This window comes from Lactuca virosa, chromosome 3 (genome assembly GCF_052849685.1).
Source record: "Lactuca virosa cultivar CGN04683 chromosome 3, Lactuca_virosa_CGN04683_v6, whole genome shotgun sequence".
Taxonomy (NCBI): Eukaryota; Viridiplantae; Streptophyta; class Magnoliopsida; order Asterales; family Asteraceae; genus Lactuca; species Lactuca virosa.
The window spans coordinates 35,803,378-35,875,466 of record NC_136428.1 but is presented as its reverse complement, the minus strand read 5'-3'; the positions used below and the strand labels follow the sequence as shown (position 1 = coordinate 35,875,466).

At 35.4% G+C, this 72,089-nt stretch overlaps 5 protein-coding genes across 7 annotated transcripts; 2 read left to right on the top strand and 3 right to left on the bottom strand.

Moving 5' to 3' along the window:
- The first annotated feature begins 12,089 nt into the window (after positions 1-12,089).
- LOC145162271 (expansin-like B1) lies at positions 12,090-13,536 on the top strand. The gene is made up of 5 exons (XM_079081463.1): positions 12,090-12,369; positions 12,463-12,569; positions 12,654-12,835; positions 12,928-13,060; positions 13,152-13,536. The coding sequence occupies exons 1-5, from the start codon at positions 12,222-12,224 to the stop codon at positions 13,350-13,352; spliced, it is 771 nt and encodes a 256-aa protein (XP_078937589.1). The 5' UTR covers positions 12,090-12,221; the 3' UTR covers positions 13,353-13,536.
- Positions 13,537-39,618: 26,082 nt separating this feature from the next.
- LOC145162270 (expansin-like B1) lies at positions 39,619-42,293 on the top strand. The gene is made up of 5 exons (XM_079081462.1): positions 39,619-39,834; positions 39,966-40,072; positions 41,533-41,714; positions 41,804-41,936; positions 42,028-42,293. Exons 1-5 carry the CDS (start codon positions 39,693-39,695, stop codon positions 42,226-42,228), a joined length of 765 nt encoding a protein of 254 aa, XP_078937588.1. The 5' UTR covers positions 39,619-39,692; the 3' UTR covers positions 42,229-42,293.
- Positions 42,294-42,641: 348 nt separating this feature from the next.
- Positions 42,642-44,711, bottom strand: LOC145165480 (pentatricopeptide repeat-containing protein At5g15300-like). Its single transcript, XM_079084222.1, has one exon. It carries the CDS (start codon positions 44,688-44,690, stop codon positions 42,732-42,734), a length of 1,959 nt encoding a protein of 652 aa, XP_078940348.1. The 5' UTR covers positions 44,691-44,711; the 3' UTR covers positions 42,642-42,731.
- A 2,841-nt stretch (positions 44,712-47,552) lies between these two features.
- Positions 47,553-53,759, bottom strand: SUA (suppressor of abi3-5). 3 transcript variants are annotated; one of them, XM_079084219.1, is made up of 16 exons: positions 53,443-53,759; positions 52,294-52,424; positions 52,069-52,109; positions 51,195-51,930; positions 51,027-51,098; positions 50,847-50,939; positions 50,647-50,726; positions 50,413-50,569; positions 50,242-50,326; positions 50,075-50,166; positions 49,932-50,000; positions 49,677-49,853; positions 49,425-49,605; positions 48,454-49,341; positions 48,021-48,226; positions 47,553-47,930 (listed from the first exon to the last, which is right to left on the bottom strand). In XM_079084219.1, exons 2-16 carry the CDS (start codon positions 52,339-52,341, stop codon positions 47,748-47,750), a joined length of 3,108 nt encoding a protein of 1,035 aa, XP_078940345.1. In that variant the 5' UTR covers positions 52,342-52,424; positions 53,443-53,759; the 3' UTR covers positions 47,553-47,747. The 3 variants fall into 3 exon arrangements, with proteins under 3 accessions (XP_078940345.1, XP_078940347.1, XP_078940346.1); XM_079084221.1 differs by having other exon boundaries at positions 50,260-50,326; XM_079084220.1 differs by having other exon boundaries at positions 50,413-50,566.
- A 5,151-nt stretch (positions 53,760-58,910) lies between these two features.
- On the bottom strand, positions 58,911-59,568 carry LOC145163411 (uncharacterized). The gene is made up of 2 exons (XM_079082252.1): positions 59,551-59,568; positions 58,911-59,465 (listed from the first exon to the last, which is right to left on the bottom strand). The coding sequence occupies exons 1-2, from the start codon at positions 59,566-59,568 to the stop codon at positions 58,911-58,913; spliced, it is 573 nt and encodes a 190-aa protein (XP_078938378.1).
- Positions 59,569-72,089: the final 12,521 nt, after the last annotated feature.

Genomic DNA, 72,089 nt, shown 5'->3' with positions numbered 1-72,089 from the left:
GATTTAGGATACAGAGTAGGCCTAAATAAATTAAGAGGGATATTGGGTAGTATCTCCTTGTGAGTACAAATGAAATATACACGGAGGGAATAACTTTAAAACTTGTCATCTATCTGAGAGTATGGATTACACTTAGTCAGTTGTCCTTAGTCCGGGAGTATGGTTAGGACATAGTTATGTGTTTTTAGATCCGAGAGTATGGATCAGAAATACCCGATCCGGGAGCATGGATTAGGTAAAGAGGTAAATTTTAGATTCGGGACTAAGGATCAGACATACCCGATCTGAGAGTATAGATTAGGTAAAGAGGTAACTTTTAGATTCGGGAGTATGGATTAGGTAAAGAGGTAACTTTTAGATTCGAGAGTATGGATTAGGTAAAGAGGTAACTTTTAGATCCGGGAGTATGGATTAGGTAAAGAGATAAATTTTGGATCTCGGAGTATGGATTAGGTAAAGAGGTTAACTTTAGAGTATGGATCGTTTCGTTGTGAGGATCGTCAGGGTGGGGTAAAGTTGCTTATATATATGGTGAAATTGTATATTTTGTGAGTTCTAATATATATATATATATATATATATATATATATATATATATATATATATATATATATATATATATATGATATAACATTGTGGGATTGAAATCCCTATGTAGTCACCAGGTTTCCCAACCTGACCCACTCAGTTTATTGTATCACAGGTGTCGATACTAAGCTACACTACACTGAGAGATTAAAGAGATGTAGATCACTAGTGTAAATGAATGTAAGTTCTGTTTATGCTTATGTTTCTGTATTGATGTTGACATCCCAAAGTTTTAAAATGAATAAAATACATTTTTTTTTCGGAAAATGTTTTGAAAACATACTTATCATGTTTTCTGGGGACAAAATTTCGCAACACTTTTCTATAAAAGTATACTCTGATTCTAAAAATGAAGCATAAACAAATCGGTATTTTCTGGCCGTGAAAATGGAGATGTCGTATATATATATATATATATATATATATATATATATATATATATATATATATATATATATATATATATATATATATATATATATAGGGGAGCGTTCAATCGAGAACATTTCTTATCGCGAAAACATTTGAGAAACTATTTTGGACCACACAATTTTCTTAATTAAAATTATAAAATAATACTCATATAAATCAAAAAATAGTTACAAACAATTAAAAACCCCACTAACTAACACCACTCACCACCCAACCAACACCACCCGCCACCACTACCTACCACCCATCACCACCACCCACCACAACCAACACCCATCACTAACCGCCACCACCCACCACCCACCACCACGACCCACCATCCACCATCCACCACCACCCGCCACCATCACCACCACCACCACCACCACTAATCACCACCAAACACCACCAAACACCACCCGCCACCACCATCACCACCCACCACCACCACCACCCACCTCCACCACCCATCACCCATCACCACCACCCATCACCACCACCCCTACCACCCATCACCACCACCCACCACCACCACCAACCACCAACCACCACCCACCACCCACCACCACCTGCCACCACCGCCACCAACCACCACCCGCCACCACCACCCAACCACCACCACCCATCACCACCACCCGCCACCACTACCATCAACACCACCCGCAACCACCACCGGCCACCACTACCTACCACCTATTACCACCACCCATCACTACCCACCACCCCCCGCCACCACCACCACCACCTGCCACTACCAACCACCAACCGCCACCACCACCACCCGCCATCGCCATCACCAACCAACCTCCACCACCCACCTCCACCACCCATCACCACCACCCGCCACCACTACCCACAACCACTACCTATCACCCATCACCACCACCACCACCACCCATCACTACCCACCACCACCACCCATCACCCACCACTCATCACTATTCACCACCCACCACCACCCGCCGCCACCACCACCACCACCACCCACCCACCACAACTACCACCCACCACCACCACCAACTACCATTCGTCACTACCATCACCACCCACCAACACCACCCTCACCCCCACCTACAAAAACCACCACCATCCACCACCACCACCAAACATCACCACACGCACCACTACCCATCACCACCACCAGCGCCACCACCTAACCATCCACAACACCACCACCTACCCATCAACAGCACCACCACCTACCACCCACCAACCACGCAATTAGATACATATAATAACATACGATTATATGTATATAATCACATATAACTTATGTGGACAAAATCTGTGCACTCAATTATATATCCGCACTTGTGTACTTAATCATATATGATTATATGTATCTAATCACAAATGATTTTTATGGACGAGATTCGTTTTTGTATTTTCTATTCAATAAATTTTCTCTTGTATTTATTAATATATGATTATATGTATTTAATCACATATGATTCAATATTTGTTCTCGTGTATAGAATCACATGTGATTATTTGTATCTAATCACATATGATTTATATGGACAAAATTCTTTTTTGTCCATCTAAATCATATGTGATTAGATACATATAATCACATATGATTAGATATATTTAATCACATATGATTAAAGTTGAGAAAAAACAATAATTGAATCGACAACATGATAACGAATCTTGTCCACATAAATCATAAGTAATTGGATACATATAATCACATGTGATTATATGTATATAATCACATATGATTTGAGGTGGACAAGATTCATTTTTGCATTCTCGATTCAATAGTTGTGCTCATGTACTTAATCACATACGATTATACATATAATCAAATGTGATAAAATAAATGAGAACAACTATTGAATCGAAAAAGCAAAAATGAATTGTGTCCACATAAATCATATGTGATTAGATTCTTATAATCACACGTGATTAGATATATTTAACCACATATGATTAATTTGGATAAAGATTTTTTTTTCGTGTTCTTGGTTCAATATTTGTTATCGTATATATAATCACATGTGATTGTATGTATATAATTACATATGATTTTTACAGACAATATTCGTTTTTTCCAAATAAAATCATATGTGATTATAAACATATAATCACATCCGATTAAATGTATTAATCACATATGATTAAAGTGGAAAAAAAACAATTATTGAATCGAGAACGCGGAAATCAATCTTAGCCACATAAATCATATGTGATTAGATACATACAATCACATGTTATTATATGTATCTAATCGCATATGATTTATGTGGACAATATTCATTTTCGTGTTCTCGATTCGATAGTTGTTCTCGTGTATTTAATCACATGTGATTAGAGTTACTAAAAAAACTATTGAATCAAGAACGCGAAAATGAATATTGTCCATATAAATATATGTGATTAGATACATATAATCACATGTAATTAATGTATTTAATCACATATGATTTATGTGGAAAGTATTTATTTTCGTGAACTTTGTCCAACACCCCCACCACCACTACGTGTGATTATATGTATACATATGATGTATATGGATAAGATTGATTTTTGTCTAAATAAATCATATGTGATTAGATACCTATAATCACATATGATTAAATACACAAATGTATTTTATCCACATAAATCACATGTGATTAGACATATATAATCACATGTGATTCTATGGTTTAATCACATATGATTTATGTGAATAATATGCATTGTCGCGTTGTCGATTCATTAGTTGTTCTCTTATATGTAATCACATGTGATTATATATATCTAATCACATATGATGTATGTGAAAAGGATTTCTTTTCGAGTGCTTGATTCAACAATTGTTCTCATATATATAATCACATGTGATTATATGTATTTAATCACATATGATTAATGTGGAAAAAGAACAATTATTAAATTGAGAACGCGAAAACGAATCTTGTCAATATAAATCACATGGGATTGAGTACATATAATTACATGTGAAATGCACGAGAACAAATATAAATCACATATGATTTATATTGATAATATTTGTTTTTGTATTTTTGATTCAATAATTTTTCGTATGTGATTGTATGTATTTAATCACATATGATTAATGTGGAAAAAGAAAAACTGTTGAATCAAAAACGCGAAAATAAATATTGTCTATATAAATCATATCTTATTAGATACATATGTGACTAAATGTACAACTATTGAACGAGAATGTGATAATGAATATTGTCTATATAAATCATATCTTATTAGATACATATAATCTCATGTAATAAAATACACAAGAACAACAACCGAATCGAGAACGAGAAAATGAATATTTTCCCCATAAATTCTATGTGATTAGATAGATATAATCACATGTGATTATATGCATTTAATCACATATGATATATGTGGACAATATTTATTTTTGTGTTCTCGATTCAATAGTTGTTCTCGTGTATATAATCATATGTGATTATATGTATCTAATCACATATGATTTATATAGACTTCATTATTTTTTGTCCATATAAGTCATATGTGGTTAGATACATATAATAACATGTCATTATATGTATTTAATCACATATGATTACAATTGACAAAGAACAATTACTGAATCGAGAATGTGACAATGAATGTTATCCACATAATTCATATATAATTAGATACATTTAATCACATGTGATTATATGTATTTAATCAGATATGATTTATGTAGACAATATTTATTTTTGCGGTTTCGATTGAATAATTGATTTTATGTATTTAATCACAATTGATTATATGCATATAATCACATATGATTTGAGGTGGACAAGATTCAGTTTTGCCTTCTCGATTCAATAGTTGTGCTCATGTACTTTATCACATACAATTATACATATAATCACATGTGATAAAATACATGAGAACAACTATTGAATCGACAAAGCAAAAATGAATTATGTCCACATAGATCATATGTGATTAGATTTATATAATCACACATGATTAGATTTATTTAATCACATATGATTAATGTGGAAAAAGAAAAACTATTGAATATAAAACACAAAAATGAATCTTGTGTACATAAATCATATGTGACTAAATGTAAAAGAACAACTATTTAACGATATTCTGAAAACGAATATTGTCCATATAAATCATATCTGGTTAGATACATACAATCTCATGTAATGAAATACACAAGAACAACAACTGAATCGAGAAAGCGAAAATGAATATTTTCCATATAAATTCTATGAGATTAGATACATATAATCACATGTGATTATATGTATTTAATCACATATGATATATGTGGACAATATTTATCTTTGTGTTCTCGATTCAATAGTTGTTTTCGTGTATATAATCATATGTGATTATATGTATCTAATCACATATGATTTTTATTGGCATCATTCTTTTTTGTCCATATAAATCATATGTGATTAGATACATATAATCACATGTGATTAGATGTGTTTAATCACTTATGATTAAAGTTGACAAAGTACAATTACTAAATCGAGAATGTGATAATGAATCTTATCCATATAAATCATATGTGATTAGATACATATAATCACATGTGATTATGTATATTTAATCATATATGATTTATGTAAACAATATTTATTTTTGTGGTTTCGATTAAATAATTGATTATGTGTATTTAATCACATGTAATTATATTTCTATATAATCACATATGATTTGAGGTGGACAAGATTTATTTTTGACTTCTCAATTCAATAGTTGTGCTCCTGTAGTTAATCACATGTGATTATACATATAATTACATGTGATAAAATACATGAGAACAACTATTGAACCGATAAAGCGAAAATGTATTGTGTCCACATAAATCATATGTGATTAGATCTAGATAATCACATGTGATTAGTTGTATTCAATCACATATGTTGAACGTGGATAAAGATTTGTTTTTCTCGTTCTTGATTCAATGTTTGTTATCGTGTATATAGTCACATGTGGTTATATGTATATAATCACATATGATTTATGTAGACAATATTCATTTTTGAACTCTTGATTCAATAGTTGTTCTTTGTCCATTTTAATCAGTTGTGATTTAATACATTTAATCACATATGATTATATGTATCTAATCACATATGATTTATATGCAAAAAACCAATATTCTCTATATAAATCATATGTGATTAAATTTATATAATCATATTTATCAATCACATATGATTTAATCACATTAAATCATATGTGATTAAACGACGTTGTTTAAATGTTAAAATAATCATAGGTGTATCGAGATTTTTGTTGCTATAAAAATTGTGGTTATTTTGATATTTTTAAAATCTTTAATTAATTTAAAAAAATGATTTATAAGACTAATCAATTTTTGAACATGATCTATGCGTAATCAACCAAAAATCTAAACCTAAAATTTTAAAACAAATTAAACTAAAAAGACGAATCAATTTTTAAAGCTAGTTGTTTTTAAAATTATCATAACTAATAAAATAAAGTGGTTATAATTATCCATAGAAGTTTAAACAAACCTTTTTATTAGTCTTGTACATTTGTCATACGTCAGGGTAAAGTGACTTTTTCTTTTCCTTTTAGCATTGATCTGACCTAAGACACCACCTGACCACCAATTTAGTACGCCACCCCTTTATCAGATGTGCTCTCGTTCTAATATCCAAGCTCTTGTCACCGGGTCAACTCGACTCAGTTTAAACTCTTCATCAACAACATAATGAAACAGGTTTCAGGAGGTTCGCTTACTCTGCCTGCAAGATTTTCCTCTCCGATGGCTCCCTTCTCCGACGAAGCTTTCATCTCCGACGAGGTTGGAGAGTCAAATCCTCTAGATCACACTCGTTTTGTACTAGCAAAAACAATGAGAAAAATACCAAAATGTCGCCGATATGGTTGAAGTTGCAGCAATTATTAGTAGCTTTCGATCCTTGTTATCATCTTCTACTCGACTTCTTTCGGAGGAACCAACAGAACGAGAGCTAGAACGATGATTGATGATCGATTGATCGATTAAAGCTGAAGAGCTAGAAGTAATAAGAGTCATTGATTCAAAATTATTTATTATCCCACGCTATTTCATTATCGTACACAGATAAGTTACGCCGGTGACCATTCGTTTTCCGATGAAGCTAAAAAATAGGCTGCGGAGATAGGGCGGAGGAAGTTGAAGATAGAGGAGAGAGAGAGGGATTGAATTTAGGAACTAACCTCAAAGTCGATCTCAAAACCTTTTCGTCGGAGAGAAGAGACGGATTAACGGTGTTTATGCGACTAACGGGAGGAGGCGGTGTTGGGCGTTGGGCATGATCGGAATGGGTTGTCGCTCGTTTTGTGCGTGCGTGAATAAGCAAAGAAAAGGGAATAAATATTTTAAATTAAAAATCAACCCCTCTCTTAATTAAAACATATATGAGCATTTTTTTCATTCAACACATATCTATAAATCTATAAATTTGTTCTCAAATGTTCTCAAGTTTATATATATATATATATATATGCTTGTTTCATTTTCTCTAATGAATCAAAACTTTCGAAAAAATAGTAATGGAAGGTAACGACGATAGTTCATCGTCTGATGATGAGCTTATCAACAATAATTTGTTATCGATATTGTCTCATACTGCACAACTTCTGCAACAGAATAATGTTAGTTCAAGCAACATTCAAAGGAGACACAGAATCCAAAGAGATTGGTTAGAGGCTGATCAACTACTGATCCGACATTACTTTGCGGATGATTCAACCTATACTAATGAGCAATTTCAGAGAAGGTTCCGTATGAGCAAAAGTTTGTTTGTGTGATTTTTTGGTGACCCGGAGATGAATTTACCCTTTTATTCATACCAACCTCTGTAACAATAAATCTATTATCACATTTTTAATGACCAACAAAGCGATTGATTACCACGTTTAATCACAACCAAGGCAGTTTCCATGCTTCCAGAATCTCTTTCCCTACCATCTATTAAAATACTATAACTTGCATCAGGCCTAGGGACAAAAGTGTAAAAATGTGTTAACTTGTCTGTTTTACATTGCAAATCCTTCTTGATTGGATAATTTTGCCCTTGGTAGGAAATAGACCTGGCAATTTCAGACACGAATACACGAATCAGTGAGAGACACGACACGAATACATCTTAAAAATTGAGATAAAGCTTATTTCTCATCGTTTAATCATATCGTGTCAAATTCGTGGCTGACACGTTTTCATGACACGAATACACGAATTGTCAGGTTTAGTAGGAAACAATAACATCAACCTTCTTTGTCTGTGTACCACAGAAATTTGGTTCAAACATTACACTTCAAAAAAAAGAAACAAAACAGAAGTTAATACATTGTAACTAACACCACCAATAGTAATAATATGGAGACTTTATAATGTTAAGCAATTGAAAGAACTTATAAATAAATAAAAAAAGTTAAAAGATTCATATTGGATATATAAAAGATGTGAAAAGACAAACATAGTTCTATTTCATTCTTTCTTTTTTACTGAAAGACCAAAATACCCTTCTTACATGTTGAAACATTACTGTTCTAACAAATTCTCGCACCAAACATTACTGTTCTAACAAATTCTCGCACCAATGCCAAATGAATTAAGATTCTGGTATACACAATTACTTTAGTAATCCCTCTCTAGAAAAGTAGAAAGTTGGAATCAATGATTCCGGAGGTAATTGGATATACCTTCCCAATCTTTACATGCCCAAACCGATTTTCCCCAACCAGATTACTTGATATATCCTACAAAAAAGTCAAAAAAAAAATACATTACATTTTCGTTCTCTTCCATTGTTTTTGAATTCAAAGCACCTGAATAAAAAAATTATTAATAAAATTATGTGCTAATTGTTTTGCAGTTCAACAAATTTCACCTTGCAGATAAGAAACATAAATTGAATTCGTTATTAAAGTCAAAAGATCAAAGGATTGTTGGAATCTGGAAGTTAAATATCAGAAATATAGAAAGACCAAAATGCATGGCAAGTATGCACATACATCATTGATCTATGACAACACTAAACTTACAAATATAAAATATGAAAATCTAGCAGCTGTGAATAGCTTCATAGCTTGTTGTGTTTGTGTAGCATTAAATTATATCATTAAATCTAAACTTGAAAAAAGGAAAAAACTTACATAGAAGAACATGAGATCCATTAGAGACAGGAACTGAAGTTGACATTTAATGCATGAGGTTAGCTTGTGTATGTAGTAATTTATTGAATTTCATTATTTGATCTTTTACTATCAATCTCAGGTGATAAGCTTTGAAAAAATATTGATTTCCTTCTTCAAGCTTCTGCCAAACTGAAACATGAAAGTGTGTCAATCTTGGCATTTTGAAATGTCAAACCTGGCATTTTTACACAAACTTATAAATTTTTACATTTCGTCAAATTTAATATTGGCAAATCACTAAAAAGGCTTCATAACATATACCAAAGTGACAAAAAAAGATAGAACTATGAGTCTTATAGAAAGTACAAAAGCCTGAAAAGGACTTAGAACAGTAACCATGATAACACTTTGTAGTAGGAACCTTGAACTTCACAAGCCTCCAAATACTCCAAGAAAATTGAACTTTAAGTATTTACTTTAATCATGATAGACCTATAGCATAAAAGGAAATCAAAACTTGATTTTGGTGTAAAGATGAGGAAGTATCAATAACAACAACAAAATCCTTTAGAACCTTATTTAGCATGAACAATGAAGATATCCAAAACATATCCAAATCTTAAACCAACATCTAAGCTTTTTCTTAATTGAAGAGTTGGAACTATGTACCTTTAGATTAAAACCATGAGAGGCAAAAACAGATAACTCAGTAGCCCAAACGATAGGCAACGAACTGAACTGTATAAACATAATCAATGCATCATAGTTCAGAATTTGACAAATAAGGGCTATAGAAATATGAACACATATACGGGAAATACAACACCACCGATTCTGACTGTCAAATTCAATGAAAAATAAATAATAGAAAAATACCTAGGCTTTAGAAATTACGGTGAAGTTTTAGGTTGAGGGTGATCTTGGTGGCGGTCTAACCTGTATTTTATTTTGGGAGAAGATTAAGGGCTCCTTCAAGGGAAAGCCACGTGTATATATCTGTAGAAAATATGTACCAGTAGTGGAGAAGGCGGAGGGCAAAATTGACACAGATTCTCCGTCAATCGATGTAGGGCTTACATGACGGATTGCATAGTAGGGTTTGTGGAGCGGTTGGATTGATTCGCTTGGTGGAGATGGTGGCTGGAATTCGGCGATAGAAGTGGCGGGGGTGAGCATCAGCAGAGACGGTGGAGCAGGAGGGAAGATAACGTGAGCGGTGAATGATCGGGAAGTATAGCGGATAGGAAAATGAGATGGAACCAGGTGATAACTGGTGGGTTTCGTATAGTTCCAAGGAATGAAGTCGGTGGGTTGTCTGACAATGAGAAGGTAACACGTGACAGCAATTTCATTCTTATTGGGTTACACAGTACACGTAGCCATCAGTGAAAACAAATAAATAACAAAAACCAAAGCAGAAAATAAAAATAAAATAAAAAGTCAAAAATTCAACCAATAAGATCAAGGTATTGCTTCAAAATTAAACTATATATAATAATAAATATATATAAATTAAATCAAAAAAAAAAGTTAAGGATAAAATAGTCTTTTTAGGTTGAATTCATAAAAAGGTGAAACCATAGGGACAAAAACCGCATCAACTGCCATGTTTGAGGACCGTATGGTTAGAAGATAAAAAGTTGGATCGGGAGTGCATGCAATTTTTCAACAACTAAGGACCATGTCGGAAATTTACTCTAATATAAAACTCGGACAATTTTTGTTTTTCAGTTTAAAAAGGAGATAAAGTGATGACATATATATTATGTTATTCCACAATCATTAAAACAAATGCACTTTTCACCTCTATCATCATGATCCATTGGCTGCAAACATACTCTTTTTTTGGGTAAAGCTACAAGCTTGTTGGAGAAATCTGAGACAAATGAATAACTCATATATAATTAATCAAGAACCATTATTACAGCCTAAAAAGGAGGCTAAAACTTCTTATTATTAACTTGCTTCTTCTGTCATAACAAAGGCAGAGATTTTTTAAAGAAGAAATCTTTTAATCTTTTTAGTTTTGAAGAAAAAATCAAACTTGGCAGACAGTGAGGCAGGTATGAAAGATTGAAACTTTTCACAAACCAGAATCAACAACTTGGATGAGTCAATGGGAAAATTACGTAATTAAATACCCTCAATCCTTATAAATTCAAAGAAATTTGTAGATATGGATATTTTGTTTACACATAATTTTGATGTCATATGCAGGCATGGTAGGGTCAATTGAATATAATGGTCTCTCAAGACAATTGATGTTGTTAAGTGGATTTGCTTTATGTCTTTATCTTCCTCAGCACCTCATTTTAAAATTCCCATTTTTTAACCAAATTCCACAGTAAAAAAGAAAAATCTCAACAAGAAAGTGGTTTCAAGATTACATACCAGCAGTTTTTTTATGCATTTCCACCGACGGCTGGACTATATAATGCAGGAAAAACAAAATTATATAATTTTCAATAACAGGATATTATTCTCAGATGAATGAGTTTATATCGTTAAACTAAAACAGACAAGAAAAAGTAAATTCACATGAATAGTTAGTCTTCTTTTGGAATTGAAAAAACATGTTATAGTTAGAAGTTCAACCATTGAACACCTTCAGATTATGGTTATTTCAAATTTCTTGTAGTTGAAAGTTGAAAACCTTTCAGTACTTTGAACAAAAAGGGGGAAATTAAAAGATAATCTTTCCTCATTCAGGAAGCTAACTTACAGGGCCTACTGTGATTATTAGCGCAAGTGAGAACATGACGATAGGCTTAAATTGAATATACTGATTTAGTGCTAAACCACCTAACTCCCCCTCAGTATTTTACTTCTATTCCAAGCAACCCTTTTTTTATATTCAAATCAAGAATTGTGGGAAGTTTCATATCAGCCATCGGTTTTCATATGAAAAAAGTAAAATAGTAAAATATGCAGGTGAAATTAGTTATCAAAGGGTTTCCATATCTAAGAAGAGGAACAAACTTGATAGAATTTCTTTCATTCAACATAAAAATGTCAAAGCATTGAATATATACTACCAACCACAGACTCCTTTCATTCACTATAAATAAGTACAAGCCATTGCTTCCTTCCATACAAAACCAACTTCTCTCCTTCATCTTCCCAAAATGGCATTTTCTTCACTTCATATTCTCTTCATAGTTTCGGCTTTGATCTTTTCTGTGATAAATCCTGCAGAAAGTGCCACATCAGATGGCCTTTTCATCCATTCTAGAGCAGCATACTACCCAAATTCTGATGACAAAGGATCAGAAAGTGAGAACTCAAACATTATATAAAATACATACGTGTATATATATGATTGTAACCTAATTTGTAATGATTCGAATCTTTGATGATGTTTTGCAGCTGGGAGATGTGGATATGGCTCATTTGGAGCAACGATTAATAATGGATATGTGGCAGCTGCATCTGATCTTTACAGAGATGGTGTAGGCTGTGGTGCTTGCTACCAGGTCATAAACACAACACAGTATATATGTAAACCAAGTTATATTTTATATAACAAATTATTTAATTTTTTTTTTATAAATCATCAGGTGAGGTGCACCAATAGTAAGGTTTGCTCAGATGAAGGAGTGAATGTTGTTATAACTGACCAAGGTTCAAGTGATCGAACAGACTTCATTATGAGCAAGAAAGCCTTCCGGAAGATGGCTCAATCTACAAATGCAGAAACATCTTTACTATCACAAGGAATTGTAGATATTGAATATAGAAGGTAACATGATAATCAAGTGATAAACTTATTTATTTATCTTGTTTATTTTGTGTAAAAAAATATATCAAAAAATCTCCTCATTTCCTCCACAGGGTTTCATGCAATTACCCGAAGAATAACATCACCATCAAGATAGATGAGAGTAGTGACTACCCGTATTACCTTGCTTTTGTCATATGGTACCAACAAGGCCAAAACGACATTACTGCTGTGCAACTATGTGAGGTAATAATTCAAAATCATATATATAAAAAATGTAACAAAATTATTTATCTACATATTTCTCACATGTTAGTTTGCTATTTGTTGTATGTAGACAAAAAATTTCGTTTGTAAACTATTGGATAGAAGCTATGGATCAGTGTTTACAACAACCTCTCCACCTAGTGGATCATTGTCTTTAAGAATGCTATTTAGTGGTGAAGATGGAGACGAAAAATGGGTTGTTCCAGTTAATATAATACCTGAGAATTGGAAGAAAGGGGACATATATGACACAGGGGTACAAGTGGAATAAGAAACTAATTCATCATACCATCAAAATAGCAGAAGTTTGTTATTGGATTGAATTGTAGGATAGTGTTAAGAGATTATCATATATATATTGATGTTGTCGTTATTTATTCTCTTCTTTTTTTGTTTAAAAGTTGTACCAATTTAATTCGTTATCCTGTCCTCTGTAAGAATTGACCAAGCTACAGTAAAAGTGTATCCATTTATTTTAAGCATGTGACAGGTGTACATGTTTGGTTGCCTTCAGATAAAACATAATGAAATAAAGAAATCATTGTCTGGAAATAAGTGGGGGATTAGAAAAAGGTTATTTTAACGGATAAAAATCTTATCTTTTAATATGAGTTGTGGATACAAAAAGTTCTCTTTAAGGCAAAAGCACTGATGTGATGCTTCTCAAATGCAATATCCCTGGGCTAAGGAGCGATCGAGGTAGTCTTTTTTTATTTAGTTTTTAGAACGGCATGCCACCTCACGGCTAAAGTTAGTGGAATTCGAAGCTGGGCAAACCCCATTTGGAGTGGAGTGCTTGAATCCCAAATGTCACCACCGGGCTACCATATGATTCTGGCGGAGTGGTCTTTAACGGAAGTGGTTTCAAGATGTTACGTACTCCAAGCATCATTTGATGTTAAAAAATGACCTATTTTTAGGCTTAGCAATTGAGTAGGGTTTGAGTTGGCGGGTTAGCGGGTCATAATAGATTGACCCAACCCAACTCATATAATATATAGATTGGCGGGTTGGAAACATCAACGCAATCCACGTAACCCGTTTAAGTATATGAGTTTGCGGGTTTGCGGGTCAGTAGGTTATTTTCGGGTAATTTTTCACACGTTAAACTTATACGAATTATACATGTTTCTAAATTAATTAACAATTAACATTTGACATTTACTAGAATGAAATAAACAACCAAATACAAATATAACATAATAACTTAATAAGCAACAACTTGAAGAAAAAAAAAAGTTTCCAAAGTAAAGTCATAAAGTCATAAACTCGCAAACATCCAAAAGAAATTGAAAACATTCATACAAAATGCAATTATGTCGTATATTTCATTGATTCATAAATAATTTTTTTATTTTTTTAAAGTATAATATATATAGTCGGATTGGCAGGTTAACCAGTGAACCCAAATAAGTAACCCAACTCATGAAATAAACGAGTTGGCGGGTCATAAATCTCAACCTAAACTCATTTATTTTCGTGTCGGGTTACGGGTTGGTCGAGGATTGTCACCCCTACTAAAAACTCACACATGATGATCCAAGCCACTTGAACAAATTCTCGCGAGCTAGCTACGAAACCGCTTGGACGATGAGCAACACTTATGGATCCGAGCGACTTCAACTAATTCTAACAAGAATTAAACGAAACCTCTTCGAACCTTGACGGTTTTAGTGACTTATTTGGTTCTTTTAACATAGAGAGTGTAGAGAGGTTGTACAAAATATGAACCCTAGTTCATATTTTCTCCATTTTCCTCTTAAATCACCACAAGATTAGCCCCACATTCTTGTATTTTCTCCTATTCCTTCGCATTGTAAATTTTATTATCACTAGTGGATCTCTCGATGGCCTCCTCCATTGTGGTTTTTCCCGATTTGGGTATTCCATGTAAATCTTCGTGTGCTTATCCCTATTTTTTATTGTTTTACTGATTATTGTTGATTCAAGTCTATATATAAGTGATTTACCTTTGATTGGAGGTGTTATTGTGTATTATCAAGTCATTTGAAGAATTTGGATCATTTAGATAATTTCATTTTGACCTAGTTTATCATTCTTTGGTAAACTTTGTTATTGGCAAAGTGTTTATTGTTCTTTACTCATTAGTTATTAGGGCTTTAGACATAAAAGTCTTTAAGTTTTTCAAGATATGATTGTTTTTGTTCCCGCGATCATTTTAGGTGTGTTAATGTCTGAAGTTTTGTAACATCCCAAAAATACAACCCAAAAAATTCGTTTTCAAAATCATTTAACAAACATGAATATTATCGCCATAGTATAAGATCATAAAACATGTATCTCAAAATCTCATAAAATCTGTTATCATAACACAATCTTATATAAAATATCAGAGTAAACTCCCAGGCTAAGAAAACTGTGGTGTGTGTCATGCCATCATCCCGAGCCCTTTCCCTTGCTAGCTGAAGTACCTGAAACCAAAACTGAAACTGTAAGCACGAAGCTTAGTGAGCTCCCCCAAACTACCACATACCATACAATAACACATATAACAAATACTGGGCCTTGCCCACTGCATCGGGCCCCGCCCGGCATCGGACCGAAGTCCGGCATAAATTGGGCCCCGCCCACTGCATCGGGACCCGCCCGGCATCGGACCGAAGTCCGGAATAAACTAAACATAACATAAACATGAACATATAACATAATCACATATATTGCATCGGGTTTGCCCGGCATCGGACCGGAGTCCGGAACATATACACATAACATAAACATGCATGAATCACGAAGACATCAAGCATACATAGCTACTTCTCGGGACCACCCCGACATCGGACCGAAGTCCGGAACTACTATCATCTAAACGGGCCTGCATTGTGGCCGTAGACCCGTTCCTACTGGAAGAAAACTCACCTCGTATGATGTTAGGGTCGAAATGTTGTAATAGTCGAAGTTTGTATTTAGGGTCTTCGAACATTTTTGTAATGTATTTTACTAGGGCATAATATTCGAAGCTTCATGTTTAGTCCTTAGTATATTTTTTGTACGCTTTTCTCTTCTATAAATAGGAGTGGTTACTAGTGTCTTGGTAACGAAGTCTTTACAGAATATTCATTGTACTCTGTAAAATTTGCAAAAGCGTAATAGAGCCAAACAGATCATATTTACATCGGTGTTCAAATCTTTCAATTCTACTTTGAATTTACACTCTAATTCGTTCAATACTTGATTCATTGTCTCATCAATTGGTATCAGAGCAGGAATCATATCTCTGATCTGATTTTCACTTTGTTCAAAAGGTTTTTGAGTCAACTTTTTGATTCAAAAGTTTCCGCACTTTTTGAAAGTGAAAAATTGTTTAGATCTAAGTCTGTGATTCGATTCTGCACTTAATTCATTGAATCGAGTGTTCTATGAGTGATTGTGATTTGAATCATACAGTTTGTTGTCAAATTCTCAAAGTTTCTCTTAAAAATTCTCAAGGATCTATTCCGTACAACAATGGCGTCATTCAATCTGAATTCCATGACTTCATTTTCTCATCTTCTAGGATCATCCACCAAAATTCCTATGCTCATCCCTGAGTATTACGATCAGTGGGCTGATCGTATGCAGGATTATCTCAATGGATTGGATGAAGAACTGTGGAATTGCATTTCTGGCAATCTCAATCCACCATCGAATGTTCAACCAATTGGTTCTTCCTCTGGAAACTCTGAAGTTGAAAATCAATCTGATCGTCTGAAAAAGCTGGAGAAAAGGTGTGTAAGAGAGCTAAGAGGAGCTTTGCCTCCAGTTGTTTACAACTACGTGAGGAGTTGTACAACTGCAAAGGAAATCTGGAACAATCTCAAGGAAAAATTTCAGGGAAGTGAGAAGACGAAAGTTAATTCTGTGAAGCAATGTTTAGTGGAGCTGAAGGACTTCAGACAGAAAGATGGTGAAACAATTGAAGTTTATTACGATCGTCTTAATGAATTGATATATCGATGCAATCGATATGGTATCACCATATCAGCCATGGAATTCAATCTGATATTTGTTATGGGACTTCGAAAGGAATGGTGTAGTGTGAGCATGATGGTAAAGAATCAACAGAGCTTTGATACGTCAACATTGAATGACTTGTACAACCAACTTAAGACTCATGAAAACGAAGTGAACGAAATAGCTGAAGAATCGAAGGCTATGTTGGGAGGTCCACTAGCTTTGGTTTCGAAGATCTCTGAAAAAGATGTTGAGAAAGATGCTTCGGATGAAGATGAAGGGTTCATCATGAACTTAGATGATGAGGCAGTTGCCTTTTATTCAAACAATCGTGTGAAAAAGTTCTTCAAAAAGCCTTTCAATCCGAAGGCAAAGTCGTCTGAGACAAAATGGAACTTTCTGAGTAAAAGTGTTGGGGAAGAGAAAAAGAAAGATGAGATGAAAGATTCGAAGCCTGTTGAGGGAAAGTCTGAGAAGAAGCTAAAGGGAGATGCTGGGATTGATTGTCATTATTGCAATGGTGCTAATCACCTTGCTAATGATTGTATGCTTCGAAAGAAGGATGAGAGAAAGAATAAGGTCAAGGATGAGGCATACTATGCTGAAAAGTTGGAGGAGGTTCGTGCGAAAGCCAAGAATTTGTCTCTGGTTGCAAAGGGTGCGAATGAGGATGAAGATGGTACTTATCAAATCTGGTCATCTGGATCAGATGATGAGGAAATGCGAAATCCAACCCATGGAGCTATGTTTGCAAAAATGGAGGAAGAATCAGAGGAGGAAACATACGAAGTGCATGGAAGATGCTTCGTATCAAAAGCTGCTGACAACTCACCAATGACCACAAAGGTACGAAACATTCTTGAATCTTTTAATATTCCAGTACATGCTTATAATTCTGAATTAGTATCTTTTGATGAAACTGTTACTTATTTTGATTCGATTGTGGTATCTGCTAGCAATGAGGCTAAGAAGCTGTCAATGCAATTGCTAGAGACACAGAAGAAATTAGATTCGAAAATCACTAAGATAGATTGTCTAGAACTTCAAATAACGAATATCTTGGTTGATAGGGACAATTTATCTAGTGATAATAAACTGTTGTTAGCACAAAGAAACATTTACTGTAATGCTGCTAAAAGATTATATGGGAAAATAACTGAACTTCATCATTCATGTGAAATCAGTAAAGAACAACATAGAAAATTGTTGCCATTTTTAGCTTATGAAAGAGCTAAGGTAGATAACATTTCGTATGACTGTGAAAAAGAAATAGCTGATTTTGACAAAGTTCTGAATGACAAGTATAGATATGGAATTGTCAAAGTTGATGAATGTCTTGATTCGAATGATTTAGTTAACATTATAAATGATACTTTGACTAAATCTGAACAAATTCACATTTTGAAAAAGACTGAGAATTCATCATCTGATTCTCAATCTAATTTTGCTGATATTGAAGATAATTCTGACAATATTAGTGAAATTAGTGAACTTGAAGATGTTGATTGTTCTCAGTTGTCTATTGTTAATGTTGCTTCGAATTCTAAAGGGAAAGAAAAAGTTAAGGATTTGATAGTTGAGAAAGAAACTGATATTCCCTCAACTTCGAAAGTTAGTGAAATGAACTTCGTGGATCTCAAAGATTACCAAACTGATGATAGTGATGATGAAGATGTAGAGAAAGTTTCGAAAGAAAAGAAATCTTCAAAGAAAGAAGTAATTCCACGAATAGTTGTTGACCAAGTGTATGGTGATACACAAAAGTTCGAAAAAGTGATGAATGAAAAAGGTGAACATTATCTTGAAACAAACACGGTGGTTTTTCCAAATTTCAAATGCACAGATGATGTCATTTTTCCAAATCAAGTTTTCGTAACTACCGGAAATGTTGAGAATATCAAACCAGAGTTCAAGAAGATGGTTGAGGAGGATAATTCAAAAACAACTGAGGAAGGTTTTTTCGCAAATCAAAACACAGTTGAAAACAACTTAACAAAGAATTCATATATTTTTCAACGACAAAAACCACAAAAACAATGGGTTGAAAAATCAAAAGTTGAAAAAGAGAAAGTAATTCGTGTTGAAAAGGAAAATGAAAAAGTTGTCAAATTAAACTCTAAGGAATTTAAAGATCAAATTGACAAATTTTCGAAGGAAAACAACATTTCAAAAAGACAAGCACGAAAGAAAATATTTTGGCAAAATATTAAGTCTCAAAAGATGTCTGAATCACAATCCATCAAAAAGGTTTTCAACGTTAAAAATGATTCTTTTTCAAAAACTCAACAATCATCTCAATCAAATCAAACAAGGTCTGACGTACATAAGCAAACAAAGTTTTCGAAAGTTTCTGAAACTAACAAAACAAGAGATTTTTCAGAAAGATCCAATTCAAAACAAAAAGTTTTTCAACGTCAACATTTTAAATCAAAAATTGATACATCCTATGCTTACTCTTATGTTACCAAACCCAAAGTTGATTTTGTACCTCAAAAGCCAAATTTTCCTAATTACACAAAGAAAGAAACTATGAGGACGTCATAGGAAAAAGGAATGACTTCAAGGAAGAACATTGATCATTGGCTTGACGGAAGAGGAAAAATGTATCAGTCAAATAAATATTCAAAAGAGCAAATTCATGAAGCATACGAAAAGTATGTCAATACTTCTTCGAATGGCAGCTCATCATCTAAGGATTCGAATATCTCAGTCAAAACATGGAGACCTGTCACAAAAGCGAAGACTGTTCAATCACAAACTCAAGATGCGAAGGGAAAAGTCAGTGAACATTCGAAACTATCAAACACTTATGTTTCAGTTCCTTTAGATGATGAAGTGAACTTAATTGATAGTCTCAAAACCAAAGTTTGTGATTGGGTTAAAAGTTCTTCATTTCATTCGAAATTGAAATCTAATTTCCAAGGACCCAAAAAGCCTTGGGTACCTAAAAATTTTCATTGATTGCAGGTATTGTGTGACGAGCAATATGATAACAAATGGTACATTGATAGTGGTTGCTCTCGTCACATGACTGGAAAGAAGGAGAATTTAAGAGATTTTCGAAGTCTCAAAAATGCTGGAGTAGTAAAGTTTGGGAACAATCAAAAGTGTCAAGTCATGGGATATGGAAAAATCACAAATGGACAATTCACAGTGAATCGTGTTGCATATGTTGAAGGTCTTCAACATAACTTGATTAGTGTTTCTCAACTTGTTGTGGGCACTGGCAATCAAGTTCTTTTCAACGAAGAAGGAAGTGTTATTTCGAATGTTAACACAAACGAAATATTACTGAAATCTAAAAGGAAAGGTGACATGTTCACTTTGGACATCAATCCAATTATAGGCAAACCAGCAGTATGTCTTCTTTCGAAAGCTACATCTGATTTAAGCTGGTTATGGCATCGAAGACTTTCACATATCAACTTTCGAAACATAAATAAACTTGTGGTACAAGATCTGGTAAGAGGTTTACCTGTACTTAAATTTGACAATGATTCTTTATGTGCAGCTTGTGAAGTTGGCAAGCAACATAAACAAGGTCATCCAATCACAATTGATTCGAAAATTGTTGCACCTCTTGAGTTGATACATATTGATTTGTGTGGTCCTTCGACTGTTTCAACTCTCAACAATAAACGGTACATTTTAGTTATTGTTGACGATTTTTCCAGATTTACGTGGGTTTATTTTCTCAGGCTCAAATCCGAAGTTGCACAAATTATGATTGACTTTATCAAAAAGATGGAAACCACGTTGAAGAAGACTGTTAGAAAAATCAAGAGTGATCATGGAACTGAATTTAAGAACAAAGTTCTTGATTCATTTTTGGTGGACAAAGGAATTTCGCATAATTTTTCATCTCCATATACACCACATCAAAATGGTGTTGTAGAACGAAGGAATCGCTCATTATGCGAAGCAGCAAGAACCATGTTGGCATATGCGAATTTACCTCAATATCTATGGGCTGAAGCTGTTTCAACTGCATGTTTTACTCAAAACAGATTGTTCATTCATCATCGATTTAATATTACACCATACGAAATTCTGAATAATCGTAAACCTAATGTGAAGTTTTTTCATGTTTTCGGATGTAGGTGTTTTATTATGAATCTCAAGGATCATCTTTCGAAGTTTCAAGCAAAAGCTGATGAAGGAATTTTTCTTGGATATTCGCACAATTCAGTGGCATATCGAGTGTTAAATAAGCGAACACGAAAAGTGGAAGAAACGTTCAATCTCACATTCGATGATTATTATGTTAAATCAAATGAGCATAGATTTACGAATCATCCAATTTTACAAGAAACACAAGTTGAAACTGAATCTATACAAATGGATGATACTGATTATGATTTGATTTTTGGAATTTCAGATCATGCAGTTGATGCTGAAGTTCATGCTCCTGATAATCACATACCAGAATTTTCAAAACTTACAGATGATTCACCATCGACTCCTCAAGAAGGCGAAACTATGAGTGATAGTCCACTGGAGGGGGAGCAATTGGATTCGAATACTTTAGATGATGAAGAGCATTCTTTCGAGGGGGAGAAAGAACAATTGAATGCTGAAATTGAGGGGGAGCATGTTGTTGAGGGGGAGCATAATGTTGATGATGCTTGTTCGAATGCAGACTCAGAAAATGATGAAATATACGAAGATGCCCCTTTGGAATTTGATCCAGCATATCCACCCATGGAAAAATGGACAAGAGATCATCTGAAGGATCAAGTTATTGGGAATCCACAAGAGGGAGTTCTGACAAGAGCTCAAATTCGTGCAAAAAATGAGGTATTGAATACTCATCAAGAATTTTGCATGTTTAATGTTTTCATCTCTAAAATTGAACCAAAAACAATTAAGAATGCAATGGAACACTCAGATTGGGTTGTTGCAATGCAATCGGAGTTGTCTGAATTCGAACGAAACAAGGTTTGGAGATTAATTCCTAAACCTGAAAATGTTTCGATTGTCGGGTTAAAATGGATTTTTAAAAATAAAACCGACAAAGATGGAAACATTACTCGAAATAAAGCCAAACTTGTTGTAAAAGGATATTCACAACAAGAAGGAATCGACTATAAAGAAACTTTTGCCCCTGTCGCAAGACTCGAGGCGGTTCGAATATTTTTGGCTTATGCAGCTCACAAAGATTTTGATGTTTATCAAATGGACGTGAAATGTGCATTTCTCAATGGAGAGCTTGAAGAAACAGTTTATGTGGAACAACCCCCAGGTTTTATTAACGAAGAATATCCTAATCATGTTTATATTTTAGATAAGGTAGTTTATGGTCTGAAACAAGCACCAAGAGCATGGTATGCAACACTTACATCATTTTTGAAACAATCTAAATTTAAACAAGGATCAGTTGATCCCACATTATTTCGAAAGAAAGTGGGGAATCATCTAATGCTTGTTCAAATTTATGTTGATGATATTATTTTTGGCTCGACTGACCCTGCTTTGTCTAGAGAATTCGAAGAATTGATGAAAAGCAAATTTGAAATGAGCATGATGGGAAAAATCAATAATTTCCTTGGATTGAATATTCGTCAAAACAGAGAAGGGATTTTCATTAATCAGGAAAAATATACGAAAAATCTGTTAGAAAAGTTTGGATTGACGAATAGCACAAAGCTTCGTGTACCAATGGCAACAGGCATAAAGCTAACACCATCGTTGGACAAACCTGCTGTTGATATAACGTTGTATAGGAGCACGATTGGTTCATTACTTTATCTAACAGCAAGTAGACCTGATATCATGTTTTCTGTGTGTAATTGTGCTAGGTATCAGTCTAATCCACGCGAACCACATCTTACTGCAGTGAAGAATATTTTTCGTTACCTTAAAGGCACAATTTCGTTAGGATTGTGTTATCCTTCGAAAACTGGATTCTTCGTTCAAGCATACTCAGATGCAGACTTGGGTGGTTGTAATCTTGATCGAAAAAGCACAAGTGGAGGATGTCAATTTCTTGATGGCAAATTAGTCAGCTGGCAGTCGAAAAAGCAAACGTGTGTGTCAATTTCCACATCTGAAGCAGAATATGTGGCTGCTGCTGCTTGCACTTCGCAAATAATATGGATCCAAAGTCAATTGCGTGATTATACAATTAATATGAAAAAGATTCCATTATATTGTGATTCTCAAAGTGCAATAAGAATTTGTCATAATCCTGTGCAGCATTCGAAGACTAAACACATAGCTCTTCGTTATCATTTCATTAAAGATCACGTGGAGGATGGAAACATTGAAGTACATTTCGTGAAAACAACTGATCAGTTAGCTGATATATTCACAAAAGCTTTGGATGAAAAATCTCTAATGCGAATAATATAAGGTCTTGGAATGATCGATGGCAATTCTGTTCCATGCGAAAAAGAAGAATGATAGGCGAAAAAGAATGAATCAGAGGCGCTGAATAAAAGATAACACAAAGTCATTCAGCATTCAGAGGTTACTGTTCATAGTCAACGCTTCGACCGCTTCGAATTCGCATGATTGTCACTTATTTTCAGTGTTGAGTTAGTGGTTATTGTTCATAGTCAACGCTTCGACCGCTTCGAATCCGCATGATTGTCACTTATTTTCAGCGTTGAGTTAATGGTTACTGTTCATAGTCAACGCTTCGAACGCTTCGAATTCGTACATTTGTCACTCTTCAAGGAATGCCAAATATTCGTCTGTTTGCAACAAATTCAAAAAGATTTTCTTTTGTTTTGTCTTTAATTTTTCGAAAAATCAAAATTTCAAAAAGATTTTCTTTTGTTTTGTCCTTAAATTTTCGAAAAATCAAAAATCCAAAAAGATTTTCGTGCGTTCGGTCTTTATTTTAAAAAAAAAAATTCAAAACAACAAAAATATTTTTATTTTTAGACTTTTGTTGCAGATTATGATGATGATTCAGAGGGGACAATGCAGGCAGTTTTAGGGTCAGGTAAAATTTTTCGTATGAATTGATATGTTTCTCATTATTTGAATTAGTTAGGTTGTCCCTAGAAGCATGCTGCTGCATGTCGTCCAAAGCCTCCATGATTCAATGTGTGTGTACGAAAGCCTTAATGAAATGTTTCATACGAAAATTTCTTCCCAATAAGGCTTATATTCACATTAGTCTCTGAGCTACCTTACTCTTCTCACAATGAGTTAAGAGTTTCCTGTTTGGTCCAAAACATAACAGAGGTACTTTTCGTGTCTTACACCAATCTTTTTCATCCAAAACATTCTTACACGATCACACACAAAGACGTATATCCGAGAGGTCTCTGATCAAACCCATCGAGACTTAGATATATAAAAACTCTGTGTTTATGATCTGACATCATGAGTCCGTGATGGAAGTGAAACACAAAAATCTTACAAATTAAGGAATTGACGGGGAACATTGTTCCAGATATATACGAAACTTTTGTTTCTGTACCAATGTTCGAAACTCCAAATCATATTCATTTCGAATGAGTGGTCTTGATCAAGCATTCGAAACCCACGATGTTTGTTACCCAACAAGATCCAGTATACAAATTTTTTTTATGAATATGATTTCCGTGTGAGTTTCATTCGAATGTCCTAGTCATGTTAAAATTTTTCAAAGCCGACTTGTCACTGACTACACTAGTCATACAAGTAATTTCTGTTACACTTTATCACCTTATGTTTAGGTTGACATGTAACGAAATTTTGAACCTACCCACGAAGCATTCTTAAAAGAAGCCCTTTGATACTTATCAAAAAGTATTCGATTGTAATTCACGGGAACATACACAAGCTGTTGCTCATCTCTCTTGATGATTAACGAAGCAACCTTTGCCCGGGGTTTAACTGCCTTCGTGTCAAATTAAATTTTTGACATCACAAAATTAAAAAATAAAAAAAAATTGTTGTTTCTTGTCTAAACTTTCTTTGGCACACTACACACACACAAAATCCTTGAGGTTCTGAGTAATACCAACTCAGGCTGATGATTTCGAACATCTGGCAAATGACTTCGCTTTTTATCCCAAAAGTGAAAGAGTCTTGCCTCCATTCGAAGGGTTCTAACGGTTACAATTCTATTAAGGGGATAATGACAGGCTGTGTATACGTGACGTATGGTATTCTGCCCGGTTTTCTAGGTGATGTGACAGACACTTTTTGACGCATGGCTACCTTTCCGTTGTACAAGTCCGATTTTCAAGGTGCCACGTCGGATCTCATTAAATGCATCCCGCTTCAAATTCAAATCATTTAGGGTTACATATAAAAGGGGGTTCAAGAGTACTTTATACGTTTATGCGATCAAAACTCAAAACTTCCCAAATTCTCTGTTCTTCATCTTTTTCAAACCCTAACAATGGCGACTACTGCTCATGTCGATCCTTCTACTGAAGATACTTCTTCTGCACCAGTTATGAAGATTCAATCTACCAATTATTATGTGGATGGTGAAATTTCTCAATGTCCAGAAGAATTCAAGATGCTTATTGTTTCTTTAAAACACTCTGTTTTGTCCAAAGCAATGTTCAATTCCTTTTCTGTTCCGGTATCCTGGCTTTCTCAAGCAGGATCTACTGCCACATACAACAAAGCCTCTGATTCGATTACTTTTCACCTAATCAATGACAAAAAGGTTAGGCTTTCCAAGAAACTGTTTTGTCAGATTCTTGACATTCCAAATACACCTCCTTTTGTTGAATTTCAATTCTCCCAAATAATTCATATGTTTAATGAAATGGGATATCAGCCCCCATTGTCAAAGATAAGTGACTTTAAGAAGTCTGGTCTTCCAAAAGTATGGAATTTTTTGTTTGGGATATTTTTGCATTGTTTAACCGGAAGAACAGTTGGATTAGATAAAGGAAGGATGGAGGTTTATGCCATGGTGGCTGGTTTATACTATGATCTTCCAGCAGACTACTCTACACAGCTATGGAAGGAATTCCAAAAAGGAGTAGAACATACGAATGTTGTTCATGGAATTTCGTGTGCTAGGTACTGGAGTCTAATTCTGCAACATTTTTAGAACAAGGAAGGCATCTTGGTTTCAAATGAAGAAGAGAAGGTTACTTTTCAATCTTATCACTTTTCGAAGGAAGTTGTTGACAATGATGATGAATTTCCAAACGTTGCTCGGATTCCAGACGCGATGCTTAAAAGGGTGGATCCTACGAATCCTGTTTTGATTGCATATCTGAAAACATTCGATTCTTCTATTCCTACGGGAATTTTGTTGCTACGCGACGAAAAGAAGACCAAAAAGTCGAAGAAAGCTGATCCTGCTTCACCTGAAAAGAAACGAAGGGTTCAACATCCTCTAAATCTCCAAAGAAGAAGACAGAAAATGTTGCAGTGACAGTTGAAGCAACACAAGTGATTGAGCCAATAGTGGAAGAGACTCAAGAGAACGTGATTATTCCTTTGAAAACAGGGATGTTTCAAAGAATCAAGATGAAATCCACTCACAAACGAAAGTCACCATCACAGAAGTTGATTCGCAAGCCTCAAATTACTCACCAAGGAGTTTTAATTCGTGAGGTACCTGTTCCTGTTTCTCCCGGATCCAAGAAAAGAGCAGCAGAAGATATGGCAAAACACTTGTCACAACCGAAAAAGAAGAAGACGAAGAAGACTCGAAAGATTGTTTTATCTACTGAGTCTACAGAAGAGGATGAACGATAACCAGAAACTCCAGAGTTCACTTCTATCATTACAAGTTCCATTCCTGAGAAGACTGTTATCATACCACCCGAAGTTTCGATTGCCAAGTCGATTTTTGAGGAGGTTCGAACTTCAGGCATCCCTGCACACGTATCTGATACGGATGCAAATGTCAACATGGGTGAAGGTGGTTCGAAAGATGCAGATCAAGGTCCAATTATCTCTACTCCTTTCGAATCATTGGTTTCTGTTACACCAACATCTACTATTCCTCTCACATCAACCACTGTTTCACCAACCTTTGAACATATCATCAATCAACCAATTACTTCCATTTTTTACTCTCAATCCACTGATACACCCAAACCATCTTCACCCACTGAAACTGATAATGAAGGGTTTGGTGGAACATTCGAAGACCTAGAGTTTCATGATGAAGAAGAAGAATTTCCTGATCATATGTTAATGACAATGAAGCAATACAAAATTCTTAATCAAAAGTTGAACTCCATCATTCAATCCCAAGCTGATCTTGGCGGAGGTTCATCTATTTCAAGTTTGGAGGTTGATTCTATGCTCAAGATGTTTGAATCAAGAGTAATCAACAAAGTTTCTGGAATGATGAAAGCCTCAGAGTCTGTTATTTTAGAAAAGGTTGATTACACAGATCAGAATTCTGAGCTTCGTGTTAAAACTCTCAAATCTGATTTTATGGGAGAAGTTAAGGATCTGTGAAGCATAACAAAAGAACGACATGTTCTTTTTGTTCAGGAAGTCAAGAAAGTGAGGGAGGATGTTAATTCCCAAATTCACGAACTTCGTGAAGACATGAAAAAGTAAATTCTATCTGTTCAACATGATTATGCGTCCTTGAATCAGAAGGTCGATATCATTTGTGATGCTGTCACTCGATTTGTCAATCTATACGAAGGTTTGAGTCCTCAAATAACTCAAATCTCCAAGTCTGAAAGTGAAAATTTTAAAGGTGTGATCAAGTTGTTAAAGGAGTTGAAGGAGATCTCAACGAAACCGGTTTCGTCACCGTTGATTACTCCAGAATTTTTATCCCAGAAGTTTGTGCAGTTCGAAGCCATACTTAACAAGCAACTTGCTCCACTATTTTGCATATCCAGTCTTCTTCCCACAACTACTGCCCCTCCTGTTTTCACAGGGGTGCAAGGGGGAGAAAGGAAGTCAACAGAAGAAGAAGCGAAAGTGGTGGGCAAGGTATTTTCATCTAGCATCCCTTCAACAAAACCAGTAATTGTGTCTGCTCAACCAGTGACCTCAACAATCGTAACAACATTACCAATTACAAGAACAATTTTGAAAGGAATTGTAATTGGTAAACCTTTGGAATCTGGTGGAAGTGGTTCGAAGCTAAAAGACGTAACTGAAAAATCTGCTTCGAAAGACAAAGGAAAATCAATTCTGGTTGAAAAATCTAAAGAAGAAAAGAAGGTTGAAGCTGAAGCTGAACTCGAGAAAATGAGGCTTATTCAAAGCATCATGACTCAGAGGGCTGGTGATCCGAAGGGCATGAATAAAGGTGATCCAGCAAAACATTACAACTATGAAACAATCGAAGCCTTGGTTGCCTTTAATCACATGTACTCATTTGATAAGAAGCCAAAACAGAGTTATGTGGTTACAAACACTGATGCATGCCAGTTGGATTTCCCTATAAATGAGATGATGTTCATCATGCCTCAGTTCAAAGCTGAAGGGAATTTCAAAGAAAAAGATGAAGGGACTCATATGAAAATTCGTTTTCATGCAGTACTTGGCAAAGCCCCTGAGGATGTTTGGTCACTGATCAAGATCAAGAAGGTGATAAGCATGAAAAAGGATGTGTTCTTTGAAAACATTGTTCAAAATGTTAAATATGTTGTGGCCAGGGCAAATGGAAAAACATGCGAATTCACTATTGCAGATTTTCCTCTGATGAACTTGTATGACCTTATACAAGTGGCATTGCTTCTGAAAGACAAATCCTTTTCTTTTCTGCAAAACACAGATCCAGAGGAATTCAAACTTGGAGTTGCTCACATCAAAATCTTCATTGAGAATTATTATGAGTGCCTAGCACTGACTGATGTGGAGTTGGCTACTGCAAAGGGAATGGAAGTAAAAGTTCAAATGGCTCCTTCGTTGACTCAGACTGAGTTAAAGAAATATGCTGATGGAGAAATATGTTTAAAGCCATTTGGAATAGTTTTTGCTGGAAAGGATAAAGCTGGAAAAGCGAAGTGGTTTTTGTTCCAAGCTAGCGAAGTGGAGAGATATTCTACATCTCAATATACGAACTTGATTGTTCGTATGAACCACTGCAAAAAGAACAATGAAAGAGACAAGAAGGAATTGAAGAAAATTATTTCTTGGTATACTGAGGTTCGAAGAGTTTTGCTGTACTCCATTACTCTACTTACAAACTGAAGACTTCGACTTTGATTACAAAGGGGGAGATTGTTAGGGTCGAAATGTTGTAATAATCGAAGTTTGTATTTAGGGTCTTCGAACATTTTTGTAATGTATTTTACTAGGGCATAATATTCGAAGCTTCATGTTTAGTCCTTAGTATATTTTTTGTACGCTTTTCTCTTCATTGTACTCTGTAAAATTTGCAAAAGCGTAATAGAGCCAAACATATCATATTTACATCGGTGTTCAAATCTTTCAATTCTACTTTGAATTTACACTCTAATTCGTTCAATACTTGATTCATTGTCTCATCATATGACTGACTGTTGAAAAAACTGGGTGAGGGATCCCTGTCTGCTGCTCCGGCGACTCTCCGGCTATAAATTCCATAACAACACTTTAATCAAAAACTGATAATCCTTCTTAGGTTAAAATGACCGTTTTACCCCTGGTCAAAGTCGACGTCCTGGCCAAAGTCAAGTCAAGGTCAACCCCAGTCATCCCAACTCGTGGTCCCATGAGTCAACTCGTCGAGTCCTTCTTCTGACCCGTCGAGTTCTTTCTGTCATAATAATCGAGACATCTCAACTCTACTCGCCGAGTCCCTCCTTGGACTCGTCGAGTCCTTTAGCTCCCGAGTCCTAATCTTGTCCAACTCACTGAGTCACCCCCCCCCCCACTCCATGGTCTCACTCACAACCAGAAAAGGTTTGGGAAACTCGACCCGGCTCGCCGAGTCATAAGAACAACTCGGCGAGTTCCTTGCATGCTAAAACTATACAGTCGATTCTAAATGATTACAATGCTTCTAACTCATAGATCTGGGCTCCTAAGGCTAACTTAACACGTAAAGTTGCTAACTTTACGTGTATGTATGAAGATATAAGACCAAAACACTCATTTCAAGCTAGAAATGGAGATCTAAGTCATTACATAGACTATGGTTGCATAAAGGTGGCAACTTTGAACCTATAGAGCTCAATAGAGCCCAGATCTGAAGTCTCTACATCCCCAAGAGTTCAAATCTCGGAATAGCCTTGGAAATGGCCCCAAAACTCACAACATTCAAGCTAAAGGAGATATATAATTGAATAATAGCCAAGGTATAAGCTTTATACCTTTATGAAGACAACAATGAATCCTTAGCTCTGGATCTCCAACCTTCCTTCTGCAACTCCAAGCTTTTGCTTCCTTCTTCAAGCTTAAGATCACAAAATGGCAAGAACTAGCTCAATACTTCACCAAAACTAAGTAGGGTTTCGAGAATGGGCTGTGGAGGTGATGGAGGCTGGGGTGGAGACCCATAATGTTGATTAAATAGGGTGAAAACCCTAATGATTAGGGTTTCCTCCTGATGGACCTACTCTCCGAGTCTATTCCCGACTCGTCGAATAGTCCACTTAACCCCGCGATCAAGCTGGCATCTACTCGACGAGTTAGGGCTACCAACTCGTCGAGTAGCTCTTATAAAATGAGCAATTAATGGACTAAATACGTACCAGGAACGGGGCGTTACAATTCTCCCCCACTTGTCTTAGACGTCGTCCTCGAAGTCTGCTGAATCTGAAAACAACTCCGGGTAATGCTCCCTCATTTCCTCATCGGGCTCCCACGTCTACTCCGAACCCTTGCGGTGCTGCCACTGCACCTTCACTAACTCTACCCTCTATTTTTTCAGCTCCTTCGTCTTGCGATCTAAAATCGTCACGGGTCTCTCGATGTAGTTCAGGCTATCGTCAACCTGAATGTCCTCCAGGGGTACCACTGCTGAATCATCCAGTAAGCACTTCTGCAACTGAGAAACATGGAACGTGTTGTGGATCTGGCTGAGCTCTGTTGGAAGATCTAACCGATAGGCAACCCGACCCACCCGGGCCAAAACCCTAAATGGACCAATGAACCGGGGACCAAGCTTGCCCCACTTCCAAAATCTGATAACACCCTTCCAGGGTGACACTTTCAGGAGGACCATATCGCCCACCTGAAATTCCAAGTCCGAACGCCGCTTGTCGGCGTAACTCTTCTGCCGACTCTGAGCAGTCTGGAGCCTGCTCCGGACTTGTTGAATCCGCTCCGTGGTCTTGAGTACTACCTCCGTACTCCCCATGACTCTCTGACCGACCTCACCCCAACAGATTGGGGTCCTACACTTCCTCCCGTAGAGCATCTCGAAGGGAGGCCGGTCTATACTGGAGTGATAGTTGTTGTTATACGAAAATTCCGCTAACGGAAGATACGTATCCCAACAGCCATCGAAATCTAGCACACACGCCCGAAGCATGTCCTCGAGGGTCTGAATCGTCCTCTCGCTCTGCCCGTCCATCTGGGGGTGGAAAGCGGTGTTCAAATGGAGACGAGTACCCATCTCGTCGTGAAACCGCTTCCAAAACCTGGAAGTAAACCGGACATCTCGGTCTGACACCACCGATACAGGCACTCCATGACGTGCCACTACCTCTCGCACATAAATCTCGGCCAACTTCTCGGTCGAGATGCTCTCCTGGATCGGTATAAAATGGGCGCTCTTGGTCAACCGATCCACGATGACCCATATCGAATCAACCCCACGCGCGGTCCTGGGAAGCTTAGTAATGAAGTCCATCGTGATATCCTCCCATTTCCACAAGGGAATGTCTAACGGCTGCATCTTGTCGTGAGGCCTCTGGTGCTCTGCCTTGACCTTCCTGCAGGTCAGGCATCTCTCCACATACCACGCTACGTCCCGCTTCATGCAGGGCCACCAGTAATCGGGGCGAAGATCTATGTACATCTTCGTCACCCCTAGGTGGATGGAGAACCGAGACTTATGGGCCTCATCCATCAACACCTGCTGTACTCCGCCCCATTATGGTACCCAGACCCTCCCATGTAAGGTCAACAATCCTTGACTATCGTAATCAAATGAAGCTACTTGGCCCACTATCCTCTCGCACTTCCGGCGCTCCTCCTTCAGACCCTCAACCTGCGCCTCCCTAATCTGCTCCAGCAGTGGAGTGATCACTGTCATCCTCAGATACATATCTCGGATCGGAGCCGCCACCGCCTTGCGGCTCAGGGCGTCGGCCACTACGTTGGCCTTGCCCGGGTGATAAAGGATCTTACAGTCGTAATCCTTTACCACGTCTAACCACCGACGCTGCCTCATATTCAGATTCGGCTGATCCATAAGGTACCTCAAGCTCTTGTGGTCCGTGTAGATAGCACACCGGACTCCATAAAGGTAATGCCGCCAAATCTTGAGGGCGAACACCACCACCCCCAGCTCCAAATCATGTGTCGGGTAGTTAGCCTCGTGAGGCTTCAACTGTCTCGATGCATAAGCTATCACATGCCCCCGCTGCATCAACACTGCTCCCATACCTGTGATCGAAGCGTCACAGTATACTACAAAGTCATCTACTCCCTCTGGCAGGGTGAGAATCGGCGCCTCGCACAGTCACTGCATGAGCGTCTCAAAGGTTGTCTGCTGCTCAGGACCCCAACGAAACACCACCGACTTCTTGGTCAGTCGGGTCAGCGGAACTGCTATCTTGGAGAAATCCTGGATGAATCTCCTGTAGTACCCTGCCAATCCCAGGAAGCTCCGAATCTCGGATGGAGACCTCGGGACCTCCCACTGCATCACGGCCTCAATCTTGGCTGTATCTACTAATATACCCTTCTAGTTGACAAGGTGCCCCAGAAACTGCACCTCGCGCAACCAGAACTCGCACTTGGAGAACTTTGCGAAAAGTCTCTCCCTCCTCCAGGTCTCAAGCACCTCCCTCAGGTGTTCCTCGTGCTGCTCCTCAGTCTTGGAATAAACCAAGATATCATCAATGAATACTATCACAGACCGATCCAGCATCGGTCTGCACACGCGGTTCATGAGATCCATGAACGCGGCTGGAGCATTGGTGAGCCAAATGGCATCACCACAAACTCATAATGACCATAGCGGGTCCTAAAAGCGGTCTTCTGCACATCATCATCTCTGACCCGCATCTGGTGATATCCGGACCGTAGATCGATCTTGGAAAACCAAGATGCTCCCTGAAGCTGGTCGAACAAATCATCTATCCTCGGGAGTGGGTAACGGTTCTTCACTGTTACCTTATTCAGCTCCCGGTAATCAATGCACATACGGTGCGACCCGTCCTTCTTCTTCACAAACAGGATCGGTGCTCCCCATGGTGAACTGCTCGGCCTGATAAAAACCTTGTCTAGAAGCTCCTGCAACTGCGTAGACAACTCCTGCATCTCGGGAGGAGCCAACCGATATGGTGCCTTGGCTATCGGAGTCGCACCAGGGACCAGGTCAATTGGGAACTCAACCTGTCTCTCTGGAGGTATCCCAAGCAAATCCTCCGGGTACTCTCGCACTACTGGTACATCATCGACCGTTGTCTTACCCTTATCCCGGGTATCCATGACGTAAGCAACATATCCCGCGCAACCCTGCTGAAAGTAACGTCTCGCTCTCGCTGCTGAGCAGAGAATCGGTCCGCGTTGTGGTCTCTCACCCTGAATCACTAACTCTCCCCCACTAGGAGTGTGAACCCTCACCAACTGCTGCTCACAATCTATAACCGCCCCATTGGGGCTCAACCAATCCATCCCCACGATAACCTTATTCCCTCGTAGGGGAATAGGAACCAAGTCCACTGAAAACCGCTCATCAAATAACCGAAGTGTACATCCTCTATGAATTCCGGCGACCCTGACGGTCCTATCATCCGCTATCTCAACATCAAGTGGGCAATCCAGCTCCCCCGGAGCTCTGCTAAATCGCTTGCTAAGTGCAAGCGACACAAACGATCGGCTAGCCCCCGAATCAAACAATACCATAGCTGAAATGTCGTTCACTAGGAACGACCCTATAAACAACGCATCAACATGAGTAATAATCAAAAGTAATAAAGAGAAGATGGAGAAAAATACATACCAGCAACCACATCAGGAGTCGCTCGTGCCTCCTCTGCTGTCAACTAGAAGGCTCTGCTCTTCGCCACTGGCGCCTCAGCACGACCCTGTCGCCCGTCTGTAATCCTCAGTGTGGTAGGAGCGGGTACCACCACCTGTCCTGCTGATGCTAAACTTGGACACTGGGACTTCTTGTGTCCCCTCTGATTGCAATGGAAGCAAATCAGATCGGATGATGTTGTGGTGGTAGTGGTAGTAGTTGTACAATCTCTACTCATATGCCCAGTCCGACTGCACTTGAAGCAGCCGGAACTCCCCGCCGTGCACACCCCATCGTGCAACCTGCCACACTTGCCACTCCGACTGTGGCTCTGCTGTCCCCTAGACCTGTGATCAACCACCTTGGGCTTCTTGCCCGAACCCGCTGCGCCAGACGCCACCTCTGGCTTCCTCTTCCTCTCCATCTCTAGATCAATCTCCCTCTCACGAGCCCTCGCAATCATGTCCTCCAGCATCTTGCAACTGGAGTGGCTCACAAACTGGCAGATATCACTCCGCAACATCTCATGATATCGGGCCTTCTTCATCTCCTCGTCCGCCACATACTGCGGAACGAGAAGGGCCCTCTCCCTAAACTTGGCGGTAATCTCCGCCACAGTCTCTGTCGTCTGCTGGAGGTCCTGAAACTCCCTAGCAAGTTGTTGCACCTCAATGACAGGTGCAAACTCGGCCCTGAACCTGGTGGTGAAATCACTCCAGGTCATCGCATCCAACACAGTATCATCTCCAATGGCTCTCCCGACCTCCTCCCACCAATCTCGTGCCCTGTCCTTCAGAAGACAGGATGCTAATCTGACCTTGTCCCCCTCGGGACATCTGCTGGTACGGAACGCGTTGGCACCATCTGTCAACCATCTGGTACTCGCAATGGGGTCCCGAGCTCCATGGTAGTCGGGAGCTCCACAAGCTCTGAACTCCCTGAAAGTCAATGTGCGCGATCCCATCATAGTCGCTATCTCAGTACGGAACGCGCTCGGCTTCTCATCCAGAAGCTCTAAGATACCCTCCTTGACTGATCCAAAAATCACAGGAGTCTAGTCTAGTATGCTGCGTGTGACCTCCGAGGAGATGAACTCCCTGGTCTGCTCATCTATCTGCCCGGGTCCAGAGCCTGAGCCCGATCCCTCTCCTGCACCTGAGCTACCCACTGCTGTTCTAGAGCGTAAAACCACCATTCTGAAAACACATCATAATAAACGTCGGAATACTAATATAACTGGAGGGATCACATACACTACAAGTTCCCTGGTCTCATCCCAGCCTTCCTTGATTCGAGTACGGATCCTCTGCTTTCAGTAGTACGGGCCCATACTACCTTCCACATCTATCCGTACTTTCCTCAAGAGCTGCCTTGACTCCACCAAGTCCCTTCTACTACTACTGCTGCTGATCTCATGCTAACTCCTCCTAGGCTAGCCCTAGGGTAATCACCAACCCACTCTCCGCTATCAGCTGCATAAGAAGTCCCTGCTACCTTCCTCTAACTAGCTCGTGAATACTATTACATATCACTAAGACTAGATAATTCTTCGAATGAGAGATCCTACCCTACAACGGTTGGACTCAAACAAGAGTTGCGCAATAGAGCTAGACCTAACCTTCTGAAATTATTTAATCCTCGCAATATGTAACGTAACATATTCATTTACTAGCTAGTAAAAGATAACTACGACTCCTAAAAGCACGAAGCAAGCAGCATTCGAGCATCAAGTACACATAGTCAAGCATATACTACTCTAGCTATCATACAGAAAAATCTATACTAGCATGCGGTTCTCGTAGAGCTGAAACACATATAACAGGCACATAAGGCATCCTTCCTAGATCCTTAGTCCTAATCTAGCATGTTGTTCTAATAAAGCTGATAATCATAACATAGTATAAACTTGTATGGGCAATTTGGGATTACTTACTTGAGCTCGGCTGATTGCATGCACCACACCCTTTTCTCTTTTCAAAGTTCTTTTCTTTCTAGAAATTCTTTTTGCTTTTTCTAAAACTCTTTTCTTTTGCGAAAATTGATTTTCTTTTTGAAAATTTCTATACCAATTCCTTAGTTTGAGTTCAGACACACCCGAAAGCGTGCCCGAATCCCTCAAACCAAGGCTCTGATACCAACTTGAAACATCCCAAAAATACAACCCAAAAATTTCGTTTTCAAAATCATTTAACAAACATGAATATCATTGCCATAGTATAAGATCATAAAACATGTATCTCAAAATCTCATAAAATCTGTCATCATAACACAATCTCATATAAAATATCAGAGTAAACTCCCAGGCTAAGAAAACGGTGGTGTGTGCCATGCCATCATCCCGAGCCCTTTCCCTTGCTAGTTGAAGTACCTGAAACCAAAACTGAAACTGTAAGCACGAATCTTAGTGAGCTCCCCCGAACTACCACATACCATACAATAACACATATAACAAATATTGGGCATTGCCCACTGCATCGGGCCCCGCCCGGCATCGGACCGAAGTCCGGCATAAATTGGGCCCCGCCCACTGCATCGGGCCCTGCCCGGCATCGGACCAAAGTCCGGAATAAACTAAACATAACATAAACATGAACATATAACATAATCACATATACTGCATCGGGCTTGCCCGGCATCGGACCGGAGTCCGGAACATATACACATAACATAAACATGCATGAATCACGAAGACATCAAGCATACATAGCTACTTCTCGTGACCACCCCGGCATCGGACCGAAGTCCGGAACTACTATCATCTAAACGGGCCGGCATTGTGGTCGTAGACCCGTTCCTACTGGAAGGAAACTCACATCGTATGACTGACTGCTGAAAAAACTGGGTGAGGGATCCCTGTCTGCTGCTCCGGCGACTCTCCGGCTATAAATTCCATAACAACACTTTAATCAAAAACTGATAATCCTTCTTAGGGTAAAATGACCGTTTTACCCTTGGTCAAAGTCAACGTCCTGGCCAAAGTCAAGTCAAGGTCAACCCCAGTCATCCCAACTCGTGGTCCCCTGAGTCAACTCGTCGAGTCCTTCTTCTGACCCGTCGAGTTCTTTCTGTCATAATAATCGAGACATCTCGACTCTACTCGCCGAGTCCCTCCTTGGACTCGTCGAGTCCTTTAGCTCCCGAGTCCTAATCTTGTCCAACTCACTGAGTCACCCCCCCCACTCCATGGTCTCACTCACAACCAGAAAAGGTTTGGGAAACTCGACCCGGCTCGCCGAGTCATAAGAACAACTCGGCGAGTTCCTTGCATGCTAAAACTATACAGTCGATTCTAAATGATTCCAATGCTTCTAACTCATAGATCTGGGCTCCTAAGGCTAACTTAACACGTAAAGTTGCTAACTTTACGTGTATGTATGAAGATATAAGACCAAAACACTCATTTCAAGCTAGAAATGGAGATCTAAGTCATTACATAGACTATGGTTGCATAAAGGTGGCAACTTTGAGCCTCTAGAGCTCAATAGAGCCCAGATCTGAAGTTTCTACATCCCCAAGAGTTCAAATCTCGGAATAGCCTTGGAAATGGCCCCAAAACTCACAATATTCAAGCTAGAGGAGAGATCTAATTGAATAATAGCCAAGGTATAAGCTTTATACCTTTATGAAGACAACAATGAATCCTTAGCTCTGGATCTCCAACCTTCCTTCTGCAACTCCAAGCTTTTTCTTCCTTCTTCAAGCTTAAGATCACAAAATGGCAAGAACTAGCTCAATACTTCACCAAAACTAAGTAGGGTTTCGAGAATGGGTTGTGGAGGTGATGGAGGCTGGGGTGGAGACCCATAATGTTGATTAAATAGGGTGCAAACCCTAAGGATTAGGGTTTCCTCCTGATGGACCTACTCGCCGAGTCTATTCCCGACTCGTCGAGTAGTCCACTTAACCCCGCGATCAAGCTGGCATCTACTCGACGAGTTAGGGCTTCCAACTCGTCGAGTAGCTCTTATAAAATGAGCAATTAATGGACTAAATACGTACCAGGAATGGGGCGTTGCAAGTTTGCCAAGTTTTTTTTATTTTTGCCCTAAACTTGCAAAAGAAAACCTTAAGTATGAAATCAAAATTGCCAAAAAAAAAAAAAAAAAAAAAAAAAAAACTTAGGTTTACAAATCTTTTATGTTTTTACTCCAAGTATATTTTCCAAATTTGACATGAAAGTCCTTAAGTTTGTCAAATTTTGTCGGTTTTGTCCGTGAAAACCTACTATTACGTGTAACAATGACAAAATTGAAAAAAAATGACAAACTTTGGACATTAACAAACAAAAAATTATCACATGATAAAACCGATAAATTTAACAAACTTAAGGACTTATTTCAAAAACCCTAGTTATTATCAACATTTGTCAATCATGTCCATAAACCTACATTCTTCCAAAGCTGAGATAGTGAAACTAGAAGTGTGTCGAAAATTTAGTGAACATCAACATCCAAATATGCGGTTAACTTGGACCAAGGAATTGATTACCAATATATACAAAATATTATTACGAATAATAGACTAAAAGTAAAACCTAACTAGCCCCAAAGTGGTCACGATTGATGTTGTTGAGTGGCTTTTATGTCTTAGTAGCCCTAGTTTAAAAATCATGTTCCTTAGCAAAATTCAACAGTAACTAAGATTTATTTTTATGAAATTAAGCATCCGATATTTTATTTAAAAAAAAATAGCAAAATTCAACAGTGAAAAGGGAAACTCAACAAATAGTGGCTTCAAGATAACAACATACCAGCACCTCTTCTTTATGCATTTTTTAAAACAGCATATTTTCAAATGAATGAGTTTACATTAGACACCTTGATTAAAAAGTAAATTTCAACATTAATATATAGTTAGTCTTCTTTTGGAATTGAAAAAAACGTTTTTATATCTTTGAACACCCTTATAATATGGATATTTCATTTGCCATGTAGTTGAAACCTTTCGATACTTTGAACAAAAAGGCAAAAAACATATATATAATATTTTATATTTCCTCATCCAGGAAGCTAATTAGGGCCTACTGTGATTATTAGCACAAATGGGAACATGAGCATAGGCTTAAGTTGAATATACATATTTAGTGCTAAAGCACCTAACTTCCCCTCACTGTTTTACTTCCATTTCAAAAAATTCTTTTTTGTTTTCAAAATAAGAATTCTTTAGCAGCCCTCTTTCTTTGTCCAATGCACAAAATATTATCAATCTCAGTCTTGTTTGCCAAGCTCAGGTCCAAGTTTTCAAATCGTGTAACCAATAAAAAAAAATGGTCCCTGATATTATACATCAAATATATGACTAATATACCTATATATACTTCATCCATATATGAAAATGACAAGCACTTATTTGTAATTGAAATTTCAGCCACTGGTTTCAATATGAAAAAAGTAAAATAGTAAAATATGGAGGAGAATTCAAGTTATCAAAGTGTTTCCAAGTAGTTTCCATATCCAAGCAAGTTGATGAGAGGAACAAACGAAATTCAACACAAAGTGTCAAAGCATAGAAAATACTACCAACCACATACTCATTTCATTCACTATAAATACTACAAACATTAAATTGTTTGCTTCAATACAAAACCAATCTTCTCTCCATTGATATCCATTTGCTTCTTCTGTATAAGTTATAACAATCTTGATTCCCAAAATGACATTGTCACTTCATATTCTCTTCATAGTTTCGGCTTTGATCTTTTCTGTGATAAATCCTGCACAAAGCGCATCAGATGACCCTTTCATCCATTCTCGAGCAGCATACTACCCAGATTCTGATGACAAAGGATCGGAAAGTGAGAACTCAAACATATATATATATATATATATATATATATATATATATATATATATATAAACATGCATACGTATATATATGATTGTAACTTAATTTGTAATGATTCGAATCTTTGATGATTTTTTGCAGCTGGGAGATGTGGATATGGCTCATTGGGAGCAACGATTAATAATGGATATGTAGCAGCTGCATCTGATCTTTACAGAGATGGTGTAGGCTGTGGTGCTTGCTACCAGGTCATAAACACAACACAATATATATATATATATATATATATATATATATATATATATATATATATATATATATATATATATATATATATATATATATATATATATATATATATATATATATATATATATAGGGGATAGGGAATATACATTACAACCCCACCTAAGCTTAGGTACTAAACTTCTAAAATATGTCGTTTTAACATGCTAAATATACCCGATTTGGTTTCACTTGGTAAATATATCATCCTCCATAACATTTCTTTCTTTCATTATCGTTTTACCATCTCTGTTTTCTTTCCTCAATTATCGTTTATTATTTCACCCAAGTGAACATTACTAAACCTTAAACTTAAACCATAAACCCTAAACCTAAACCCTAAACCCTAAATCTAAACCCTAAACCTTAAATCTAAACCCTAAACCCTAAACCCTAAACCTAAACACTAAACCCTAAATCTAAACCCTAAACCCTAAACCCTAACCCTAAACCTAAACCCTAAACCCTAAATCTAAACCCTAAACCCTATTGTGTCGATCTTGAATTTACATCTTGAAGTATTAATCGTGAATCCATTAACCGTAATCTTTATCTAGTAAAACAATGTATTTTCAAGAGGTTTAGTAGCTAAGCTTAGGTGGGGCTGTAATGTATATTCTCTTTTCTCTTTCTCTCTCTCTCTCTCTCTCTATATATATATATATATATATATATATATATATATATATATATATATATATATATATATATATATATATATATATATATATATATATATATATATGGGGATAGGGAATATACATTACAGCTCCACCTAAGCTTAGGTACTAACCTCTAAAATATGTCGTTTTAACATGCTAAATATACCCGGTTTGGTTTCACTTGGTAAATATATCATCCTCCATAACATTTATTTCTTTCATTATCGTTTTACCATCTCTGTTTTCTTTCCTCAATTATCGTTTATTACTTCACCCAAGTGAACATTACTAAACCCTAAACCTAAACCCTAAACCCTAAATTTAAACCCTAAACCCTAAACCTAAACCCTAAACCCTAAATCCAAACCCTAAACCCTAAACCCTAAACCTAAACCCTAAACCCTAAACCCTAAACCCTAAACCTAAACCCTAAACCCTAAACCCTAAACCTAAACCCTAAACCCTAAACCCTAAACGCTATTGTGTCGATCTTGAATTTACATCTTGAAATATTAATCGTGAATCCATTAACCATAATCTTTATATAGTAAAACAATGTATTTTCAAGAGGTTTAGTACCTAAGCTTAGGTGGGGCTGTAATGTATATTCCCTTTTCCCATATATATATATATATATATATATATATATATATATATATATATATATATATATATATATATATATATATATTTAAACAAGGCTATATATATTATATATAACAAATTATTTAATTACTTTTTTCATATATATTAATGATCAGGTAAGGTGCACCAACAGTAATGATTGTTCAGATGAAGGAGTGAATGTTGTTATAACTGACCAAGGATCCAGTCATGGAACAGACTTCATTATGAGCAAGAAAGCCTTCCGGAAGATGGCTCAATCTACAAATGCAGAAACATCTTTACTATCACAAGGAGTTGTAGATATTGAATATAGAAGGTAACATGATGATTAAGTATGATCAACATATTTATATATTTATTTATTTTGTGTCAGAAAATATTAAAAAATCTCCACCTCCTCCACAGGGTTTCATGCAGTTACCCGAAGAATAACATCACCATCAAGATAGATGAGAGCAGTGACTACCCGTATTACCTTGCTTTTGTCATATGGTACCAACAAGGCCAAAACGACATTACTGCTGTGCAACTATGTGAGGTAATAATTCAAAATCATATATATAAAAAATGTAACAAAATTAGTTATCTACATTTTTCTCACATGTTAGTTTGCTATTTGTCATATGTAGACAAAAAATTTCGTTTGTAAACTATTGGATAGAAGCTATGGATCAGTTTTCACAACAAACTCTCCACCGAGTGGATCATTGTCTTTAAGAATGCTATTTAGTGGTGAAGATGGAGATGAAAAATGGGTTGTTCCAGTTAATATAATACCTGAGAATTGGAAGAAGGGAGACATATATGACACAGGGGTACAAGTGGAATAAGAAACTAATTCATCGTACCATCAAAAATATATACGAGAATAAGCATAGAGTAATTTGTCTACAGTATGTCGGTTTAAATTTTTTTGAATAGTTATAAGATATTATTATATTTGATGTTATGATTATTTATTTTCTTCTTTTATTTTGTTAAAAGTTGTACCAAAGTTCATTATCCTTTCATTTGTAAAAGTGTATCCATTTATTAAGCATAAAGTTTTAACGGATAAAAGTCCTATCTTTTAATATGATTTGTGGATATAATTAAAATGGTTTCTTTAAGGCAAAAGCAATGATGTGATGCTTCTAAAAAATGCAATTTCCTTGAAGTAAGGAGTGGGGTACTATTTTTTAATGGAAGTACTTTCAAGTTTCAAGATGCTACTCCAAGCACTATTTGACCTGTCAATCAACTATTGGAAAAACATAATTTTTCTTTATTACAGAAATATCAAATTTAACAAACAACAATATTTACTTGTGTATATGAACTCTCTAAAGAATGATCATGTATTTTTGTATGACATTTTCATTTGAACACCCATATCACTCAGCATGGAGTAAACTAATCTCCTCTTATGAACTAAATGACCTCCATTTGATTCAACATCAGAATTTCCAAATTGAACCAGGCTTGATCCAGCCAATTTATGTAACCCTTTCTTCATCATCATCTCTCTCACATTTTCAACATCATCCCATCTCTCTCCAGCAGCATATATATTTGATAACAACACATATGGCCCAACATCATTAGGTTCCAATTCAATAAGCCTCTTTGCCACCATTTCTCCAAGTTCTAGATTTGAGTGAGTCCTGCAAGCTGATAGTAAGGCTCCCCATAAAGCAGGTCCTTTAGCCATGGACATGTTCTTGATCATATCTTCAGAATCTTTCATCAAACCAGCTCGTGAAAGGAGATCAACCATACAACCATAGTGCTCAACTTTTGGTTCAATCATGTAAACTCGTTGCATCAGGTCAAAATACCACCATCCCTCCAAAACCATTCCTGCATGTGAACACGCACTAAGAACACACACAAAAGTAGCATCATTTGGCACCAAGTCACTTTTCTCCAAGTCTTGGAACATTTGTAAAGCCTTTTCTCCATGTCCGTGCATTCCATATCCACTTATCATTGAATTCCATGAAACTACTGTTCTCTCTGGCATTTCATCAAACACCTGTTGAGCAAGGTCCATTGATCCACATTTCGCATACATTGTCAACAAAGCAGTTGAAAGTAACGCATCCACTATGATGTTCTTGTTGTTCTTCATATACAAATGGAGCTGTTCACCCCTATCCAGCCTTCCCAAGTGTCCACATGCAGTTAAGACACTCATCAGAGTTGCTTCGTTTGCCTTCACATCCTGTTCCTCCAACATATCATCAAAAAGATTCAAACACTCGTTGTGATTTTTGGAGCGAGTGTAAAGAGCTAACAAGGTATTCCATGAAACTACGTTCCTGCATGGCATCCAATCAAAAAATTTACGTGCAAACACGATATCTCCAATTTTAGCATACCCATCAATCAGACAATTCCAAGAAACAATGTCTCTGCATGGCATCCTATCAAACAACTCTTGTGCTGCCACCATGTCCCCAATCCAAACATAACCAGCAATCATGGAGTTCCAACTAAATACATCCCTCTCAGGCATTTCATCGAACAGATTGCGTGCATGGCCAACCATTCCATTCTTCACATACCCATCAATCATTGAATTCCAAGTCACCATATCCGACTCCCAACTCAAATCAAACACCATCTGTGCATCCCTTATTCTCCCGCAAACCGCGTACATATGAATCAATGCATTGCGCACATATAAATCCAACTCAAAACCTTCTTTTAAGACCCGGGTGTGAGCCTTTTCCCCTTCTCTAACCAACCCCAATTCAGCGCAAATCTTCACCAGCAAAGGAAATGTGTAATGGTTGGCAGGGATGAACTTCGCAATCATTTCTCGACGGTAAAATTCCAAAGCTCTAAGCGGTTCGGTCGCATTCACAAAGCCTCTCATAATAGTGTTACATAAGAAGGAATCGGGTTCATCTACCCCATGAAAAAGATTAACAGCGTGAAACACAGTAGATGGAGAAGAACAGAGCTTCTTCATCACCCTACCCGATGCAAGGGAATGTTGAAAGAGACCTGAAAGAATGAGCTGTGCGTGTACTTGGTTGAATTCTCTGAGTGTAACGGTTGAACATGACTCTAATTTGCTCAAGATGTGATGGTTTAGGCGTAAAATGGGTTCGCCTGCATCCTCGTTCTCGTGATCATGCCAAAGCTTGGGTGAGGACCTGAGGGAGAGATTCTTATGAATTTCTCGAAATTTTTCAATGGGTTGGGGGAGTTTCACGATCTTACCAGCAGCCATCGTGTGTTTTGAGTTGATTACCCTCCAATCACATCCATCCTCAGCTTTTAAAGTTTTGAAATTTAAAACCATTTAATAATTAAATGACAAAATTGCAAAAATTGTGTTAAACCACGGTTTTTTTGGATTGGTAGTCCTTTTGGCCTAATTTATGTGGTTTTGATCCCCGAAAAACTGAAAGGACTAAAATGCCATATTTTTTTATATTTTTTCTATTTAATTTAATGTTTTATTATTAATAAACATTGGGCCCCGCCCTCTCTCTGATCGTCTTCTTCCTCAAGAACAAATCTGAAAATTTGGAGCGTGTGTTGTTTAAGAAAAAACCAAGAAATAAGGAGTAACTCTTCCTCTTCGTCTTCTTCCTCAAGAACGAAGGTACTTTTCAGTCATTTTCGTCGGGGGCTCTCACCGATTCCGGTGTTTTGTCGGGGTACGATCGGGATCAGATAGCAAGCTCTTTTCCTCCTTCAATCGATGTGGATGAAGATGTATGTAGTGTGCTCTCTTCTCTCAATATCTCCCCCACCACTCACCTCCACAGCTCGAAGCTCCTCCCCGAGAATCTCCACTGCGAATTTCGCGGTTTTGGATCTCCGATCGGCATCGGCGAGGGTTCCGTTCACCCCTTTCGTAGCGATAGTGGTTTAAGAGGTGTAAACACCGGTAACAGTAATCGGCTACAGTTGCTCCTCCTGATGCTGCAGATCTGTTACATGCCAGTGGAAATGGAGAACGAAGGCGTTCAGTGGTGGCTACGGATTGCCAGCAGCGGTGGGTGGGGGGAATCACAGAGTGCAGCTGGCGGTGGTAATTGGGTCAAGGGCGATGAAATCACAAGTAACAGGTGGAACAATATCGAATATGAATCATTTGTTTTTCAAATCATTTCTGAAACAAAAAAAAAACAAAAATCGATTCTGGAAATCGATTTGTGCATACGACTTCATCCCCCAAAACTAATTTGTTTGTGTGTGTGTTTTAATTTTTGAAATCAAGTTCCAGAAACGAAATACAAAATCGGTTTCATAAATGAAATACAAAATCGATTTCAAAAACAAATATAGGTGTGCATCTGATGCTTTTGGTCTTGAGTTCTTGAATTACAAAACCAATTTCAAACTGTGTGTGTTCTTTTTAGGAAGAAGACGAGAGAGAAGGTGGGTCCTTCTTATTTTTTTTTAATTACTAAAATAAATAAATTAGTAATAGATTTAAGAAGAAATGAAAAATAAATACCCCAAGTTATTACAGTCATTTCAAATGACTATTCAGAGGACTAAAAACACAACAAAACTAGTTCAAAATGACCACAAAACCAAAAAAGTCGAGGTTTGGACTAAAAACCCAAAAAAATCATACCACAGGGACCATTTTTGCAATTTTGTCTAATTAAATTTACCGTTAATTTTTATCCTATTGTATAACATATAAAAACCTACAAATATAATGTATGCAAAGCAAAAATATAACATATAATAACTATGAATATATTATAACTATATCCAGCAAAAGTACATACTTGGCCGGTTTGAAAATTGATTATGTGACTCAATCATTATATATATATATATATATATATATATATATATATATATATATATATATATAGAGATACAAGATATAAAAATCTCTTCTAAGGTAATTGAGATATGAGAATATAGGTTTCTAAATATATGAATATATGTGTATATGATTTGAAAGTATGAATCGATACGGAGTTATATAACGTGATAAAGTAAGATTTTTCATGTATTTAATTATTTGAAAGTATGAATATGTGTGTTTATGATTTGAAAGTATGAATCACATAGTCATATAATGTGATAAAGTAAGATTCTTCATGTCATTTTTGCAAATATCTCTTATTTTCATTATGACAAATTTTAAAAATCATCTTTCATATTTTGTTTTAATTAGTGATCATTATGTTGCATAAATTATCAATCGCTACATATATAATTAGTAGAAAATGCAATATGTTACACATAATAAATTTCTTAAAAAAGAAAGATAAACATAAACAATGTCCTCAAACTTTGCAATAATTACCAAGGAGAAACAAATAGAATTTTTATCATTTATCATACTTTTTTATAGGATTATTTATTTTTAAATAACAGTTTTGTTGTTTTTTTTTAATATATTTTATTAATGAACGTAGAGCATACTGTAATAAAAATCATATATAATTGATTCCATATCAATTTAGCATTCAGTCCAAATAGTTTATATAATATGATTGCAAAGCAAAATCATAGTGTAAGTGTCGATTCAACCTCTATATGGAGTAGCCGCTGCATTTGCACATCTGAAGTGAGTCCGCATTTGCTTAATAGTAGGCATTGTCCTGTTAATGCTAGTTTGTTATGCCACTTTGACTGTTTAACCTAGCGATTAATATTAACATGTCCGGTTGCAATAGAAACATGTTGATACCATGGTGGAGGACTAGACTAAAGTGTAGGTTTGTTATACTACATGCATGCTCAAAACATGTGATATCACATTATACATTGAAACAATTAGGAAACCATTTCACGCATAAGCATCCAATGATGAAGCAGTTGAGTTTTATCCAAGTCAGAATTCAAGGAGTTGTGAACCCGAACACATTATCAAACATGACGACATAACTCTTCAATTAACTGATATCAAACAGAAGGCCATGCATCTTCAAGAAGACCGATACAAAGAGCTATTGCTTAAAATCCACAATATATGATGTAACTATGAGACATATGTGGAACTTGATTGATGTGTGGATGTAAGTAGTATTTTGTCTTCATAGTTAGTGTCTACGTGATTCATGGCATTCCAAAATATCATGTTCAACATTCTTTAGCACATAGGAACATCAATATAGTTTGAACATCCATTTGGTTTAGAAATCAATAACCCCAAGTGATTCCCACCATCATCAACATCAAAAGCTAACCTAAATCCTATAAACAATTTTATATCAAACTCCAAGAGAGTGAAATGTAAACAGCAGGCAGCACACTTAAATTCATCACATAAAAATGGAAGCAGTGTTACCATAAACCTTAAAGCTTCCAAACCCTCTACTCATTTACGACAAAAAAAGATAGTATAATGTGATTCATCCAATCCAATCCAAAATGTGGTCTATGACATCTCTCGGAATCTGGCAAGTGCTTTCTTTTGAATGAGAGTCCGGTAGCTATCACCTGCTTGCACCTCCAGGGTAGGGTCCACCGCCTTCTTGGGTTGACTCCCGAGTCCCGCTCTCTTTTCTGTGGCTTGTGCCTGCACGGGCTCCACCATCCCACTCCCGTCTTTCCCCAACCCCTGCAATTCAATTCAAACTCTCAAAACTTTGTAAAAATAATGGTTTGTATTTCTTCTGATTGATTAAAAGGAAAGAGTTGGAAAAGTTACCAAGCCTTGTTGCCACCCCATGTTTCGAAGCATCCGGTTGCCAACATTACTCTCATCAATCGCCTTCTCAGCTGTAATCACCTCATAGCTACTTCCACTTCCACTACCCCCACCTGCCGCCTCTCCACCTCCACCTCCACCTCCACGTGTCCCACCAACACCAGGCGGAAAAGGCATTGAATCCCTTTTCATACCCGAATCTCCATCTTTTAAAAACAAGCCCACCCATTATATTAAATAAATAAATAAACAGTCAATACATAATAAACAATCAATAATAATACTAGTATCCCTATCCATCATCAAACAGATTCTCTGTCCTTTTACATAGGACATATCCATCTCCTCCTCTTTTTTCATATTTAAAGCATTAATTAATTAATAAGATGAATATAACAAGACTACTGAAACAATTATATTCACAAATGCTTACTTGGATCCCCAACGCCAACATCATCCCCAAAGGACGACGAACCATATAAACTCCTCCTTTCAGCAGCTCGATCCCTATAACCACTATACTGCTGCTGCTGCTGTTGTTCTTTACCAGACATTGCTGACTGTCCATGTACATGTACAGGCGCCTCTGAAAACCGTCTTCTACCACTCACTGTAGCTGCTGGCGGTGTGTAAGAGCCTAAAGCAGATGCATCCGTCCTAAATGGCACTGCACAAGAATTATGCACTTCCATGCTTGTTGTGGTTGTTGATGCAACATTATTTGTAATTGCAGATGACCCTGACCCCACATATGTAGTATCTGATTTCACCACCCCTCTACCAGACCCCCTTATCACACCTCTCAAAGTTCCCACTCCCACAGCCTTTGGTGCATCTTGTGCATGTGATAAGCTCGCTGACTGGACCGATGTGTTAACAGAAGAAACTGCTGCCTCATTTTTTAACTTTCCAGCACCACCAGTTACAGATACAGATACAGTGCTGGATTTTTCTTCTGTTAATGAAGATGACTGATTGGCATCTCGTGGTGCTTGACTCTCGTGGCTTCTCTGCTTCCACATGGAAAGCACGTTGCTCATTTTCTTCTTGCTAGCCAAAATACTACTTTTTGAAGCAAGTTTTATTTCTTTCATCTTCTCTTTCTCCTTTTTCTCTGCTGCTATTGCCGCCGCCTGAACAGCATCCGCCAACGAACTAGCGGTCGTTGTGGTGGCAGCCGCTGCAGATATCACTACTTTTCTGGTATTGGGACCATCCTTTTCTTTTTTGTTATCGTTTTGATCATTATTACAAGGGACGTATTGTTGACTCTGGTGATCATACGAATACCAAATTCCATTGTTACCATCGTAGTATAGACCTGTAATGTATGTATGGAATACATCAGTGATCATATACATCCATAATTCCATATTGTAATTATCTTTATCAAGAAAAAAGAACCTGTATTTCCATCATAATAGAATCCAGAAGCAGCATCATAGTAATAACCAGATGCTTCATCCCAAACAAAACCAGACTGAGGAGCCGAAGCATCTTTTGGATTTCCACCCTGCTCTTGTTGCCCCTTAGATTGTTTCTCATCTGGATTATACTCTTTTGGCGCCCATCCAACAGCATCATACTACAAACCACACAAAACATTTTAATATGAATTTTATATATTTTATAAAAAAAAACAAATTATTCCATTACCTGCTGAGCAAATGCAGCAGCCTCAATTGCTGCAGCAGCAAGGCTACTTGAGTGAGAAGAGGACGCCCCTGTTCCTGGTCCAAGTATGCTTTTTGCATATGCAACTCTCAAAATTTGGCCATTTTTCTCAAGTGTTGTCCCATTTGTTGCCTCAAGGGCTTTTGTGGCATCTTCAACCTGAGATTCAAAATACATCCAGATAAGAATAATCAAATACTAAAATGTTCCACAAGTGACAAGTGTATATAAACTTACCGAATGAAAATGTACAAATGCAAATCCTCTTGAGACGTGAGTAAATTTGTCTCTCACAAGTCGAAGATCCTGTAAACACAATTATATATCATTCAAAAAATAAAAAATTATACATTACTTATAGCACAAAAAATGATGTGTACCTTAATTGGAGCGTGTTTAGAAAATTCATAACGAAGCATTTCCTCATCAGCATTTTCATCCAAACCTCTCACAACCAAAACATGTGTGGGACCTGAAAGTACAACATGTTTAAAAAAAAAAAATGCTTCAATCAGGCATGATAGTTTTAAGCTGTTGATAAACTAACCTGTCTCCCCTTTCTTACCAAATGAATTAGTATTTGATGATGACATATCTGCTAGAGGAGCATCGTCTGTTCTAGGTTCATTACACTGATTTCAACAAAGGTCAACACTCAGTTGAAAAGGTCAAGAAAATGAAAAAGACAACATGTTTTGAATTATAAATAATAGAACACCTGAAAGCAAGATGTCCTCCGTGCAAAATTAACACAACCACATATTGTGCACATCCAATCAGAAAGAACCATTGTGCTTCTGTGGTTCATGTGCCCTGACCTTGATGAACCATCTGACCCAAACCCAGATCCACCAGCTCCTCCAGTTGGTTTACTACTGCAACACAAACAACAGATAAGTAACAATGAAACTAAATATTCTAAAATAAAACTAAGCATCAGACATGCATTTACCTGTACTCAAAGAATAGCTTCCTACCATCCACAACAAGACCCTCATCTCCAATCTTATCCATCATCGAACGTGCAGATCCCTGATTTTGATTTGCAGCCAACAATAAGTTCATAAGTATGCTACTCACAAGCCACAACATTTATGCACCAAAAAATTCAAAAAAAAAAAAAAAAAAAAAAAAAAAACCCTAAATTTATACCGTTGTAGGGAAATCAATAAATGCAAATCCACGAGAAACACCAGAGTTTCGTTCTTTAATGACACGAACATGGCGAAGAGGTCCCCATTCAGCCTAAATGGTGACAAAAGTATGATATAAGAAACTAAACAAATATGATTGAAACAATGGCAAAGAGATGAGTGAGAGAAGAAAGAGTACAAGCATTTGATATAAATCTTCTTCAGTTGTCTTTTGGGAAAGACCCTTCACAACAACAGTAGCAGATGGAACCTACACAATGATAATCAAGTCATCCAACTAAGAAAGAAAGAAAAAACCTATCGAATGTGAACTTTTTTTAAATAGTGCATTATGATTTACACATACCACTGAATAATGTTCATGGTGACGATATTCATCGCGATCTCTTCTTCTATCTGACCTGTCATGTCTGTCTCTGTCTCTGTCTCTGTCCCTGTCATCATCATAGCTGTCCTCACGATGACTTCTGCCATGACTACGACTTCTTGGAGATCTCGACCTAACACGGTCATCATGTCCACGTGATCTAGAACGTTCATGCCTTCTGTATGGACTTTGATCCCTTTCTCTACTCAAACCTTTTCTATCACGGGACCCACGCCTTCTCCAACTACCCTCTCTCCTACCACCTCTTTCATAATCAGAATCATAGCTATGCCTTCCACTTCCATATTCATAATCTCTCTCACGGCTATCCTCTCTGCTTTGTGACACACGACCTCTATTATAATCATAATCATCATATCCATAATCATCACGTTCACGTTCACGTCCACTATATCTTGGAGGCCTTTCGTATCCATGATCATCATAGTGATATGAATCAACATCACGATATTTGACAGTGTCGATTTCAGGGTATGGATTATTATCATGTCGCCTTGAATCTCTATCAAGTGGATATTCATCTTCATAGCTTCGCCTTCTTGTTTGAGTTTGAGGCCAAGCTCCCACTGGTTCCTGTGGAGGAGGAAAGGTCTCCCTCTCCAATACATCACGTGGGAAGGTGTTTCTTGAATAGATTTCATCTCTTGGAAAACGGTCATCTAAATACCTCCTATCATCGTATGAATCATCCGCCCTGTTAATTGAACATAAGGCAGATGCAAAACAGAGAAACAGTGGTATAACAAAAAAACATGAATATGAATTACTTGTTAACTTTAAAAAGTTCAAGAAGTATACTTTATTTTGACTGATGGTATGAAGAAAAACTCACCGAAAATTTGGTTCATGGACTGCAGCATATCGATCGAGGGCCTGTGGATTCAAGAGAATAAGGTATGTCAGCAAGTTATAAGCATGGAACTAGAATTCCATATCCTCATTTTGTCCCATGGCTTAAGGATGAGATGAGAGTCACAAAAGCAAGCCCTAATATCTTGATTGTATTTGTATATCATCCCATATATGTCATTTTTTTTAAAAAGGAAACCACAATTACGCTGTTATTTTCCCATCCAGGCTGAAGACCATAGCGACCAGGATCCATTTCCAATGTTACCCCTCCTCTTGATGATTGAATGCTTACAGGTTTCAGGAGCAACACCACTCTTTATTAAACCTTTTTTTTTCCTGTAATGGATGCACAAACAGACAGTCATGCTACAGTGAATTTGAGTAATAATCGTCATGACTTGGCCTCCCATTTTACTGGACTCAACTCTTCAAAAATCTAATTCTTCCCACATATATCCATCTTCAATTTCTTATAATACAGAAAATTAAGGCTCTTGAAGAAGAAGAAGAAACCAGCAGCAAACAAGTTTACAAATTTATCTCAGGTTTAAAGATAAACATAGTACCAATGACAAACAAAGAATTGTAGTTTATCTCAGGTTTAAAGATAAACATAGTACCAATGACAAACAAAGAATTGTAGTTTATCTCAGGTTTAAAGATAAACATAGTAACAATGTCCCAACTAATCCGCTAAACTGACGTTAACCAACATGTAACTAAATGCAAATCTTACAAGTAACTTAAAGATTATGTATTTCCAATTGCCCAACTTCAGGCTTATCATACTTAAAGCACAAGAACCAGAAATTGAAGCTAAACACGCTAACATTTTTCAAGAGTACAAGCTAATCAATATTTTAAACCCCAAAGTCCTATACGGGCAACAATTACCATGAGATCCACAATGATTCCTTACGCTTCAGTAATTAAATCACAACCGCAAAAGGTTACATTGAAAAGATAATTAATATATCAGACTCTAGTCTCTGGTCACAACCCAATCCCAATCCCAATCCCAACTCAACAATCGCGTATCCCTTCAAAAACGATTACTCGGTTCCATGACTCAAACTTTTTTTTATATTGATTCAGCGTTTACTTTTTAATAATTCGCAACAGGAGAAAATAAAAAAATTAAAATTTATTAGTGGGTAGCTATGAACAGAGCGATTAAAGTCCATGCCAATGGGTATCTTGCATACACCTGGTAAATTCCTGTTCCACTACAAAACAACATCAAATTTTACCAAGAAAAACACCCTACAATATTTGCAAACACCTGCAAACCCTTGATACTCCGTTATTCTATTAGGAATCGATAAAACTATAGGCATAAGCTCACGATTCTTACGCTGCAGACGCTTAATTCGATCGCCCGATTTTGTTTATATCTTCGATCTAGAAACACCAATTCAGGTTAATTGCTTCGAATGCATCGTGTAGCAGATAGACGATTACGACTGTGTAGAATCGAACAAATTGACGAAAATTGTAGATTCAAACGCAAAATACAAGATCCAAGGTGCTATTTGCGACAAGGAATGACCTAACAAGGAGGTTGTCAAGAGATTTGTAGTTATATGAAGGATGAATGTTCGTACGAAGAAGTAATCAGATAATAGGGCATACGGGCAGGAAACACTTTTTCTTTGATTAGGTTTTTGGGAGTTGGGACTGCATATATTTTTGGTAGTTGCATATGTGGTCCTTGTATTATTTCTTTTACCTAGCAATGCCCGTTATATTTTTGCAAAATAAATATATGAGATGTATAGTTGTGTTATTCACTACAATCCCATATAAAAAGGTAATATGTTATTGCAAAAACATTTTTTAGGACTTTAAAAAATGAGAAATTAAATATTTTTTTTTTCTTCATATTATCTTCCTGCACACTTAAAATTATGATATTGGTCATATTTAATAAAATTAATAATTATTTTCATATTTGTCATCATTTAAAAGTGTTAGGGGATAGATAGAAAGAAAAAAAAATATAAGAATATTTAATTTTTCTTAATAAAATACAATTTTAGGACTTTAATAAAATATCTACAATTTGGTGCGGATTTAGAAAATAAAAAGTTCAGGGTTCTATAAATAAATTTATTTGTAATATATAATAATGATGATAACTTATAACTTGTAAGGATAACTAATTTTAAGTTTGTATATATTTAGTCATTAAACTTATTTTTGTGTTCAATATACCATTAAATTTATTGAAATTGTTTAAAAAGTACCAATATGGTCAGTAATAGTTGGTTTTGCCGGTTTCCAACGTCTTTTCCTACCAAACATGAGTTTTCTGCTCATTTTTTAATTTTTAGCCAATTTTGAATTTTCTGACTAGCTACACCTTGTTCTTCATTTTTTGACGCAACCTGAAAAACGATTCGGTTTTGACACAACCTGAAAAACGATTCATCATCAAACATACAACTTGCAATTCAGTTTCAAGAAGTCGGGGGGTGAAAGTACATACACGAACAAAGATGTCATGAACAAAAATTCAAAGGCTTTCAACAAACTCTAGATTTTAGAGCCGATTTGCAGGTTCAAAGCGGATTTTCAGGTTCAAACTCGAACTGACACTCAAAGTCTGATTTCATAGTTGATTTGTAGGTTCAAACTCGAGTCGTTATGCATCTTATTTTAAAGTTGATTTCAAATTCCACGTTCCAGATACCATGTTTTTTGCCGGTTCTTCATTGGTTTAGGTTTTCAGACTCAAACTCGAACATAAAATATGATGCAAATTGATTCTATGGTTCTTTAAACTCAAAGTCGAAATCCAATGCAAATATGGTTCATGGAAACGATCAAAAATTGTTCTTGTTCTAGGTTAAAGAATGATTTTGTATTTCTGGAAAACCCTCAAATGATTATGGAAAAACGATTATGATTTCAGGAACATGTTAATCCCATTCGAACAATCTCGATTTCAAGGGTTTTATTTGTGGTTTTCAAGAATATGATTTCATATTCAATGTTTTTTTTCACGAATTATGAAACAAGATCGTCGGGAAATTCAAAGTTTGCCGGAGAAGATGATGAAAAAAATTCAAAGATTGTCGGAAAACTCATGTTAGCCAGAAAAGAAGCTGGAAACCGGAAAACCCTTGTAACATCCCGTCGATAAGGTACTTCTAATTTTAACCCTTATGATTTCATTATTATGTAAATTGGACCCTAAGGGCATGAATGTTTAATTAAGCCATAGTGGCACTTCTGTAATTTTGAGGGTATGGGAGTATGCCATGCGTACGTGAGTACGTTGGGCGTACTAGGGTGCGCCCTAGTATGTTGGGCGTACGTGGCCAGATCCCAAACCCTAGTTTTGAGGGTTTTGCACATATTTAAGCTACATTAAGCCTCATTTCCAGCCTCCATCAGCATACTCGTGTTCTCGTGCAAACCCTAGCCTCATTTGAGCACTTGGAAGATTTAGTGTGATTTTTTGTGTGTTCCAAAGGAAGAGGAAGGCGGTGGTGAAGCTTGGAAGCTAAAAGCAAGCTTGGATTTGGGAGTTTTGCATCCTTTTCCATCATTAGAAGGTATAAAGTTCAAACCTTGATGGTTGGTTCACTATATCTTGCTTGTGTGTTGATTTTATGTCCCTTTTTGGCCCAAATTGTTAAATCTCGAACATGGCATGTTCTTGACTCATTAAGTTGTATTTACAGACTCTAGTAGTGGGGTTAAGTCATAAAAATGGAGTTGTAATGGCTAGTTTTGTCCCATGCATGTTAATGGGAGTCTTAAGGTTTTAAAGTGTTGGGTCTTTAGGGATTAAGCACTTTGTGCGCATGCAAGGTCATAAAGTTTCCAACTTTATGACTCTTTATGGCATTTGGACCTTGGATTTGCATTTGGGTTCATTAAGTCGTTACAATAAGCTCTTAATGAAGGAATCATGATTTATGTTACGCCCCGCGTACTTGGGAGTACGCCCCGCGTACGCGGTCAAGGAGGAGTACGCCCAGTCGCCCAGCGTACCTCCAGAGTACACCCCGCGTACTCGTTATGGGTCGCCTCGGCTGAGTTGACTCCGTTGGGTTGACTCAGCTGACTCAGTGGTTTGACTAGTTTGACTTTGACATTGACTTAGTTGACCAGGTTTGACCTTAAGGGTATTTTGGGTATTTTGGATTATGACTAAGAATCGGTCATTGTGATGATTAGGTGTCGGATTGAGTTGAGATTCGGAGTTAGTACCTCAGCAGCTAGTGTTCAGTCCGAGGTGAGTTTTCCTCACTGTATTCGTGGGTCGAATGGACCAATGTCGACCCCTTTTGTTATGTATCCTGATATGTAAGGTGTTAGCATGTAGTAGTGATATGTGGATTTGTTATATGTTTACCTGTTACCTGATTATTTGTTTATTTGTTATACACATGTTGACATGCTATGGTGTATGGTGAGACTGGACTGCTTTGTGCGTCAGTCAACAGACCGGGGTATTCCAGCCCGAGGATGATTGGACCCGACATGTTGGTATTCCAACCCGAGGCTGATTGAGCCAACATGTTTATAATACGAGGGCATTCCATCCCGAGGATACTGGACCCATCGTGGACACGCCTGGTATTCCAGCCCAAGGTTGATTAGGTCAGGCATGAGTGTTTGTGTATGTGCTTGTTTTGTGGTGGTATTTTGGGTAACTCACTAAGCTTTGCCTTACAGTTTTAGTTTATTGTTTCAGGTACTTCGGATGACCGTGGAAAGGCGAAGACATGACCGTGTACATTCTCTTGTCTATGGGTTTTTTTTTATTATTTTGGGATACTCTGATATTATATAAGCATTTTGAAACAATGGTTTTGTAAACATTTTTATAATTGTGGGTTGGTTTGAAAAGTTTAAAATTGTCGTGATTTTCGCTAGTGTTACAACCCCTCTATTAGTGGTCGTATTTGTACTTTTTGAACTATTTCAACAAGTTAATGGTATACCGAACACACACATACACAAAAAAAAAAGGTTAGTTACTAAATATGTACAAAACATAAAGTTGATTGCCCTTACAAATCATTATCCATGTATAATAAGATAACAAAAAATAGTAATTACGATTTTATTAAATATGATAAATTGACAAAGTGTCAAACTAATCTAGAGATTACATTTTAAAGTTGATATTTTCATCATTTCATTTTCGGAAAGAGACTAATCACATGTTCAATCTTAATATTCGTAAGTGCTTCTTTATTATACTATAAATCAAAACATCATTCAAAAAAACATCATTCATTTTATTACGCAAAATAGTGTAACCAATGACATTGTAACACCCGCAACTTCGGGCTAGGCAGTTAAGATATATTAAGTGATAAAACGACTTTTTAATAGAATATTATTTAGGATAAATAATACTAACCAAAGTTATAGTATATGTGACAAGGATTTCGTACATATAAAGAACTCTGAAATCTGACTGCGTATGAAGAAGTTGTGCTTCTTCGAAGTTTCGCGATTAAACTGGCACGACTCTGCATATCGTAAAAAGTGAAATTTTGATAAATTACTTTTTAGCCTAAGTGATCTAAACAAAAGTCGTAGTAGTCATTAAACCGATAGTATGCATATAGAGAACGTCGAAATCTGACTTCGTGAGAAGAAGTTATGATTTTTCAAGTTTCAGCGCAGTTGTGTTAACACAAAAAACGAATTTTTGATCGGTCGATTTTTAGCCGAAACAATCTAAAAGATAATTAAATATCTTGTGATAAGGAGTCCATCGTGATAAGGAGTCCATCAATATAAAGACAGCCGAAGCAATCTAGAGCAACGTCAAAGGAAGGGCACGGAGCTCCTATGGGTGGTGTACGGTGCGCCTACTGGAACTCTATATATACCCTTCCGATTTCATTCGTTTTCTCACAATTTCAAAACCATTTCCTCTGGAATTTCTTCTGAATTCTCGAATCCAACTTTCCGGGTTTCTCAGGATATTTTAGTGAGGCTCTGAGGAGTTTAGAAGCCCGGCTAAAAGGAGTATTCGAGTCAGGATTCTGTCTACACAATTTCCCGGTTTTCGCTAAAATCTCTGTAAGTTAAGTTACACTTATTTATTTCAAGTGTAACTTTTATTTATGTTCATATTCATTATTATGAACCTATAAATAAGATTTATCAATAATTTCAAGTCATTATATTGGTTGATCTATTTACAGAGATAATTTCTAGGTTGGATTTAGTGAGGTGTTTAAAGTGAGATTTCCAAACAGTATACTCTATATACCAAACGAATCATACATCCGATATGATCATACTTGGTTGTTCCTTACTTGATAGATCTTGATGTAGACATTGGGATTAGTGATGAACTAGATTATGACCCACGTAAAACGCGGAGAACATATAAAGGTATACATATAAAGGTATAAAAAAGTTGGCACTATAAAAAAATAAAGTAACAGAAACAGATTTACTATTATTAGTAACATTGAAATGTCTGAAAAAAAAAATGAAACACCTTAATATCTATAATCGTTGAAGAATCCCTTTGTAAACATAACTTTTTGCTTTATTAGTTGGACGACCTTCCTCGTCATATATGAGTACTTTCAATCATTTTTCACTTGTGACACGAGAAACAAAAAAAACATATAACTGACATTGAGTGAAGACGAGCCTACGCAAGTCTAATCCAACATTTGATAATTATTGTCATTGACTTTTGTTAATGGCCATAACAAAATAAACAACTATGGGGAATTGTCTCCGCTAAAAACGGAATGAGATTCTTTTATTAGACGGAGTTAACTTCATGCAAGGTATATAAGTAGTCTCGTTGAAGAATCTAGCATATATGATTCAGGCTTCAATGACGTGTCTTCCAATCCTTACATATCCAATCCTAACAATATGTAACCTAGTACCATTGCATAGTCCTTTGGTTTGTTTGATATTACGAAGTAACATGACCAGAACACCTATTTTTAGTGTAAGTTTATGGTTGGAAATTCTAGACGCCTTAAAACCATTCAACACAACTGAAGAGTAGATTGATTCCTCAAAAAAATCTGGTAACTCTATCTCAAATAAAGAGTTTGAACTCATATATGTTTTCCCTTCATCTTTCATCAATCCTAAAATGTAGTCATTGGTAGCATCAAATTCTTCATTTGTAGGTACCAAAATAGCTTTATCTTGAAAATATGATGGATCATCAAGATGGTTTTCAAATGATGGATAAATGGTGGATACAATTGAATGAATATGGTCACCTGTAGAGCGAACAACAACGTCTTCTGCAAATTCAACTTCAACTTCACCATCATCAGGGCCATCAGTATTACCTTCACTAATTTTAAGAATCCACTCATCAAATGCTTTTGTCTCATCCAAATCATTAGTTGGACAACCAAACTAAAGCCTCATGTTTATGGTTAAACGTAAAACTTTACATTCACGCCATAATTCAATAGGGGAAGCTAAACAATTTACGATATACCTCTATAATCGAATGCATATCAACTCGATAACATTAATTGAAAATGTTCAAGGTTTAATGTTGGAAGTTTGATGTACAGTTTAGGAATTGATTTTAGATTTACTACAGTTCAAAGTTCATTGTCTGTTTTGGATGATTACTCAAATTACATTGCTAATCTCAATGAGGGTCACTAATATGGTTGATGGTCTGATCTTGGTCGATGTGATGTGTTCTTCTCAATCATGAAATCAATGTGGATAGTCCGCAGACCATGTGTTGAGTAACACCTAAGTGAAGCATTTTAATACATTTAGAACAACATAAATCCATTAACTTGCATGTGATAGTTGGGTAGGGCCAATCAACTATTACAAGAATACCTTATTACAGTAACTTAAGAACATTAGGTTCTGAATATGCAACATTGTTTTGTGTATTGATCACATTCTTTCTGGTAAATAAATCCTTCAAATATTTCATGGTAATGATCATTAGAAAGTACAAAACATGTCAAATAACATTTTAGCTTCATTACATCTCGAAGTTATTTCATATGCTATTTTGAGAGCATCTAAATGGTGTGTAAGCTACTAAAATGAATAAAGATTTTGAATAAATTGGGTTAGTCAAAACTGGGTTTTTCTTTTTCTTGTTGGGGTTGTCATATCAGGATTTTATCCTTTTCCAAAAAGATTTCTCCACATATGTTCATCAAGGTAGGCATTCAATGAATCTACCTGTAGTTACAGAATTCCAAAAAAATTTATTTTTTAAAAGTACGATGCTATTAATGATTTTTTTTTTTGCAAAGTTCAACGCTATTAATGAAATTCGCTTCCAGAACACTATCCTACAAATGAGCTTCAATGTTGGAAAACATGAAACATTTCAATATCATCTAAAAATATTCCAAAATGATATTTTTTTAAAGTACAATGCCGTTAATGAACCTTTTTTTTTTTTTGCAAATTTCAATACTAAAAACAAATTTTCCCTAGAAAATTGTCATATTAATGACCTACTAATTAACATTTAAATTTATATATTACATAAATGTGTAGAACCCGATTCCTGGTACGTATTTAAATTCAAGAAATATTGCAATTTACTCTGGGACTCGGCGAGTTGGGGGCCCAACTCGTCGAGTAGACTCGACTGTTGATCGGGGGTTTAAGTGACCTACTCGACGAGTCGGAAGACCGAATCGACGAGTAGGAGCTGTCTGGACAAAACCCTAATATTTAGGGTTTGCACCCTATTTAAACAACTTAACTCGTCCCAAACCAGCCTCCATCGTCCCTTACACTTCCAAAAGACCTTAAACTGAAACCTTAGCCTTGTTTAAGTGCTCTCAAGCCATTTTTGTGCATTTTGTGTGTGTTTGAAGTTGGAGAAGAGAAGGAAGCTTGGGAGTTCAAGTAGAAGCAAGGAGATCCAGAAGTTTTACTTCATTCTCAGCTCATTTAAGGTAAAAAGCTGGAACCTTGACCATTTATCACTTAGATTTTGAGTTGGGGCCATTTCTACCCTTTTTATGAGTATAGAGAAGCAAAAAGCAGATTTTGTGGATATGCTTAGAGTTGCACTTCAGATCTGGAACCATTGAGGGTTCCCATGGCATAAAGGTGCCAACTTTATGGCCATGGGAGACCCATGCATCATATAAACCCCTTCTCATGGCTTTTTGAGCCAAAGGCCCCATGCATGTACATCAAGTTTGAAGCTTTACGTATAAAATGGACCCTAGGAGGCCAGATCTATGGTTTTGACGCGTTAAGACCCATTATAATCGACTGTATAGTTTTGGACAAAGAGGGACTCGGCGAGTCACTTGGGTGACTCGGTGAGTCGGGACGCTTTTTCCCCAAAACGACTTCTGGAAATAGTTTTGGTTAAGTGGAGGGAACACTCAGCCTGCTAGGGGTTTGTTTTGGAACTGGAAATCATAGGACTCGGCGAGTGTATGAGCAGACTCGGCGGGTCTAAGGCAATCTCCCAACTCATGAAGATGGACTCGACGAGTTGTTCATAGAACTCGGCGAGTCGTAGACTGGACATATTCATAAGACGAAGATGAACTCAACGAGTTCAAGGATGAACTCGGCGAGTCGGTTGAAGATGGTCCTGATGCTATGGTTGAAGGTGAACTCGTTGAGTTCTTGCTAGACTCGACGAGTAGAGTCGGGGGTTATATCATTTTGAAAGGATAGGGACTCGACGAGTTGGTGGACCAACTCGGCGAGTCATGTCAACTGGATGTTGACTTTGACTTGGATTTGGATTGACCCTTGTAAGAGTTATGAGTATGCATTAGTAATAGGAAAAGGTTGTTGTGTAGGGATTGGGGAGTAGAGACGAGTCGATTCCCGTGCCGAGGACCGTGCAGATACTACACGACATCGAGGTGAGTTACCTTCCAGTAGGAGTGGGTCTACGACCACAATGCCGACCCACTAGTAGGATTTGTTTGTTAGATAATTGTCTTTGTGACAATTATCTGATGTGGTTATCTAATATGCTTTAGGTGCTAGGATGCTATGACATATGTGTTAGTAGTGGTAGGGGTGATATAGCCCTAGTTACCGGTTGAAAGATACCGAAGGGGTAGATAGTACTCATGCATGCCTAGCAGTATGATCATGATATGTTATAATGCGATCAGTATGCTTATGATATGTTATTATGTGATAGTGGTAGGGGTGAAATAGTCCCCGGTTACCGGTTGGAAGATACCGAAGGGGAGGTTAGCTCTCGGTTACCGGTTGAAAGATACTGAAGGGGAGGTTAGTTCCCGGTTACCGGTTTAAAGATACCGAAGGGGAGCCCAGCTCCTAATTATGCCAGACAGATACCAGTTGAAAGATACCGAGGAATAGGCATTATGTGGTATGTGGTATGACGGGGGAACTCACTAAGCTTCGTGCTTACAGTTTTCATTTTTGTTTCAGGTACCTCTTCAGCGAAGGGGAAGGAGTCGGCGCGGTAGCGGCACATCACACACACGTAGGATTTCCGCACTATGAGATTTCTTGGGATTGTACTCTGACATTGTTACTGTTTTTACGATATGATTTTGAGACATGAGATTATGGTTTTATGAAATGATATGACTCAATTATGTTTTCTTATAAATGTTTTCTAAATTGTTATATCAAAAATGAAATTTTTGGTCTTGAAATTTGGGATGTTACAAAATGGTTCACTTGTGAACAAAAATACATAAATGGTCCATATTTGAAATGTTTTTTTTTACATACATAGTCTATATGCGAAAGAAAATAAAAATGTACTTTCCATTAACACAATGTTTTCAAAAAAATCCTATTAATGAGCTCTAATGTACATAAAAATAAAACTTTTCTAGATTAGCCAAAAAGAATATGAAAAAGTCCTTTTTAGAAAGTACGATGTTATTAATGAACTTTTTTGCAAAGTTTAATGCTATTAATGAATATTTTTTTCCAGAAGACAATCCTATAAATGATCTTCAATATACAAAAAATGTAACTTTCCATATCAACTAAAAATAATCCAAAAAAGTCATTTTTTAAGAGTACGATGCTATATATGAACTTTTTTTTCAAAGTTCAATACTAAAAACAATTTTTTCTAGAAAATGTCCTAATATAAGGTTAAAAGAGCATATTGTAAAATAATTATCGGTCTATATGAGCAAAAAATAAACATTTCCATGAATACCCAAAAATGCATATAAATCATGCCTCATTCTGTAATTAATTCCAACGCCCCACAATGTGGAATCCTCTCAGTGACAGCATTCCATAACTCAAACCACATTGGATAATCAATATGAAGAGAAGCTGCAATAAAAAATAATAAGTGTCACCATCTTATACAAATATTATAGATTATTGGGGTGTTAGATAGCGTAATATCTTGCCAACAAAAAAATACCAACACCTTGTAGACATCACATGTACAACATTTAATAAATATACAAAAAAAACATTATAAAAAATAAACTATGGTTATTATATATCTTCTAGGGTATATATGATTATTGAAATTAATGTCAACAAAAATCTTCAATATTTAAGTGGCTCTAAATACAACAACCCTCCAGTTTTAGGGCCCTTGACTTCACCCCGCTCCCAAGCAGAAACGCTCCCTAAAATACTTTAAAAAAACCTGAAAGATTAAAATATACACACAAAAAGATGAAAAGGGTAAAATGAACTTTCAAATATAACAACAATGTTTTATAGACAATACTACAAACAAGCTAGAAACATGCAAATAGAGACAAAAGAACATCATAATTAGATTAACACTATACACTCATTTCGTCTTATCTTTCTTCTTCCCTTATAGGAGTTTATAAAACATTTTCTATTGTATGATGGATTTCTGAATTACTTTTTTGAGATATGTGAGGTTGCAAAGAATGGAACAACAAAGAAATGGAATGGATAGGTAATCGTAAAAGCAAGATAATAGAATAAGTAATTCCATTCTAGAAACATGTTTGTGAGGCATGGAATGGAACAATGAAAATTTCATACGATTTTTATGTTATATATTACAATTTAAATTATAAAGATAATTCTTCACATATCTTTGTTTAGTTATTATTATGTAATTAAAAATGGTTTATATTGCAACTTTTATACAAATATCTTCTTTTATTGCTGAGAAAACCTTGATACTCACAATGTTACCAGCCCTATTTTCAAGAGTGTAGGGTGTACCCATTTATCTTGAGAAAGTAAACTCAGTAAAAAGATTCAAACCAGTTAAACGAAAGAATAAGATTGTGCAAGGTTCTTACTATGCTTCTCGGCATGCCCAGACAACACAAGTTAACCAAAAAAACCCTGCTAATTACCAAAATTAATCAATCCCAAACATTTTCCAATAAGATTTATCGATGTAATCTGTTTACATGGTATACTAAAACTTTGTCTTTTCTTTGCTATTGAGTCTAAAATATGTTTTTTTATAATATTAAAAAAGGATAAGTGAATAACTTATTTCTGAGAGCCTAATTTGTATTTTTAAAGATGTTTTTTTTACAATAAATCAAAACACATATCACTACTAGGTTTTGATGAGTTGTAGAATATGTGGATCACTCAATGGTATAAGGGTTTAAATTCCATCTCCAAATCCAGGAAGGGATTAAATGGGTAAAACATTATAGATATTGACTCGAGTAAATCTTCCATTCACGACCTGGTAAGCCACAAAAAAATCATTGACTAAATGAATATACAAAAATGTAAAAATAAAAAAGAAAACCGACATATACAAATTCACTACCTAGTTGACATATCTTCCAAATCGAAACAATGGATGAGAGGTAGCGGTGCTGCTGTGTCCATCATTTTGTTTTCCAGATATCTATAACTTAAAAAATCAAAATCAACAATACAGATTATAAGAACAAAAATCAAAGCAAATTCAGAAAATGTAACAATTATGGATTTAAACTTAAATCGAAGGTTTTATGGATTGGAACTTTATAGTTGAAACAGAATAAAAGAAACATAATCTAAAACGTACCCAAAGTCGATCTAAACTACGACCAAATTAAATTAGAATCCAAAGAAATTTATCTCTATATCATTCCTCATTCTTTCATGATGATCGAACACAAGACTAGTCTGCACAGATCGAAGCCCACATATATTCTATTTCTTCTTTCCCTATTTTCCTCCCCTCTACAAAACTTAGGTTAGATAAATTATGTAAAGAAAAAGGGAGAGAGGGTAGGGGTACTGGTAATGAGGGATGAGGCGGAGCATTTTTTCATTTTATTTTTAGTGAGATTTAATTGTCATGAATAGAATTCCTAATTTAATTCATTTTATTTTTGGTGATATTGAATTGTTATTAATATAATTTCTAATTTAATTCAGGTGAGATTTAATTGTCATCAATAGACTTCCTAATTTAAAACGTAATATATGTTTTATAAAATTTGTGGACAAAAATAAAAGGGTTGACAAAGATGATGTCAGCAAATAATCCAAATGTGGAAAATATAGGATTGAAATGCAATCAATGACCCTGATTTCTTCAATTTAGAATTAAAGGTTATCTTTTAATAATATTTAGAGATTTAGACTATCGTTAGTCGCCAAGAATATAAGATTAAGAGTTAGTAATGTGAACCTAGGTCACGTAAGAGGAAAATATACGGTACCAAGGCGAAGTTCTACCAAAATTTCGAAGCAAGCACTTTTATCAAGTGAGTGGATTTTGGGAAAAGAATAAAACCCAAAAATAAAATAGACATGAAGAGACGAGATAGCATAAAGACTAAAGTTAATAAAACAAGCCTTCATCGTCATATATTCCATTTTGTAATAAAATAAATAATACCAAATATAGATATTTTAGATTTCGAATATCTGAAATATCCGAAAATTTTGAAAACTATCCGAATTTGAATCCAAAAAAACAGATATGCGAAATTTCTGATAATTTTGCATTGGCTTTTCGGATTTTTATTTTTTAGCAACCTTGTTGGTAACTGCTTATGAATGACTTTGGCCATCGACAAATTGATCTGCCACTTTCTATCACACTCCTTTGATGGTAACTTGGCATGTGCTGCTTTCGTATATCTCTTCGTTCACTTTCTTCAGCAATATCACCATTTTTATATTTATCTTTCTCTTGCCTTGAATCCCTGACTTTGTTAAAGACTCATATGATAGTGTGTTATTGTTCGTGAATGCCAAGAACATTTTTTTGGCAGTGATAATGTGTTGTCAATGTCTCAAATCTCAATGACTTAATGTGCATAACTATTTCTAGGTCATTCAATGTCTGTGAATTGTAATAGCTAGTGTAATATTTATTATTTGTGTTTAATTATCCAATAAAATAGTGATATTTGCACTTTCGATTTTATAATTAATTAGTGTTAATATTATTAATCTTTTTTGTTTAAATATCTGTAATCATTACTTACATACGATGAATGTTAATTCATTAAATTGTTACCGTATTTTGGTTAAGTTGTTATATATATATATATATATATATATATATATATATATATATATATATATATATATATATATATATATATATATAATCTTTTTTAATTGTCAATTTGTTATTTTAGGTGGTATTTTTTTTCCAAATAGTTAGTTGTTTATCAAAATCTTTTTGTTAATTGTTAGTTAATTTTGTTATGTAGTGAAATTAACATGTAAATCCATTATTAATTATTAATGGTTTGTTTAAATGTTTAATATGTCAGCTTTGAACCAAAATAAACTTGTGTTAGGTTCACTTTTATATATCATTAAGAGACTGGATTGAAGGATAATATAGTCTGTAAGCTCAAATTTAATAGGTGTTTTTAACCTTTGATCTCAAATCTGAACGGTAAAGTAAAGAGTATATTTGAACGAAGTATGTATGTTTGGGCCTCATGAACAACTGTTAAGAATAAGAAAAATATAACAGCCCAAGTAATTTTGTTTACAGCCCAAGTAATTTAATTCCAGCCCAAAAAACAGAATACAAAAGCCAATAGCCCACTACTACACATCATATGTATATTTTTTTAAAATTAAATAAAAAATATAATAAAAAATTAAAAAAAGTTCCATTAAAACATAATTCAAATATATTACTAGTCTTCGTTTATGCTATACTTTCATCATGTTCAGTAATCATATTATGCATTATAATATACATGCATATATTATTCTTTTTAAAATTTCCATATCCCAAAGTCGTGCAATTGTTTCATTATATGTCATGTATGTTTTAGGACTCCAAATGCTCTCTCTATATCATCTCTAGCAAATTCCTTTTTTTGTGAACATCTTTGTTTTTTTTTTCAATTCGAGGTATCGTGTATGCATTCACAATGGTGGAGTAATATGGGTATATTTTATCATAAAGGTATCAAGTGCTTTACCGGTCCATATATCGTTAAAAATTGGGGATTGGCCAAGAATATTACGGTCATCGTTAGACTCTACAACCCCAAAGAACGAATGTTGCATCCACAAATCCTAAGATACAACAACTTCCTGTATCATAGTCGGCTCACCTATATCACCTTTAAATTGACCGCACCACACATTTGGGCATTTTTCCCACGCCTAATAGGTACAATCAAGGCTATCGATTATTCTTGGTAATACATGTCTCTCTTCATGTGCTAAATACAATCTCTCAATATCACTTGCAATAGGTTTGCGCAAATACTTTTTGTGAAAAACCTCACAAACACATGAGCGAAAATGATCTACACACTCAAGTGCGGTCCTCTCAAACACTTTCAAGTACTCATTTGATGCATCAAAAGCTATATCCTAAATACCTATGTGCAACCACATATTTTTGTATTGTATTAAAGCCCATTCTACCTCCAACATCTGGATTTTGTTGAAAATATTCATATCATGCCTTCAAAGCAATACTGATACATAAAAATAATGCCCTATTAATACCGAAACGACGTTCGAATGTTTCATCATTATAAAAACAATTATCGGCAAAATAATCACGCACCAAAATTTCATGTGCGACTTGTCAATCTTGATTAAGAACCACTCTTGTATTAGTAGCATATGTACAATCTTGATCGGCTATGTTTTGCACAACATTAAAATTTGTTACGATTAATTCGTTATCATCATCCAAATCAATATTTATAAAAAAAAAAAACATCTATGTGATGTTAGAAAGCATAAAAGAGAAGAACAATGTGAAAGATATGGTTGTATGAGGTTATATTTATAGGTAAAAAAATTATTAAAAAAAAATACATTTGGCCGGTTGGTCAACAAGTCAAAGCACCCTCACATTCTCATTGGTCGTTGTCGTTCGTCCTCTCCAACACATTCAACCACGACCATGACCCACCATGGACCACCGGGGCGGTGTTCACCTTCGTGGTGGGTGCCACCCGAACAACCACGAAGCTCCGTGATCGGTACTCCGCATGACCTTGTAGATATGTTCAACTGTAAACAAGCATAATAATCGACTTTTGCTATCCCAATATATTCTATGGAGTTCAAAATATATTAATTTTTAGCAACAAGTCATCTAAAATTTTATTGAAAGTATATCTTTAAACAAATATAGCATAGGGTTGAATGATTGACAATATGCTATCGAGTTCTTTTTTTTGTAGAGATATCATAAAAAAAACTATGTTCTTTGGTATTCTAAGATGGGAAAGTGAAAGGATATGGGAAATAACATTATTTTTTTAATATTTCCATTCCATTTTGAAAGGATAATTTTCATTTTTACATAATTTGTATTGATTTTTCAATTTTATAATGTCCTGCTAACAATATGATTTACAATATTTTTGTTAATTCAAATATATTTTATAAAAATAACGATAATCATATGGTTCATAGTTTTTTTTTAACTGACAAATATAATCTACTCTTAAGCTAACAACATTTAATTCTACCTAATACACGACGGGACTTGAACCCTCGACTTCAGATATGGAGGAAACCACCTGATACCGTTGAGCCAGAAGCCCGAACTTATAAAAATTTGATTAATATTAAGTAGTATTCAATATACATTAATCGAATATGGAATTGAGTATTGGTCAAAATGTAATGAATTGAATGAATCATTATTTGTAGAGTGTGTAAGTTACTTTAAGCTACTTATTTGAAAACTTTTAATGATTATAAAAATATCTTTAGGAAATATTTTAGTTAAATTGAGATTACAATTTAGTTTTTGCATTTATCACTATAATTTATTATTTTTAACTATTTACAAAATATTCTTTGGTTTTTTAAGTGACACTGGAATTTATATTTAAGTTGGCACCGTAATGTTATATTTAAATTAACAATTTAAGTATTTTGTCCAAACTGTTCAAAAGTTGTAGCTTTAAACTGATATTTATTTACATACAACAACATTTTAAATTTAATAAATTAAGTATAATATGTTAAAAGTTATAGATATAACTTTATAAGTAGAAGTAAAGATATTATTTTAAAATTGAAATTTAGTTTATTTATGATTACACTTCAGGTTTGATATTTATTTAACCTTATTAACCAACCTATAATCATCATTAGAAAGACACTACAATTTATCACTTTTAACTATTTACAAAATATTTTTTGGGTTGTTTTTATATTTTAGTTTACCCTGTAATGTTATATTTAAATTAATAATTTAAGTATTTTATACAAATTGTTCCAAAATTATATCTTTAAAATGATAATTGTTTACATCCAACAATATATTAAAACTAAAAAATTAAGTATACTATGTTAAAAGTTAAAAAACATAACTTTATAAGTAGAGGTAAATATATTATTTTAATATGTAAATTTAGTTTCTATATGATTACACTTTAGGTTTGATATTTATTTAACCTTATTAACCAACTTATAATTATTATTAGAAAGAAATTGAAAAGTCATGGGAGTTTCAAATGAATGTGGTGAAAGGAAAAATGCATGGAAGTTTCAAATGAATGTGGTGAAAGGAAAAATGATTCATTTATAAGTATACTAGCGAATATCCACGCGTTGCGTAGAATACAACAATATATTTGAAAGCTGTACAAATACATGTTTCTTAATATATCAATGACATTGTTAGCTCTTATATAATAAATCTTATAATAAGTTGGTATACACATTATTTGTTTTAAATTATATGATAATGTAGACATCTTTTAAAATTCTATAATCCAAATTGTCTCAACGACATCTACCTACAGGTTACTCATAAATAAAATTAAATATAATATATGGTTTAATGATATTTATAGTTATTTTATGATTAATTAATTTTAAAAAGCTTATTTGCTTAAGATTTTAATTTCTATCACTGTAATTATTTAAAAAATCAAACATGGTTTTTGTTTTTGAAGTTAACAATATAATTTGTGTATATAATCTTACTTTCAACTATTGTTGTTGTAAGTTTTTTAAAATAATGTATGTGAAAACTCTTAATTATTTTAATTTGATTTAAAAAGTTTAACTTTTTTAAAATTTATTTGATGAATATTGTTAGTTTCTTTGATTGTAATTATTTAAAACAATAAACATTGTTTTTGTTTTTAAATATAACATTATAAATTTTTATATAATATTACTTTTAACTATTCTTATTACAAGTTATTTTTAAGCTACTTATTTGAAAATTCTTAATGATTATAAAAAATAGTTTCATGTTTTTTTTGTTAATTTAGGATTACAATGTAGGTTTAACACCATAATTTATAACTTTTAACTATTTATAAAATAGTACTTTTTTCAAGTTTAATTGAAATTTTGATTTAAGTTAACCATTTAACATTATATTGAAATTAATAATTTAACTATTTTGCATAAAATCATAAATTATTCAAAAGTTGTAACTTTAAAATGACAATTACTCACATATGACAACATATATAAACTAATAAATTAAGTATATTATGTTAAAAAGTTAAGGCCATAATTTTATAAATAGGAGTAAAATATGATATTTTAGTATTGTAGTTTAGTTAATTTAAGATTAGAATTTAGTTTTTGTATTAATTTAATCTTATTAACCAATTTATAATAATTATTAGAAAAAATTGAAAAGACATGGAGGTTTCAAATGCATGTGATGCAAGTAAAAATGTCTCTTTTGTGTCAACTTAAATATAAATTTCAGTTCCACTTAAAAAACCAAAGAATATTTTGTAATAGTTAAAGTGATAAATTGAAGTGATAAATGCAAAAACTAAATTGTAATCTCAATTTAACTAAAATATTTCCTAAATATATTTTTATAATCGTTAAAAATTTTCAAATAAGTAGCTTAAAATAACTTACAATAACAATAATTAAAGATAACTCTGTATAACTGATTATATTGTTACCTTTAAAATAAAAAAACAATGTTTGATGTTTTAAATAATTATAATGATAGAAATTAAAACATTAAGCAACAAAATTTTAAAAAATTAATTAACAATAACAACAAATATAAATAACATTAAACCATATATTATATTTATATTTATTTATGTGTAACTTGCGGGTAGAAGTCATTCAAACGATTGAGATTATGCAGTTATAATAGATGTATATATATATTATCATATAACTCAAAATAATCAATATATTATATCAATTTAGTATACGAATTATTATATTAAATTTAACAACAACGTTATTGTTATATTTAAAAAAACATATATTAAAATATATTGTTAAAATATTGAAAAATATATGTTCAAAATGGTTATGTTATTGACATTAACTTTGAGATAATATTTTTACACTAATTTATATATATATATATATATATATATATATATATATAATCTCAATTATTTTGAACAATAATATTCATTGACATCAACCCACATTCCTCATTAATAGAATTAAATATAATTATCTATTTAGTATTATGTTTAACAATTGTTATGATTGATTAATTATATTTTTACTTATGCGATCATTTTCTAATTTCAATAATGATGTTCATTTAGAATACAATTTATTTGTTGCAAAATATAATTTATAATTTGAGTTTTTATCAATTAAAATTATTATTCATTAATTTTAAACCACTCATTATTAATAATA

Excerpts from the sequence above, each read along its gene's own strand:
- LOC145162271 (XM_079081463.1), top strand. The coding sequence starts at position 12,222 with ATGGCATTTTCTTCACTTCATATTCTCTTCATAGTTTCGGCTTTGATC. Across the intron at positions 12,370-12,462 it reads TGATGACAAAGGATCAGAAA|CTGGGAGATGTGGATATGGC; the intron begins GTGAGAACTCAA and ends GATGTTTTGCAG. Across the intron at positions 12,570-12,653 it reads GCTGTGGTGCTTGCTACCAG|GTGAGGTGCACCAATAGTAA; the intron begins GTCATAAACACA and ends ATAAATCATCAG.
- LOC145162270 (XM_079081462.1), top strand. The coding sequence starts at position 39,693 with ATGACATTGTCACTTCATATTCTCTTCATAGTTTCGGCTTTGATCTTT. Across the intron at positions 41,715-41,803 it reads GTAGATATTGAATATAGAAG|GGTTTCATGCAGTTACCCGA; the intron begins GTAACATGATGA and ends CCTCCTCCACAG. Across the intron at positions 41,937-42,027 it reads CTGCTGTGCAACTATGTGAG|ACAAAAAATTTCGTTTGTAA; the intron begins GTAATAATTCAA and ends TGTCATATGTAG.
- SUA (XM_079084219.1), bottom strand. The coding sequence starts at position 52,341 with ATGGATCCTGGTCGCTATGGTCTTCAGCCTGGATGGGAAAATAACAGC. Across the intron at positions 51,931-52,068 it reads GTCCATGAACCAAATTTTCG|GGCGGATGATTCATACGATG; the intron begins GTGAGTTTTTCT and ends TTCAATTAACAG. Across the intron at positions 47,931-48,020 it reads TGGGGTGGCAACAAGGCTTG|GGGTTGGGGAAAGACGGGAG; the intron begins GTAACTTTTCCA and ends ATTGAATTGCAG.
- LOC145165480 (XM_079084222.1), bottom strand. The coding sequence starts at position 44,690 with ATGGTTTTAAATTTCAAAACTTTAAAAGCTGAGGATGGATGTGATTGG.